Raw genomic sequence first — 70232 nt, forward strand, 5'->3', positions numbered from 1 at the left:
ATCTCCCAGGCAGATCATGGCATCCCCCAACCTTTCAGCAGATTATGCAGTTGAGGATAAAAGATGGAGGTCAAAATATCTCAATTTCTCCTGAATTACTGTTCCAAAATACAACTGCCTATGAAACTGCAAGGCAGCCCCTGCTGTAGCCCTGACAGCAGGGAGCAGGCACTCTTCCCTCTCTCCAAGGCAGTTTCCTGCATAAATCTCCCAGGCAGATCAGTTCTGCTTCTTTTTGAGGAAAGACAAAACTGCTGCCTGAGGGTGTCACAGTTATCATTCCCAGGCACAGGGTATCTGCTTCCCCACAGCTAAGCAGCCTGGGACAATCCATATGCAGCCCTGGTCCTCTTCAGGACCTCAGTCCTCTTGGTTGTCCAAGAGCTCACAAACCCCATTAGACAACAAACAAAAGGGGAAGGCAACTGTGGTTTTAAGACCCTGCTGGAAGAAGAGAGTGTGAAGGAAACAGTCTGAAGTCCCACCCCTCCTTTTTATTCACCCCTAGCTTCTCCTCTAGTTTTTCCAAAAGGAATGCAGTCCATGTGATCAGAGGTCACTCAAAAGCACAATTCAGAGTGAAAAAGCAAAAGATAAGTAAAATATGCAGTGCAGGCTTCTACAGAGAAGAGTCATCCTTTTCCTAGACTGTACGAAGTTGTAGGTGAGCACAGTGAAGCATCAAGTCTGCACTTAGGACAGTCCTGTGTCATGAGAAGAGTGCTCCTATGTAATAAAATTCAGAATCTATCAGCTTCTATTGTGCTGCATTTGGCTCACTTGCACAAAATTAATATTTTATGTACTCTGTCAAAAAACACCTAAGACAAAAGAAAGGAGACAAGTGAAACTCAAATCACCATTCACATCTCAAAGAGGAAGCTCTCCGTCAGGATCTTACATCCTCACCTGAAGGAATGGTTAGCTGTTGTTTGGACTACACACTGGTTTGTCTCAGAGTGCAGGAATCATGCTTGAAAGTCACTACAAACTAATAAAAAAATTGTTTAAATATTGCTGCTTATTGAGTATTGTACCATCCACCCACAGAATCCACCAGCAGTATAACAAAATGTCATTGGGGCAGCCTCATTAGCAAAAGCTCTTGGAGACTGTTATCCTGAGTGTAGACCATCTGAAAGTATAGGTGGACATTAAATCCAACCCAAAATAATCAAGCAGCTCCAAATGTCAGCAGATCTATAATCAAGGTGGTATTTAAGTTTATGCTCTTCTAAGGCTTCAGTTATTATTATTACTGTAACTGGAAAATGGAAGTCTTTAATATAGCAAGATGTCTGTTCCTAAACATCATCCTCCCTTCCATTTGGCAATGGTACTACTGTAGGAACACCTGACTTCTGATATGGTTGAAGAAATCAGCAGTTTCACACGAGCACCACCATCTTGAATTTTATTCTGCAATTAACAGGCAAGATGGTACAGGAAGTTCAGTCCTTCTGAAAGGCAAAATAGTTCTGCTAACTCAAAAGCAGAATTCGGCACTCAACAGTATCCAGGAGTGGCTGGCCGTCCTCAAGGCCCCTCTCAAGATGCCTGGAATCCCAGCTTACAGCCTCATGTTGTCTCTCTGGAGCCAGCACATCTCTGCAGAAGAGGACACACCACCTTCAGAAGCACTTGCATTGTACCAACCCCCCAGCTCTCTGTGAAGTCCAGGCTGTAAGAGGTCTGAGCACAGTGGGCTAGGGAATGGTAAGTGCCATAAGCAATTATTTAAGACAGCTATTTAGATTTGATCTGTACAACTTAAGCTTGTTAAAAACAGTGCACTTACGACCACTTCATATTTCAATTTTTTTTTTAGAAGTAGCAAATTACTATGAAAATAATAACAAGAGACCTGTTGCTATTCACGTCTATATTTTAAAACTTTTGAGTAAGATTTACTCAGGCTTCACTATACAAAATGTCTTTCAGCATCTTAAGTGAAGCTGCAATTTTTAAAAAACAGAAATGTTTTTAGTTTCTAGAGTTTCTAGAATGAATGTCTTGAAAGGCTACCCTTCTGGGGCTCAGCAAGGCCTTGAGGAGTGTCTCCAGTGCTTGAGGCAGGAACACTGGCTGCAAGGGCACTGCATCAATCCGGATGCAGACATGGGAATTAGTCATCCTCTGAGTCACTCTCCCCTCTGGCTGGGACACACGCCCTGATTGAGGACATGAGCTGGTCCTGGATCTGCTTCCTGGGGTTCTCTTCGAGGTCTGTCTTGATAGCACCCGACTCAGAAATCTTCCACTCCAATTCTGTGCAGTGCAAAACAAGAGTCATGAATGTAGGGGAGCAAACTGGAAAAAGCCTACCCTTGGCTCCCCAGGTGATTTCCCTTATTATCCTACCACCACCACCACACCAGGGCCCTCCTCTTCTTCTTCTTCCATACCCAGATCCAAGCTCCTGCCTCGTTTACCACACCAGCGCCAGCCAAGCCCTCCTTTCCCAGCCCCTAGTGGTGACACAGGTCCCGGCCCAGGGCACAAAGGTCAGGGTACTGCTCTGTACGCACCCTCAGTGACATCCCCAGTGCCACTCTGCTCACCTTGCCACCAGGAGTGCAAAAGAGGTGATGGATACAGAGCAGCAGCTCTAGAAGCAACTCTCCCAGTGAAAGTGAACTCTACCTCCTTCTAACCACAAAGGGCAGAAAACATATTTGCACATCCATTGCCAGTGAAGGAATACAGCTCATACATTACAGCTGCTCCCATCATATATTGAGCTCATCACAATCAGAAGAGGCAGGGAATAAATTTAATAAAGGGCAAAAAATTGTGGAAATTTCATTTACACATCTCAATTACAGGTATTTTCCATGGATGTACCTTGTAAATAGGATTCACCCCATTGCCTCTACATCACTAAGTATTAGTTCCTTTAGACAGCAAAGAGAGACTTCACCACCCACAGTAGGCCCAAATTGGACTGGATTGCTTCCCAGAAGTGGTAGAAAGTCAATACAACACATTCAGTTGAAACTGTTTTCCTACTGCTGCTGACAATCCTATCATCAAATCTAATTTCTTTCATATATTACAGAATAATGAGCACAACCTCACACTTTCTTTAATCTTCAGTGGAAGGCACATGTGCTTAGGGGAGAAGGAAGACATAGAAGTGGCAAAATTTCAGTACACAGCTTTCTGTGATGACTGAATTAAGATGATTCAGTCAGGGACAACAGACAAACATACGCCATCATCTTAAAAATGAAACAAGGAGCCCTACAATCCAGTGGGCAAGTGCACAGATTATCATGTCACTGCAGGCAAGGGCAGTCGTTCATGTCCAAGACACCCTAAGAACATGCATGGGAACTGTTTACCTTAATATATCCAGCAAAATTTGTTTCACCCAACACAGGGCATAAATACTTGCACACAAAAGACAAATACCTACATGTTGGCCTATCACTGCTTTTACAAAACAGTCATGTGGCTGAGCAATAGGGGTAGGAAAAAAAAAAATCTAATATCATTTTCAGTACCACCCTTCTCCTAAGCCTCATTTCTCTCATTCCCAGCAATACAGTTTTGCTTTTCCTTTGGAAGAGCAGAGATGCAGACACTCACCATCCCTTGTCAAGTTCATGCCACCAAACACCAAAGGCCCAATGAACTGAGCTTTGATGTCTCCCTCCAGGTACACAAATATCGTGGGGAGGTTCTTATCAGGGTAGTTGGGAATGCAGGTGGTAGAGATAGCTTTGATGAATTTCACGTCTCTGAACTTCTTTGCAAGCCCACTCATATGTTGATTTATTAAGGCACAGAGTGGAATTCTGCGAAGAACAGCAACAGACACACATAAGGAGACAACAAGAGACAACTTGAAAAGTAAACAGCTCCAGAAGAAATGTCAGAAGTATCAGATCGATGACTTTCTGCAAAGACAGAAGTACCAGAAGCAAATTCTGTATTCTAGCATTCAGAGGAGATCAACACCACTGGAGATTCTGGTGTGTGGTGGGTTTTTTGTCTTAATATATTAATAATGCAACATTCCCCTCTATCCCCTTTGTATTACGGGAAAGTGGTTTAAGAATTTAAGATACTTAGAAATTGCATGAGCAAGGGCAAAATAAAAACAAAACTGCTCCTGGAAGAAGGTATGCAAATGATGATCAACACCTATGAGGCAATTAGAGACAAAGAACAACAGCAAGTATTTATAACCTTTCAAAAAAATCTAGCTACGTTAACAGACCTTTCTGACAAGGTCTTCTGTCATGGTGACAGGACTGCAAACCTTGCTCACTCCATTTGTATGCCACTAGAAACCAAGCTAAATACACATTGATCCTTCCTATTCACAGCCCCTTGCATTTGATCCAGAATAACTTCCAAAGCTTGGATATTTCAGTGGCAGCAGCTACCTCTATGGAAGCTGTATGGTACACATCTTGTTGTGTTGTAGAGATGTATAAAAAAGCCACTTCATGGTAACATCATTTTAGAATAAAGTGTAGCAATCTTGACTCAACAGTATTAAAATTACTAATTTGTTTTTATTTCTTAGAACTCAAAAATTAGTCCTTAGTTCCACAATAACTACACAATTACCTTGGAGCATTTCCAGATATTGACAGTGCAAGGTTTAATGGTTTAAAAAAAAAAATAAAATCTTACCCTTGTTTGTAGAGGTGTAAGACTACCCATATACCTTTTCCAGCTTTTGTAACCTCTTGAACATAATCCTTTCCCGAAATCTCCAAAACTTCCCCGAATTTATTCTTCATTTGAGCTGCCTTCATTTCTGCTAACCTTTGCTGCCTGAATAGCCAGGAATGAAAAAGACGTCTTGTGAATAGATGCATTTTTTTGACAGAACATAACTTGAAGGAGCTGGTTGAGGCCTAGACTTCAGAGACAAGTTACAAACTTCTTCTAAGCCCAGAGCAATAAAAGCAAAATGACACTGTACATGCTGTTGTATTTGCATCATAGGCTAAAGCCACATGCAAGAAGTAAATCTGTGTTTCGTTAAATACTTTTTTTCCTCATTTCTGGCCTCACTAGACATTTGTTTTCCAGATAATACACTACCAAACTAAATGGCAAAAGCCATGAGAGACATTACAAGACAGAGGGAAACCAACACTAATTATGCAAATCTGCAGCACCTTAATCTCATTCACACAAAAATTAGGAAATACTGGAGGTGATTTTCAAAGCTCTCAGGATCCCTGGCCATACACTCAGCAGGTGCACATTATCTCTGCAAAGCTATGCTGTAGATAAAGGATACTGAATTCAAACACTGTTATCCTTTTAAAGACACTTAGAAGCTCCACAAGAGGCCAAAACCACAACCCCCTTCTTCCACCATCCTAAAAACATCCTTTCTCTTCAACAATATCTAAAAGCATATAAAAGAAAGACTCTCCAATTATCACTAAAGCCAATTCTTTAAATTCTTCAAGCTGCTCTGACCTGTACATTTCAATAGCTCTCTCATCTTCCTCATTAAATTCATCTTCATTCTCTTCTAGCTCTTCCAGAGTCATGTCCTCGTAAGTTTTCACTAGAATAGAAGAAACATTAAATCAGCAAAAACCTCATTCCAGGATTAACACCCATTAACTTTCATCAGTACAACAGAATTTATTTACTCTAAAGACAGATTAATATGCAGTGGATTTTTAAAAATATTATCTCAGAATAATAGAATGGCTTGGGTTGAAAGGGACCCTAAAAATCACCCAGTTCCAACCCTTCCTGCCAAGGGCAGGGACACCTTCCACTAAACCAGGTTGCTGAAAGGCCCATGAACATGGCCTTGAACATTTGCAGCGATGGGACAATTTCATCCACAACGTCTCTGGACAACCTGTTCCAGTGCTTCATGACCCTCACAGCAAAGAATTTCTTCTTAATATGTAATCTAAACCTACTGTCCTTCACCTTAAAGCCATTCCCCCTTGTCCTATCTATCACCCCATGGTCTTGTAAAGTTGGAATTGCCATTAGGAGTTGGGACTTCAGTGATCCTTGTGGGTCCCTTCCAACTCAGGGCATTCTATGGTTCTATTCTATGATTCTAAAAAGTCTCTCCCCAGCTCTTTTTTCAGTCCTTTTGGCACTGGAAGGTTCTCTCCCAAGCCTTCTCCTCTCCAGGCTGAACAGCCTCAGCTTTCTCCACCTGTCATTATTATTCCTAATGGATTGTTAGGAAGTGTTGTGTTCTTTAGAGATACAGATGGAAAGAATATGATGGAAAAGGCCTCTGAGCTGAAGGCTGCCTAGATTAGCACCCAACTACCTGCACCAGCTTTCAAGCTTAGCAGCTGCAGCACAAATGTGCACATTCACCTGGCAGACTCCCTTTGCACTGTTCCTGTTTCAGTTTTCAAACATTTACTTCCATAAAAATACAGAGCTGACATGAAGAACAAAGCTTTCCTGTGCGGGAAGAATCCATGTGTTGAGGAATGTATTTGTTTGATACCATAAACAGCTGATCACCCTGCACAGATGAAGCTTTGGTATCCCTACAGACCTGGAAAATGATACATTGCAGTCCTGTGGGGCACAAAGCTTTAAAGAAGAAGAATTCAATTTATCTGAGGTAATGAAGTCCTTGGAAATGTTTTGGTTTAGACACCTGTGTTTAAAAAGGAGAATGAGGACCCTTGTCCCAAACTCTCAACACCTAACTTTCAAGATCAATACTCATATCTACATATCAGTATCTAACTCCTACTCAGAGTTCTCCAACAGCATCACATAACAAACAGTCAATAAGAGTCACAAACATTTATTAAGCACAAACATCTGTGCCTGTTTAAAGACTAAAATAAATAATTTAAAGACTAAAGTCAAATAATGCAGAGTATTCCTGAATGGTGCTCCATGTCCTCATAATGTTTCCACATGGAAATTTACTGTAAGGTCAGACCTGTTTACAACTGTGGTGGTCAAAATGGTCCCATTCAGTACTTACCTATCATGCCGTCCTACTAATTGCACTTTGGCTGAAGTATGCTTATTCCTAACAATAGTAAGAATATAAATAAAATCACTTAATTATAAGGTATATTCTTTAAGAATAACTTAGAGCTCAAGACTTTCTTTTTCCCCCCACAGAAGTTGAAGTCACTTTAGTTGTGTAGCATATAAACATTGCTGCCGGTCATTTCTTTGAGAAAGCTTCCCCCAGGAGCCATTCCAAGGCTTCTCCTGCTGCTGCCTGAGTTGGCTGGTCACTCACCCAGAGATTTCTGAAGGATGGCAAACTGCTCCTCTTCCTTTGCCCGTTCCTGTTCCTCCACATTTTCCTTTGGAGGAAGGATACCTTTCTTGCGCAGAATGTCATTCCACTCCGTGTCTTTATTTGGATCCTGGAACAGAACAACAAATGGAAGGTATTTCCTCAAGCTGAATTCTACCACTTCCAGAACTTAACACAGTTGCTAAACTGGTAACTGGATGGATGGTGCCAGAAAGCCACAGTACAAATCCTCCTGTCGCTGAGGCTTCTTTCCAGCCCCAGACCTGCAGTACCCTGAAGCCTGACTTTGTTTTATTCCATCCCACTCACAGCACATACAGGAGGTCTTGGCTGGGTACCAAAGTTTGAAGCACTGTAACCACTGCTGCATCTCTCAGCAAGTACAATGAAAGACTAGGGTATCAGCTGGGTGACAGGGAAGCATGCTAGCCAGAAGGCTTCCTTACAGACCCTCAGCAGGACAGGCCACCAAATCAAGGGTCACTGAATCAGGAGACACTAGTGACAAGACACACACAGGCACAAACCTTACAGACCTAGCGCTCAGTGCATGGGAAGTCTCTTTCCTAGATTCAAGACAGAGTGAGTATGTAAGTGTTTAGAGAAAAACAAGCCATCTCTGTCAGCCAAGCCCATTGCTAAGGATTCAGATCTAAATTTATAGCCAGACTATTCCAGAGATTTTACTGTAAAACAGCTGCAAAAAATCCTGCAAAACAAGGCCAATACACCCCTGCATATTGTTGAAAAGCTGAGTATGAGATATTCCTATTTAGCAGGCAATTTTATTTAAAATACAAGAAATCTCAGCGACAAGCGCCCATAGGTTGATTGTGCTTAGTTGCTGTCTTGGCCTAGGTCCAGTTTAGAAAGTGAACACGCCTAGTGCTTTGCTATAGCTTGTGTCAGTACGCCTTACACCAGGTCTGTTCACGGCCATATAACCACCTCTCCGCCCCGACTGAGCCCCAGTACTTACGGACTATGGGGACAGGAAGGGGGAGATAGGGGCAGAAGGGAAGAAACAGAAGAAAATAAAGAAAAAGAACAATGTAGCTCAGCAAACACAACACCAGACACTTTCCGCGCCCATCCCCCCCCCGTCTCTGATCGCGGTCACCTTTCCTTCGACTCCGCATTTACTATCATTTACTAGAGGCGGGCCCGGCGCCACCGCCGCCGCTTCCCGCAGCGCCTAATAAGGACGGTCCCGGCGGTGGGAGGCCTCGGGCCGTCAGGGGCCGTGGGGCGGTTTGGGTTGAAAGGCACCCTGAAGATCGAAACTCCCCCTGCCGTGGACACCTTCCAGTAAATCAGGATACTCCAAGCCCCTTCCAGTCTGACATAGAAAAACCATGTTTGAGCAGGGATGTTGGACAGGTGGCTCACTGTGGTCCCTCCCAGTCTATTTCTGTGATTCCCTGCAACTTTTGTTTCCACTTCACTGAGCCTTTTTTATCTGTTTGTTTTTCATACCCTGCGTTATTTCCCTACTGATTTACCTTCTTATTTTCTTTCCCTGATCTGTTAAAAAATAAAATAAAATAAGCAATCAAGCCTCTATTATCTATTCTTATTAGGCATAATCAGCTGTCCTTGTCATATTGTTATGATTGGATCATAGCCAACTGATATTATCAGAAATTTGTCTCTTGATAGTTACTTTTATTTCAGTTTTGAGTCTGTGTTAAAGTATCACTCAGAAAACACTGAAAACTGTGTCAGATGTGGTGACCCAAATCCATTTGGGGTCATACCCCATTCCATACAAACAGGCACCTAGGCCTGTCCTTTCAAATAAATAAGCAGGTCTTTTCAGCTTGTTTTTCAAAGACACACAGCAGAGGGAAGAGACCTGCTCCTGCCTCCCTTCTCCCCCTTTTATTCTCTGTTCTCTAATTGACAGATCTCAGACTCACCCAGATCTCAGTCCTCATAAAAGAACCTTAAAGAATCTGCCGGCAGGCCTTAAGAGTGTGCTTGAATATGTGGAGGAAGGACTGTCTCAGCTCTGGCAAGGGCCTGAAATGAAAATTTAGAAACGCCACTGGCACATATTAAAGGTCGTGGGCATCCCATTAACAGCCAGTTATTCTGAAGTGGGCTGGCCACTTTCCCTGTGCTAAGTCTGGGTTACTGCAGGGAAGGCACAGCCACCTTTTCTGCCTCTGAATTAGGAGAAGAGGACAGCTGTGCTTTGAAAGGACATGAGTCCTCAGTTTGGATATGCAGAGGGTACCCCATACTGGTTGTTCAATGCCCTGAAGTGGCAGGAAACTCAACCTCACTCAGCTTAGACTAAATGCTCATCCTTGCAGGAAAAGTGGGTGAGTGCCACAAATGCAGGCGCTGTGAGGCTCTGACCCACATCTGGTGTCTGGCAGGCAGAACCAAAGGCTGAACTGTTCATGACAGTTTTGTTGTCTGAGTATTTTGCCAGAGCCTGGGCTTCTGGGAGTACCCTCTGGTTTAAACAGTCAACTTCTGTGGCTGAAATACCATTCACAGCCATGGCTCTTGTATGTTGCTGGTTGGAAATCACTTTGAGTGCCAGAAAATAAACACAGAAAGAGCATGAGCAGGAAGTGAGCACTCATTTCTTTAAAGGCTGCTCAAAAATATTCCTTTTTGCCCAGGTGAACAAAGAGGAACTAGCCAAGCACCCTCAGCACCAGAACCACAGTAAACCCTGAGCCCCATCTGGGACAGAGTTACCAGAAGAAGTGGCAGAAGCCTAAATCTTAGGAGCAGCCCTATCACATCACTTGGTGAGACTCAGACACATTGTGAACAAAGCATGACTCTACCCAGGACACGTCTAAAGCAAAACACAGTTTCCCCCTCCCACCCAACTAAAAATATATTTACAAAGCCCATTTTCCCTATGTGCTTTTTTTATCAAGCTTCAGCAGGAAGAAGAGGATTGCTTTTACACATAGCGTGCAGACAGAAATACTCCAGCCAGTGGGTGAGAACTGGCAGTGCCACAGTGAGGCTGAAATGTAGCTATGGCTCAGCCCTTGCAGACAGCCTGCCTTCTTCTCCCTCACCCCAGCCAATTTGCTGCTGAGCAGCTGTAATGTATTTCTTTTTTTGCCCCAGATCAGGGATTAGGTGAAGGAAGATGAAGCACATGTGTAAATGATTCATTAATTACCCAGGTGACCTGCTGATGAGGAGAACAAGTTGCTAATAAAAAATCTGGGCCCGGGGTAAAGGTGTTATGTGGCTTGTTTGTGCTTGGGTGCAGGTTGTAGCAAGGCACAGACTGGGAAAAAATAAGACTTTTTGAAGGTAATGTGATGTAATTTTCATCTGTAATGTATTGTGGAAGATTTGGGGTTGTGGGCTTCATGTTATTTTGTAAGTTAGCTGCCTCTATTATACAGTATGACTGTACTGTGAATTATTTAGAAAAAGTATTATTTGGTAATAGGTATAGGGACATAGGGTTTAGTTTGCTTGGACTTTATTAGGGACTGGGTTGGGTTTTTTAATTTTTACTTTTTTTTACCTTCTTTTCAGAGCTTATTCTAGTTTTTCTTAAATAGTTAAACCTCTCTGTAAAAGCCCCTGCATATTAATGTGTGATGGGTGTTCCTGTATGTTGTAAACAGCTGTGCTGGAAGTTAACTGTCCTCTACTTACAGACTAGAAATATTATTTAAATGAGTAGTTCTGCTACTCCAGTTGGAAGAGTATTCTAGTTGGGGTGGATTTTCTTTATCATGAGGAAGTAGATGGTAACTTCTATTCTTCAGTCTGCATTGTGCTGTCCAAATCAATTCATCCTCCTCCTGGTACTGAAGATCTCCAGTAGTAGTCTCATAAAAGCCAGAGAATACCACTTAAGGAATTAATTTAAAGCTGTGTATGAAAATGTCCTGGAGTATTTGGGATATAACAAGATGTAGGCTGCAAGAATTTTTCCATTTTTAGATTTAAAATGGAGGGAAGTTGTAACTTGATAGTACAAGTTTTTTTTTCAAGAGCAGATTGCTCTTGAAAGAAGAGACAGGCCTCAAGTTAGCTTTGAGGTAACAGTTGTGGTGTTTAAAAAAAATCTTGCTAAAGAAAACCCACTGTGCCTCAATCCTAAATACACTCCAAGTAGCAGGGGAAAGCCTGTCTTCTTTTGAGCCCTTCATATCCAACTTCAATAACCCTTGATAGGTTTTGCAATGTGATCCTTTTCCTAAAAGGCAGGCTGTAAAAGGGTAATAACTGTTAAAATTTTAGCCCTGCTGTTGATGAACTGTGGTGTGTGGTGTGCTCTTTCCTCAGGACAAGCACGAGCTTTCTCATTGATGTGGAAGAGCAGGACTGACCTTGCTGTTGCCTCCTCTTGCTGTCCATTAGCTGTAGCCCAAGCGTTTTGAAGATCTCCAGCCCTCTGTGTCTCCTCGCCTGTCAGAATGTCTGGACGTGGAAAGAAACACGCAGTGGCTGGCAACCCTAGAAAAGCATTAAAGAAAAGCAAATCAGCCAGGGCAGGTCTGCAGTTCCCCGTGGGCCGTGTCCATAGGCTCCTGCAGAGAGGGAAGTACGCTGCCAGGATTGGCTCTGGCGCTGCCATCTACCTGGCTGCAGTGATGGAGTACGTGACGGCAGAGGTCCTGGAGCTGGCAGGCAACGCTGCCCATGAAAACAGGAAGACCAGGATCATGCCCAGGCACATTCAGCTGGCTGTGAGAAATGATGAGGAGCTGAACAAGCTCTTTGCCTGTGTGACCATTCCTCAGGGCGGGGTTATGCCAAATATCCTTTCTCAGCTCCTTCCGAAGAAAACTAGCGGAAGTGTTGCTGCTTCTCAAGACTATGGTGGTAGCCAGTGAGACTTGCTTTTCCTGGTCTGGTCTGTGCACCTATGGATGCTGGGGCTCAGTACCACTAATTTGTATGTGTTTACTTCTTTGTCAAGTACTTTGCCTACAAATTTTAAGGCATTTTTAAAGTGTGTAATAAAGTTTCTGGAATGCAACACTGGTCTCCTTTTCTCCTTTCTCATGAGTGGAAGAACAGAAAATGAAATTTTAAAAAATAGCCGAGCACAGCACCTGAGTAACTTTTTTAAAAGTCCAGTACATGCTTACTTTTGAAAACATGTTGCAGGTAAGTGTTGTGAAGCATGGAGAGGAGTCAAGACACATGCTGCTTTTCCTGTCAACTTTTCTTCCATCTAGCACAGATTCATCATGCGATTAGTTCAGTGTCTCAGAGGATAACTCTGCTTTAGAGGTTAGTAACCCTGTGTCTTTAAAGCCTTATTGCTCATAAAACTGTAGTGAGCATTTGCTCCATCATTACAGTAAGTCTCTATCAGGGCAAAGCATGCAGAAAGTGGTGGAGCCATCTATTCTCTCAACACAGATGACAAATTCAGTGTTTTTCCATTGTACAAAGTTATCAAGAACTTGAGAAAGGGTCTACTCTACCTTCTCCCCTTCAAAGTCTGTTGGTTTTGCTCTATGGATTGATAATTTTTTAAAATATTCATTATTGCATCATTAAAAAATAAAATGGCCCTTCTATATTCAGGGGCATTTAATTTACTTTGACTGTAATTAACAAGCAGCAGGTCCTCTCAGAGGAGGCTTGCTCTGGTATCTGCTTTATAGCATATTCTTCCTCACAGCATATTCTTCCTCACAGCAAGGCCTCCTTGGAGGTCAGAAGCCTGAGCTAGGAAATGCCAAGTCATGATGACTGGGCCTTAGAAGCCCCTCTCTGCTGCCTTTCAGCCCCTGCTTATCTCCCTGTAAGCCTATAGGTCACTTTCCCCTGACCCTTTCTATTGGACAATTTCCAAAACCCCTGTAGGGTATGAAAACCCCTAATTCTGCCTGGTTCGGCAGAAGAGCTGTCACTGAGACCCTTCGTGGAAGACCCTAATAAAGAATTCTTTGGAACCTCACACCGCCTTCTCCTCTCCCTGCGTCTGCTGCTTACGGCCATAAGCAAGCCAAAAGAGCTGATAATCACAGAGCTATAATCGCTAAGAGCTAAAATCACTTGAGCTTGCTTGGCTGCCTGCAGCTAGGAATGGCTTGGGAGATCGGACCTGGTCTGAGCCTCCACTGAGTTATCCTGGCCCCAGCACCCCACCGGGCGCAGCCTGGCTGGAACCTGCCGTGATACACATTCACTGCCTTTTTCCTCTGTATCAGGATGCTCTGTGCTGGGGCAGCAGACAGAGAAAAGGGTCAAGCAGAAGTTGTTGTTGAGACAAATAGTTCTGAAGTGGTGAAAAACAGTGAGATGTGAGAATGGAGATGAAAATGTTGTAAAAATAGAATAAGAGATAGATACATGAAGGAAAGAGCAGCATAAATGTCAGCAGGAAGTGAATGTAAATTTTGTGTGAGGTAGTATTTCACAATAGAATAAAGCAAAGAGTAATTCCCTTTTTGGCAGGAAGAACTGGGTGATACTCTTTTGTTTACACTATAAAACTTGTCAAGCAAGAAGAATGTCAGGATACTTCTGGCTGTTCTGGCTCTGCATTTACACCTGCTGTCCTGTTACGTACACAACAGCACTACTGATATTTTCTAGACATATTCTTTCTTCCACAACACTTGTTAAAAGTTAATGCATCTCATTAAGCTTTGAACCAGCCCTGGCAGGGGCCACCAACAGATCAAATGTTCTGCTGCTGAAAAGGGAATAAACACAGTTATGGTTCTTCACCGCTGCCTTACAACCCATCAACAGTGAAATTACAGATCCTCAGAAACCTGGGGCTAGAACAAGGAGAAAAGTTGATTTATTGTGGGTTTGGTTTTTTTCCTTAGAGGTGTTGCCACTCTGAGAGTGGAAAAATGCAGAACTTAGTTTTGGCACCTGGTTTTGCAAAACATATGCTGAGGAGTAGTTAGACATTTACTGGAGTAGCATTAATTACACTGATAAATACTGATGCATTCATGTAATCAGAAAATAAGATTTTTTTCAATGATGAAGTGTCTTATTGGATTATAAGGTAAACTCAACAACCATTACTGGTCTATTATGGTCATTTATGTCATTATTTGTTCTAAACATAGGCATTGGGAAAAAGTTCAGACAAATGCCCAGATAATGAGCACTTAGCTTCGTTGGAAAGTTGGGGTTGTATCCAGGTTGATTAATAGGCACTGTGGATGATTTTGAACAGAAATGCACAGAATATCATAGCAAAATGTTGAGTCTAAGTAGCCATACCCTTTTTCACAGAGGGGGAAGATAGAAAGGTGTTACCTTAGTAGTGAAGATGCTTAGCTTCATACCCACAAGTAGGCCCCTGCTTAATAAAGTGCTTGGTAAGTATGGAAATCATGCTCCTAGGTAATTCTAATGAAATTGTGATAAAAAACTTTCTTTCATGTAATACAGTATAAGAGAGCCTCTTCAAACCTCAAATACAATAGCAATAATTTTGCTTGTTCTCTTGATCACTGAAGTGCTCATTTACTTTGATGAAACAAGACATTAATTGCATGGTACTTTTGCACATGACTAGTTCTCATGTCTCATGCTATAGTTTTCAACTTAGCTCAGTCACCTGTAGCTGAGGCTGGTATATGACTTGGTTACAAATCAAAGCAAAAAAACCCATTCAAAACACAGCTCCTCTGGCATCTGTCTTGTTACTGATGCTGCAAAACACATTTGTCTTGATGTGGTGTTACTTTCCTAACTCAGTTACGCCATGGCGCCAGGGTGTCAAGGAAAATAGATGTCTTCAATAACACCCCGTTAGAGAAAGTGTGTACGTGGTGCTCCACAATTCAATGAAGTGGTGAACAGATGGAAGCACGGGGGTGAAATGATGCCTGGAAAAGCTCTTCTTCTTTTACCTGTCTAGAGGACTGACTGAATGCTGTTGACAGATGTCTTGGTTGTGCAGGGTGTTTGTAGTTCACTCTGCACTGAGATTTGTGTGTTTATAAGCTTGATATCTTCTGTCACCTTCACCTTCTCTGTAAGGAGAGGAAACATCCCAAGTTATGGCCTCAGAGAGTCTTGTCTTGGTGAGCACAAGGGATGCACAAGGTCTGAACCTGTTCACTACCCGAGCTGGTCAAGCCCAGCGTACCATGGAGAGGGATAGGGCGCAAGCACCTCTGCTTTGAATATCCCACATTTGATGCTGGCCTTGCCCTCTGCTGACCAGTCCCAATATTGCAATTCCTAAACACCGTTGTCCTCTTGAAAGTCAAGTGCTGCTCTTTTGGAAGTCACAGAGTAGTGAATTTGTGTTATAATCTGAGATTATTCATAGTCTGTGGAACTATGCAGACTGTACAGAGCTTCTTTTCAGATGGATCACACATAATTGCATCTGGGTGCCCTGAGGTCAGATCATGCACGTTCTACATTTTGGCATTATCTACTGGATTTCTAGTCGATGTTTAGGTATTTTTCTGGTGGATCTTTAGACAGCTGTACTCCAGAAACCTGTATTTATGTGTACACGTCTTTCAGTGCCATGATTCAGCAGGTACTATCTGAATGGCTGTGTAGTAATCCCTGGGTGCAGAAGTTTTGTAGTAAATATATCCAGAATTCTTTTATTTCAAGTTTGCCTTATGTTCTTGTTCAGACTTCCTCTATTGATCTTTCAGCAGGTTGAAGCCTAACAGGGAGATGGTGTTTGGTGTACAAGGTTCTTTGCACCAGAGAAATGTCAAAATTTTAGGTGGTGAATCATAACCTGCTATAAGATCAGTCACATTTTTGGTTTTGTACACTGGAAAAAGTTGATCCAGAAATGACTGAAGGAGACTTAGTAGCTCCTTCTAGTTCAGTGCAGAAATCTATCAGAGCAATAAAGACAGTTTATGCAGTCCAGCTCAAAGATACGTTTGTACCCTGTTTAATAAGGTAGATGAATAACAATTGCAATGTGGGAGTTGTCTGGAACAGGTAAGTAAGTTTTAAGAATGATTGCCATATGAGCAACAAGTAGACATCCTGGGATCACCTCTCAACTCTAAAATCCCAGCAAATAAGTAAACACGGGCATTGATGAATGCTGACAGGAATGGTGAGTTTGAAATGAAGCATTTTATCAATCCTCACGTCACACTTTCCTTCTTGCAAATCAACCCCACTTCATTCAGAGTTCCAACTTTCCTTTACCTCTGCCTTTCCTCTTTGCTGGTTGCTCCCCTCTTTCTTCTCCTGTATTGCTCTGTACATGAAGCCTTACCTATATTCAGCAATGCAACCCCTCCCATGTAACAGCCTCTACAGTTTCTTACTCATTCCACATTGTATTTTGTTTTCTCCTCAACATTATGATATTTGACTGTCTACAGTTACCCATCCCCTTGGCTGCAAAGTTGCAATTGATTATTCCTCACTATGTGCAATCACTTCCTTTCATCCTCAGTGAGCTGTACATTTTTTTTTCCGTAGTTATCTTTGCCAAAGTCATTCTGAATGCTCACTCTGTCCTGCAGCATTGCCATCCCTCGCAGCTTGCCATCACCTCAAGATTTAGTAAGTGAGCTCTTCCCTGTGGGAGCTGAGCAGGGAGCGAGGCTGTCCAAGTCACAAGATCACAAAGGGACCAGAGAGAGGGAACTAAAGCACCAAGAAGGTTTTTCTCTTGTGCTTCGTGCTCTGTCTCTTTGGTGAGTAGCATGTTGAGGCTGAGCAGCACTTGCTCCCGCACAGATGAGTGCATTTCCAGGTCCCTTGCTGTGTGCTCTGCTGAGCAGTGCCTTGCTGAGCCCAGCCCCAGCAGGTCAGGCTTTTAAAGTCCTAGGCCAGCCTGAAGTGATTTTTGAGTCAAGTTAGGTGGCACGAAGATGTGCACTCCAAGATGTGCATTCCTGCCTTTCCAAGAGTCCACTGAGCTGTTCTTAACCACATGCTCTAAGCTGCAGCAACTGGTTTCAGGAGTTAAGTGCCACAAAATAATTTCCCCTTTGCAGCTGAAACATGTTGCTTCTCAGTGTAATTGAGTGTCCCTCCTTGCTGCTTTTTATGACAAGAGGATGGATAAGGACCCAATTTACTCTTCTAAACACACTCAGTACTTTGAATGTCTTGTCATAAAACTCTAGATTTGTCTCTTCTCTGCCTGACAGTGAGAACTGAGCTTTCACCTCTTTTTTTTGCAGAAATATTTCTGTGCTTCTAATTGTTGTCACCTGTGTCTGCACTCCTGCATTTCTGCTGTGAGTTTTGCAGTGGGATATTCAGAAAGAGTTTCAGGCCAGAGATGACCTTTGCGTTTCTATAGTATTAATTTCTCCTGTTTTGCAGGTGACATTTGAATTGCTCCAGGGAGCAAAGATTTCCACTGAGCAGTTAACAAGAGTTCTTCTGTGCTTCTTACAGAGGAGCCACAGTTACTACAGATATGACTGAGGAACATAAAATAGGTTCTCACCTGCAAATTAGCACCTATTTATCAATTTTATTTAAGTTTCAAGACTCAAACAGATGTTATTATTGAAACCTATTTAGTGTGAAGGAAGCCTTTGCTGACTGCAAGAGCACAGCATGAGTTGCCTATGATACAGTACTGCTTCAGTTTCACCTCAGCCATCTTGTTTACTTTCCCCAGCAGGATGGGGAGAGAATTGAAAGGGTAAAAGTGAGCAAAGCTGTGGGCTGAGATAAAGACAGTTTAATAGGTAAAGCAAAGCAGAACAAGGAATTCATTCACTGCTTTACGTCAGCAGGCAGGTGTCCAGCTATCTCCAGGTAAGCCAGGCTCCATAATGTAGCTGTGACTTGGGAAGACAAACACCATCACTCTGAAGAGGTGGGGGTGTGTGTTTCTGTCCCTTTCTCCTCCCCAGTTTTTATGGCAGAGCCTGACAGCATACAGTGTGAGATATCTTCGGCATTTTTGTCAGCTATCCCAGCTGCATCACCTCCCAACTCCTTGTGCACCGCCCGCCGCCTCACTGGTGGGGTGGGAAACAGGTCTTGAGATTGTGCAAGCCCTGCTCAGCAATAGCTAAAATATTCCTGTGTTATCAACATTGTTTTGGTCACAGATCTAAAGCACATCACCATAAAAGCTGCTATGAAGAAAATTAACTATCCCAGCCAATACCAGTACAAATACTTATGTAGAACTGAACAAAATTTGATACTTTTCAGCTTTGGCCTCTGAGATGAAACAAGCCACAAGTGCAATGGCAGTGCATTTGTAATCATTATCTCTTATTTATTTGCATTGCCAGAGTGCATCCCCACCACTTGTATTTGGCTTAGTTGTTTCTTCCACAGGAACATCCTAACTGCTTCCAGAGATCTGAGAAGCCAGAGGAGCCAGCATCCCTTTGGTAGTCTTTCCAAGGGCTAATAATTTTCTATAGGATTTGACAATACACTGAACAACAGCTGTGTCCTTGATGGCCCTCCTAAGCACTGGAGGGTCTATTAGATTCCCCTGAAGGCATCCTTCCTCCAGGCTGAACCAGCCCAGTTGTCCTTGCATCTCCTCAGGGGCAAGTGATAGAGTTCTTACCACCTTGGAGGCCCTCACTGCACTTTTTCTATGGCCTTCCTGCATTCTGAGCCTCCAAAATGAGTACTCTGCCTTAGATGCAATCAACAATTGCCAAACAACTCATCCCTCTAATTGCCAGCCAAACTTCTGTTAACACAGCCCAAACTGGGAACTTACCCAGATAAAACCCCACCAAAAACCCCATAAAATGACAAAACACAGGTATCTCGGGTTTGTTTTTAAATACAAAGGTGTCTCCAGATCTGGTTCACATGCAGCTGTGCCAGCATTACTGGAACAGTACTATTCCATAGTAGCCAAAGAGAAGGAGGGATAACAAAGGGCTTGAGGAAGTCAATGCTATGTTCAGGAATTGCAGCCTCATTTGTGTCCCCAGACCCTGAATTTTACTATGTTCTTTTCTTCCTAAGGAAGTAACTGCTTAGTACTTAAAGTTTTGTGCCCGTAAATGTCTCCACATACCAAAACACTCCATACAGTGCAAGCACAATTAACTGCACTACATTTTCAAATGCATGATTTCAGTAAAAAAGGGCAGATGTTCAGAGTATTTCTCAAAAGTGCCTCATTTGTGCTTTATGATAGCCAATAAGGCAAGGCTGAAAAAATACATCATCTGATCAAATAACATATGTATGTAGCAGCAGTACTTGTTCCTCTTCTTTCAAAGTGCTTTGGATTCATCATTTATCACGCTTGAGCACTTAGCTACTCAAAATAAATCATTAAATGTCCGTGATGATTTTAGTATAGTGTTGTTCAGGATGCCTGTTCTGAAATAATGGGGAAATATATTATCTAGTCAAAAGGACAAGCATATCATTTATGACCCTATTAAAGAAGATGTTATAAAATTCACTGTTGCATTTGAAAATTGTCGATATTGAGATGATGGACTTTCTTTGATTACAGCTGGCACCAGGCAATGCTAGATTACAGCCCAAGGAAGCCTAGCATGGGCTTCAATAAAAAAAAGGACAACAAAAAGAATTACTGATTGCAAATTTATTACATGGAACAGCAAATTTCAGACAACTGAGTCACATAATGGACAACCAGTGCAATGGGAAGTCTCTTTCCTTTATGTAAACCAAGTCATTGAGCTGGTAAATGAATCCATGAACTTCACATTCCACGATATTCTGAAACAAATTAACACAGTATCATATTTTTTGTTGAGATGTTGATCTGAATATGACTTAGTACTCAGTTCTGCACACCTGGTTATTTTCAAAGTTAGAAATGAAATAGCTTCAGATTCTAAAACCAGAAGATTTTTATATCTGAAGGTTTAGAAAAGCACCCAAATCTTTATTTGTATTCAAACATGAATCCTTTCCTCTCACACAGTTCTCTTTGTACCATGTTGTAACCCTGCTGACCTTATTTTAGAGTATGGAAGCATGACAAAGAAAACCATCCCTCTGTCAAGGGTGTGCACTCTAAGTCTCTGGGCATGAAAAAACCCTACATTTCTGTCAAGACAGCTCTTAGTGGCCATATGAAATGTGTGTACCTAGGTTAGTACTAGGTTTGTAATGCTTCTCAGTACCTTCTTTGTCATGAGGCTCATCACTGGTGAAACGGCAGAAGAAATTCTTGACACTTTTGGTTGCCTACTTACCACTGCCTTCAATAGTTCTTCCATTTCGAGGCTGAAAAACATAATAATTAGATGATTGTAAAGAAGCAATGGATTACAGACTTATAAGCACACCAAAATACATTCCCATCATGCAGACAGTACTGTATAAAACTGCAGTGAAATTTCTTTAAAACAACATGTCAAATACCAGGGGGACCCATGCAGGGCGGGTTATGCTTTTGAATATGAGAAATTTTCATTCAGCCTCTGCCCAAAAAGCTAGACATTCTGGCTTTAATTATTCTCACTCAGGATTTGGGTTTGAATTCATAGGGGTAGTATAGGCACATGCCTAAGAAAGAGCATGTAAACACCAGCATTGAAAGAACCTAGATGAACACACTTGAAACAACAATTAACTTGAAATTAGGCATAAACGACAGCTGAATTATTACTCTGATGTGACCTACTTTATAGTATTTTTAATTTTTTTTTAAATGTGTTGAAGATATTCCTAAAAATTAGTTTGGTGTTAATCAGAATGTCTCTAAACCAGCACACTGGGAATTAGACCATGTCATAGCTCAGCAAGCCAATGGGTGAAAAATGTGAGAGAAATGATGATGATTTTGCTTTGGCTTTGCCCCATTATTCAGTGTGACTTTGCTTTCTGGGCAGACCTTTCAGACCAGGTGGGCACTCAGCTCAGGCACACATTTGATCTAATTTATTTAGCATCAGTGCGTCTTGACAGTCTCAGAGATACAAGCCACATGGATGATTTGGCTCAAGATAAAACATTTTCAGAGGCATATCTTCAAACAAAAAGAAGTGTTTAATCTACCAGTACCCCAGATCTCATTGTCTTGTCATATTTTAGTCAAACCAGAGCTTTTTGAGCAAATGGCTCCCTAAACTTTCAAGCATAGGGATATTTGGCCTCTATTCAAAACAACTGCAGCTAGAATTTGTGAAACAGCTGCTCGTCTGTGAACATATAACAATGTCTGAGATTCAGAATCTTTAAAACAAAGAGATTCAGATACCCTGAAAAGGAAGAAAGGCCGCCCCAGCGTTCCATGACTGTCCTATAAAATCAAACACAAACAATAACAAAATACTTTAAACCCAATTCCATAGATCTGTTGCCAAATTTTACTATTCTATCAGATTATTGGTAATTTGGGGTCTTTTCCAGCAGCATGCAAACAAGTTATTGATAGTCCCCAATGCCCATTTATCTGGAATGCTGATTAAAAATTAATGCCTGAAGGACATTGTGTCTAGTGTAAATAAACTAGGTTAACATAATTAAAGATTCACAGGGTTTAGAAGAAATATAAAAGACAGCTTTACACATAGGGTATGAGCAGGGTCAGCACAGATCACTTCCCAACCACTGGAAAAAACCCAGCTGAATTTAAAAGAAACAAGGAAAGCGACATACTTCCCTATCCACTGCTACTGCCACTGCTTGTCTTCATATTTACATACCTTCTTTGTAAACTTTGCAGAAGCAGTCTGTGATTCCTGCAAGTGGACACTGTACGTTAATCAAGATGCCAGCATGGTTTGGGTTGTTACAGTGGCCCTCTGTTATTGATGAGGTTGGTGCACTCCATGTGGGAAGAGGCACAACCTTACACTTATCACAGACAGATGTAAGAACAGCAGCAAATGGATTTTTTAAAAGACTGATGTGAAGCCTTGCCTGGAAGTTACTCTGTTCATTACCATCATTCAACAGGCTTCCCCTGCTGTACAGCAAAGTGCAGCTGTGCACTGGGGGGTGAAGCAGAGCTCAGCCTGGAGCTCCACTCTTCAGGCTTGAATTGTACTGATAGCTCTTATCTTGTTAAAATGGGGCTGCTCTTCACCTTTCAGAGTGCCCTTGGTTTTAACCCAGGAAAGATTGCGGGGTTTAAGCCTTCCCCTGCACTCTTTGTTCTTAAGAAAATTGCTCATTTTTCTACTCAGTCTTACTTAAAGGAATAGAAACTTTCCCCATGACTTTATGTGAGCAGACTAAGTTCAACGTGTGATGCAGCCCTGAACCTGCAGCCTGGTTTGGGAGCCCTCCCGGCCATGACACAGCTGCCAGGCTGTATGCTGCCAGCCAGGCAGGAATGGGATGGCTGTGTGCCACAGCCATCAGTCACCCATCAGGGAGTGGGTTTAGTTACCTGGAGTGGGCTTAGAAACAAACACATGTAATGGGCAAGAATGTGAAGATGGGTGAGAACTCAGGAAAGCATGTGGGTGGGGAACTCCAGAGAAGGAGTTTTAAAAGACAAAACACACAAGCAAGAAATAGGGAATCATGGTTCAGGGTATGAGAAGAGGATTTTTTTGGTTCAAGCTGCAAGACAAAAATTTATAGAGTGACTGACATAAACTTACAAGGCTATGAAATACTAGGGAGGAAAAAAATGCTTGCTCAGTCAAGGTGCTTTAAAGGGTGTAAAGGAGGAGAAGACCACTACAGAGAGACAATATGAGTGCTACCTTTGTTCTGATTTGATTATTACACACCAAGCAAAGATAGAGATTGGCTCATGACTCGGCCTCCATTTTCAACTATCCTAACAAATTTATAACAGGTGAGAGATTACTATGTGGAAGAAATATGGCAAAAATGGAGCTTTTAAATATCTTTGGGGTGGAAATTTTGAACACACAGTGAAGTGATTGGACATTGATGTAAAATATTCTTAGTTCTCACAAAATATTTTAAATTCTCCAGGTGGGGTTCAAGTCCCATTCATAACCAAATTGCCATGGACTTTGCCTTTCACAGTGCTGAGGCCTCATTCCTTCTCTTAAAACCCCATCTACCTTCTCTATAGGATCTGTAACTCTGACTGATTTTTTTTTTTTTAATTTGAATAATGTAGAAAGTTAAATTCAGCTGACGTTAGCAGGATTTCATAACTGTTTCACTGGGTTCACTACATACAGACTCATGTTTGTAGTGTCTTCTGAAGGTTCCTTGTGGGCTAAGAAAGTAGGACTTCATGTAATATGAGATTGAGTCAGCTGGGTAAAACTTCACATAGTTCTTTTTCCATACCTTACGTATTTATTTTATCTTCTGCTTTACTCAGACCACACTTAGAAATCATATTGCAGATGTGTAGCTCATATTTTTTTAAAGGATATTGTATGAGATTCAGCTTCCAATCTTGAGGACACATAATTTTTTGCAAAGTGAGTAACTAAAATAATGACTAGGAATAGGACTCTGTTCAAAGTTACCACATTATTCTGGACATTCCCTCATTGGCTAAGCTGTGGAAGCATAAGAGTCAATAGTGAACTCAAAAACATTTATTAGACTTTGTGACTGAAATGCTACAATTGTTTTATACAATCAGCTTCAGTATTGTAGAGTATTTAGTGACTCCTTCAGGAAAGCATGCTTGGAATTATAATAAGATAGAGACACGCTGGCAAGAAGAGATATTGAAACGCACTTCAAAATACTTTCTATTGTTGTCTTCAAGGATCTACTCCTGCTTTGAAACAGCAGAGGTGACTCAGCCTCCACAAGTAAATTGGCCTTTTTAGTATATACCTGGGGGCTGAGTGAATTTTATGGAAAAGGTTTTTTATGAAATGGTGCTAATAAAAAAGTGATATAAAGCAGAACTGATACTGAGGTGCGTCCTTATGTGACTGCACCAACAAAAAAGAGCAATACTCAATAACTCCTCAACTTAATCTCCTTACTCTGAGTCAGAAACACAAAAAAAAACCACTAAACACAAATAGAGTATTAAAGTCACTAAAGCAACTCATGCACCTCTGTGTTCAGCATAATCTAAGGTTTGCTATGGATCCAATGTTATGTATATTTTTAGTGTATTTAACCCTGTGTTATTCAACACTGAGGGTCAGGTTAAAACACTGACTCTGACTAAGTGAATGTTTTGATTCTTCAGCTCTGAATTGGTGAAAAAACAGCAGTTTCATATAAATAATTTAAAGTAACTAAGAATTCCATGCAAACTACTAAGAAGAAAGTCTTTTATACACCCTCTTACATCTCTTAAACCACTACAGTATTTAATTATACATTATTGTTTGGAAAGAAATGTCAGAAAGTTGGTCATGGTGTGGTTGCTTTCTAAGTTTAAGAAGGGGATGCTTTGGAACAAAACAAGTGATTACACCTTACCTCATTTTTATGCATGCTGTTGAATATGGAATAACAGAGATCCAAAACAGTGCTGGAGATCTGAAAAAAAAACCAAAACCAACAATACTTTAATACATTTACTAGGAGAACATGTGTACATGGTTTGATTAAAAACAGGCTTGATTCTGATCCCAGATCAATTTAGATTGAGCACAGTTCACCAAAAACACTCAGAGCAGGGGAAAACTTACTGATGCTATTATGAGCTGAAAAATTACTCTTTTATTTGAGGAGAATACACACAATACAACTGTTGTCAATACAGTCTGGTGCTATAAAGAGATGAAAATCAGCCTCTTATATTTAAAATGTGTTTTCTGTGCTAATAGTTCTAGGGGTAGCTTTGGTTTGTGGCATGTTTATTCTATGCCCATTTTCACCTACCTTTCAGTCAATCCGTACTATAACCTTTAACCATATACTGAAATACACTGTCCCGTACTCACTGCCACAGGACAGGGATTTGCTTATGCATGCAATCACATTAGATGAGAGCTACAGCTTCAAAGGAAGTGAGGTGTAAGACACCTGAAAAACAGGCTCTGGGAACTGTTTTCTACAAGTTTTGGTTCACAAAACTGTAACATTTCAGAAAGAAAAAAACAGCACAAAATGTTCAAAATGTCCAAATATTTCCTGATCCTGCAAATATTTTTCTCCCTGCTTTGAAAATGACCCTTTGGCTCGATATTAAATGCAGTGCAACTGATCTTTCACATACTGATCATTTCTTTTAAAGCGTTTGCAAGCCTTGGGCCAGCAGAAATTATCTGTGAAAACTTCCCCTTGCTCCCCTCTCCTCTGAGCACCACAGAAAAAAAACATCCACCCACCAAGCACCAAGCCAGGACCAAACGGGACGTTTAAATCCTGCAGAACTGTCTGGCACTTCTTGCTCCAGCTAGCTACTTGTTAGCTACTATTGGCATAATATTGGCATGGCAAGAACAGGGGGAAAAAGTGCTTTTCTTTAGGTCTGCATTAGCTTCACAAGGAGGAGAGCACACAGACCAACAAACTTGCCCTGCTCTCCAGAGCTGCTGGCTCTCTGGCAGAGGCTCTGCCACCCGCAGACATCGATGCTCCAGGTTATACAGGACAATTAGTACGTCTGGAAGAGAGAGTCTCAGCAGATCAAACACATTACAGGAATCAAGTTACCTGGGGTTGATCGGACATTTCCATCCACTGACTGAAACACAGTGCCAGTTGCTTTAAAAAGTAAAGAGCAGACATTAACAGTGTGTCTATCATACCTTCGGACCTGTGTTTTTGCTCGGTGCTGGCTTGTTATTAGCCTTTGCTGACCCAGGTGTCCTATTCTGCACCCTGCTGCACTCCGCACCCCTGCCCATCCCTGTTCCACCTGCCGCTGCGGGCGGCAAAGGGCGCCAGCCTCCCCCCTCTCGTTACCAACCCCCAGGGTATTTCATAAGGCATTTAACAAAGTATTGCCAGTCCGTTGCCGATTTCCTACCTCAGAAGAGCCTCGTTTCCCACCTTCCCCGTCTCTTGCCTACCTCTGCACGTCGCATGGCTGTCAGACGCCAGTGACAGACGTACCTGGTTTGGGGGCAGCTCCACACCGTCCCGGTAGCGCGAGAAAGGCTGCGGGAACCCTGCGGGACGGGACACGGCTGTGTTGGGATACCGCGGAGCCCAGCCAGGAGTGGCTCCTCGAGAGGAGCCGATCCTTTCCAGGGCTGTCTCGCGTTCCCCCGGTCCCGGTGCCGGGACGTACCTGAGCCCCGCGGGAGGGCGCAGAGGCAGCAGGCGGCCAGGAGCCAGGGCAGGGCGGGCGGCGGCGAGGGCATGGCGGGGATGGATGGATGGATGGATGGGCGGATGGGCGAGCGGACGGGCGCCTTTATGGGGCCTCGCCGAGCCCCATACGGAGCCGCCGAGCCAATGGGCGCCGGGGCGGTCCCGAGCACCGCTCCCACTGTCGCTCCCACTGTCGCTCCCGCTGTCGCTCCCACTGTCGCTCCCGGACAAGCACTGCCGCCCCCGCGGCTCGGCCCGCCGTGACGAGAATCCCCCACCCCAGCATTAGGGACCCCGCTCTCCACCCCCTAGAACCCTCCGCCAAAACTGCTTCTCTAGAAGAAGCGACTGAAAGAGTGAGAGATGAGAAGATGCTGTGCCTGGTCAAGTGACAGAGGAACAGAAAATTCAGTTTTGTAGTAGGGCTTGCTGAGTGTTTGGAAATTATTTCTCCTCATGACAGCTTGGGAAATAAAGTTTGCCTTCTAATTAGAAGGGTTATGAACTTTCATACTGAACAAGTCCCATTTTACTACCTTTATCTTCACATGAAATATAGAAAGCCATCCACTTTTTAATTCATTTCGTGGTGGGTATGGCTGTAGAATACAGATCTGCTATCAACAGAAAGTGATTCTGCTTTCTTCCTGATTTAATAACTGGGTTTGATTGTGGAAAACTCTTCCTGGTTTTCTCTGTGCAAGTTCTAAGAGCAATGCTTTCTAATCAGATCACAGACTTAGAAAGGCAGAGTCCTCCCGAACTCTTTTATTTAATAGACTTTGGGCCTGCTGAAGCAAATATATATTCAGTTTTCCAACTTCTAACGCAGCAGGGTTGGAACTACATGATCCCTTCCAACCCTAACTATTCTATGATTCTATGTATTAGACATGCTTGGGAGGCAATGGCTCCAGTGTGGGATGTGAGACACAAAAAGCTGCTGCAGAGGGTATTATTGTCACAGCATCCCACCTCATCTCATAATGTCCCTCAATGGCTGTGCTGCACACTAAAAGGATGATGGCAGGACTGTTCCTGGTGGGAGCATCTCTGAACAGTCAGGGAGGAGACACACCTGCTTTCTCACAAAGAAAAGGGGAAACCAGACTTCATCGACTTTTGTCAGCTACACAGCTGTGTGTCCTGAACATGTAAAGAGGACAGGAGCAGCCAAGTGACCTCAGCACCATTAGTTCACCCTTTGTTCCTTCCCCGAGGAAAGATGGCTCTCTTTGCCTCATCACAGCCTTTTGGGGGCAATAATCTGAGTGGGGAGATGTCAGGAGAGGTCAGACGTTGCTGGAGCAGACACTCAGTTGTCAGATTCTCACTGTCTTAAGTGGAATGGGTGATTCAAGACAGGATAGAATTCAAAGAGTTTAGTCCTTCTGACTGTATAACTTTTATCCTCTGTGGGAGGTAAAGCAGATTGTAGCAAATTTTGTGATGGTGGTTTCTCACAGCAAATCTGCCCAGGCTTTCTTTAACAAGAAGATGCAGCGTTCTAGGAGGCCCATAGCTCCTTTTTGCAGAGGCCCTGCTTTCAACCCAAGCCCATGAAATCCTGGAGTGAAAGGATTCTCTGTCATAAAAGGAGGATGGTGCTTTATTTTTGATGGCAGTGAGAAGCAGGTTTGTGTTTGATGTAATTTATTGAAGCAAATGTAGTCACAGCAATGTGAGAGCAGAGCCCCACCAAGTGTGAGCTGGGCTCATCAGAGGTAGACAGTAAAATGAGAGAAGATACTCTGAGAAAAGATACTCTGAAAGATTGCACATTTTCATATTAACTATCTTCTTCCTGTCTTTCAACACCTTAACCAAGCTGAAAATTATTGTGCACCAGCAGTGTTTCTCTTGCCCTGCTTATCACAGATCTTACATCCAAATCACTCCCATGCTGCGGAAACACAGGATATTAGAGAGCAATTATAGATTCACTATTTGCTATGATTTTTTAATATTTACATATGAAATACCAATCCTTTTAAATCCTAATAATTTGCTATCTTTTTACAAGAGAATCATATTAAATTATGATGAGATTGCTAGTGATAGTTCACTGTAATGGGATGTGCTTCTCTGGCTTTCCCTATTTGGTGATAAAAGCAGTCTTCCGCTTTCTGCCAGTTATATGGTAACCTCTTTCCACTTTTTTAAAGACATTTGAGTTTAGAAGTGGGATTTTTTTTTGTAATATCATGTGATCATGTTGGGTGGGTAAAATCTACTCCTACCTTACATAAAACTGGATGCTACCTGGACCTTTCCTTCCTCCTTCTCATGCACAATAAACCATCTGCTGCTTTATTTCACCATTCACCAGGGAGTAGCCTAAGTGTACTCTGTGCCTTCTTTCAGCAAATGTTGCCTACAGTGAAGCCCAAGGAGCTATTCCTTTGCATCAAGTGAGGCTTAATACTCAAAGACGAGAAAAAAATTAACTCATTCAAGCTCCACTAAAAAAAAAAAAATCACAACTTATCTCCTAACTGAAAATAGTATTTTATCACAGCTATGCTGTGTGAGAGAAGAATAGGGAAAGTGTTGAAAACTAAAATTTCAAATATATGAGTGTGTTATATTGTGAACACATTCAGCTTCCTTAAATCAGAACTTTCTTTGCTGCTGGATGTTTAATTTTGAAAGTGTTAGCTAAGGTGCAGCCAATTGATATATCAACACCAAGCCACATTAATAAGCCATACTTTCACTGCATAAATAAAATTCCTCTTTTAAGGTCCTGGGCTCTCTGCACAAAGAGAGAAAAATAGGGTGGCTTTCAGTGTCCTCAGTGATTCACAAGGGAGTTAAGAATGAAGCTTCAGCAGGGGGTTGATGAGAAACAAGAGGATTTTTTATTGTGAGTAAGGAGTCTTGGCCTATATTTAGCAACAGCAATATTATGATACCCATAATTTTAGAAAAAAAAAACATGCTGTGATTGATAACTGAATAAGAAGAAAATTTGGTGCCAATAAGCAAAAAAAAGCTGAAGGGCTGGTTTCCTTTTTGTAAATGATTTCTGCAATGGAATCAGTAGTTATTGCAGACAGCAAGGACAGAGTGCACAATGTCACGATTGAGCAGCTCTTGAGTGCACCCCAGCTCATCCAAGCTGCTTCTGCTTGCTCATGCCTCTCCCCCTCCACAGCTCAGCAGTACTTTGTACAAAGCCTTATGCTGCTCTGAGGGCTTTCAATACCTCACCCACGACCTGTTTGGAAAGATGAGGAAAGCTGCAGAAAATGGAGGGTATTTACTAGGCAAACCTGCCACAGAGCCTGCAGACAGCTCCCATTACTCATCTTTGATTACATATGACAGTGCCTACTTATGTTGAATACAAGGCTGTGTTTGATGTGGTTTTAGTTAACACTTGTTTACCTTTCCAGCACAGACAAGTGGTCCAAACAGTGTGAGCTTGTCTCATTCTTGTTTTTACATGGGCACGACTCTACTCAGCACTCGGAGCTATGCGCCCAAACTTTGCTTTACCAGCACTTATTACATTTTTGTAAAACTGACATCTGCTAAAGGTGCTGATTTGGTTGTCAGAATGTCAACTAAGTACAATATGATCAAGTAAGTACAATCTTATGCTTTTTTGTGGTTGGGTTGCTATACTTTACAGCTATAAAGTGACATTCAAAAAGTTGAGTAGGCCAGCAAGTAAATATTTCAAGGGGATCAGTTAAAAGCATGTCCCACTGGGCAGGAGTTCAAAGACAAGAGTTAACCAAGAACATCAAAATGGAGGACAGATGCTAATGGTGAAGTTAGGAAACTAGACCAGGAATCTGAATATTTGCATTCTTTTGGATAGTTTATTGGCTAATTTTTGGAGAAATGTGATTTTATGTCTGTTGCACTCTGCCAGAGAAGTGTCAATTCCTCTGAAATGGAGCAATTTGCACCTACCATGTTGTGCTGTGTAGAAACAGCGCTATAGCAATGGGCTGTATTTGGCAACAGTGGGATAAAGGACCAGTATAGTTTCTAGATTTTGAGACATTTGAAAAGATCTTTAACCTGGAGCTCTGACTAGGCTTAATTTTATTTGGTGTTGCCCCAGCTGGACAGGGAAGCAGTATGTTCTTCTGCTTAGGCAACTGATGGGATAACTCAATCAATATCTGCAGTTTAGCTTTCACCAAGGATTTGTCCAGAGTGATTCATTCCTAGCATCTTAGGCCTGCCATAAATTTCCAGGTGGTCTCTTAGTCAAATGCTGGAGTGGCTGACACACACTTTACACCACCAGCTGAACAAATTTGGTTTTAATAGCTGAATTATAATGCTGACTCTCATTCATCCACGCCTCCTAAATCTGAATGACTTAATCTGCAGCTTTAATTTTCTTTGGGTATAGCTGTATGTAAATCATAATTTTGTGTTTATAGAGGGATCACCACAGTCTATGGACACCTTACACTGATTAATAGAGTAAAGGATTTAGATTAACATGCATATCATACATCTCAGATTTCTGGCAAATACCCAAATCCTACATCTTCATTACTATACGAGGAGAAAGTAGCTTAAAATAAATGGTTTTTTTTACCAAGAACTGACTACAGGGAGAGTCAATCCCAGAAAATTTTTACTACCTGACCATGTTTCCTTGAAGATCACTCACTCTAAACCTACCAGAGAGAAGAAATCACCACACTGTGTTAATCCATTTCAGTATCATATGACCCATCAACCCTGCGCTGGTGATATGACCCATCATCTGCCTGACTTTAACATGATACACAAAAACCAACTCATCTGGGAAGCTGAGTGCTTAAATAACCAGAGCTCAGGCCTTGGACACTCCAACTTATGTGTCACTTATCATTGAGTGAGGAGCAAAGAGTTTAACCCAAAACTCTGCTTCCCTTAGCCATACTTACCAGCACTAAATCCTGTCAGACATCTGAGTTGAGTGCTATTCAAAATGAGTAAGCACTCAAACACTGTCACTTACAATTCTTGCTGAAGATAGCTGTATTTTTCCTCTTAAGTAATTTGACTTAATATGAAAGCATTCTGTTTCAAGTAAATTATGTCTTTACAGAGTATTGCTGGTATTGAAAATGAAGTGATTGCTTCTTTGATGTATTAAATGTCATTTGTGTGAACTGATGTATGCTTTCTGGCTCCTGACTTCACCTGTAAGACTTAAGCTAACTTTTATGCTGTCCTTTGGCCAAAGCAGTTATGCCTTGACACTCACTGGTTTGTTTGTTTGTTTGGTTTTTCTGTTGTTGTTTTGTGGGGTTTTTTTGCTTGTTTGGTTTGGGTTTTTTTGTTTGTTTGTTTTTTAATCTCTTTAGATTATATCACTCCACAAAAGCTTTACTGTAACTAAATGCAAAACCTTTCAGTTGTTAGAGCATTTTATTGGCCTGAAAATATTGGAATTGTAAGTTTCATGGAAATGGCCACTCCTGAGTCTAGCAATCAGACCAGACTCTAAATCAACAATAAACTAAGAGCTATTAATACTAATTTTACTACTTGGGTAAAATTAAGGTCCAAACTATCTGTCAGGTCCAAACCTGTCTGTCAGTAGTGATGCTTTGTCCACAGCCTCTACTGAGAATTGCTCAGAAGCTGTTTCTCTCCACATCTGAGTCTTAGAGCTCTTTGTGCACAGAACACATACATCTTTTCTCTATGGCAAAAGATCTGCCTTGTCTGCCAGTAAGCAGACAAGGTTCTCTGTCCAGGAGAATCACAGGCAAACAAAAGGCAGGTTTTCCTTGAAGGAACCATTTTACAGCTGAATGTCTTTTAAAAGCCTTTAATCTCCTTCTCAAATAAATTTGACTGAAGGGGTTGTTTTAATTGTTATCCTTTCCCAAAGGTCTGTTTGCAGGAGCACTGTGGCATTTGTTATAGATGCAGAATTAATTTGTGTCCATTAACAGCCTATTTACATACTATCTTTTTGGGTTTAGTTGCTCCATTTCGGCGAAACCTTCAATTAAGAAAGCTCTTCTTGCTTGGGGAAGGATCCCATGTATGAGCCATTCTGCTCTCTTGATCTCTGCTCTGGGATCTGTGTGTTGCTCAGCCCTTTCCAGGTCCAACAGTGGCCAAAGTTCCAGTCCAGGATCTAGACACAACATTAGACATAAATGTATAGAAAAAGACTACCCATAATATGACCCACCAGCTAGACAGGACAAGACAAAGGAGGGAAAATGATAGTGTGTTGGCAGGAATACAGACATTTTGGAATTCTTATCCTCCATCCCTATTTACTTTGTCTTCTTAATAAGTATTTCTTGACAGCAAAATATTGGGTTGGGGAGTGCTTTTGTGGACCACCCTCAACAAAATAGCCTGGCAAGACAGGAAGTTGAGTGTCAACAACGCACATGAGTGGAACACCAGAAAGTGGCTGAGAAGATTCTTGCCCAAACTGGTGCTGCTTATGGAGAAAGATGACTGTCACCAGGATTTAACAGGAACCAGGAAATTGAAGTCTTTTGAAACAAACTGAACTTGAAAAGAAGTGCAAAGATGCACCAAATTTTGCAACTGAGGGTGGGGCCCTCGTGATGGTAACAGAGCAGGGTTTGACATTGACAGGGGCCCTGCTCAGCACCAACACTGCAGTGCCCATGTGGCCTGGGGGACACAGAATGCACCCAGGAGAAGTGACCCAGTGGATGTAGTGCAGATCCTGCAGCTGTGCTCCAACAGAGCTTACTTTGTGGCATGAAGGTTCAGGGAGTGTTGGGAGCAGTGGGGGATCACACATAGCCAGAGCACACACATCCCCCAAAGGAGAAGTGGGGAGGAGAGGAGCCCCTTACCCTAGAGAAAGAGGTAGGCACTCGTCCCTCACTGTGCAGAATTTGAGCATTTGGGGATTAGTTTTAGATTTACATGTAGCTATACCCAAAAATTTCTAGTTCAGTAACAGTTTGTGAGTGTCTAATGTTGAGGTTTATTTGTTGGTATAGCTCTTGAATATATTTTTCACAAATTGCTGATCAATTATGTGCTGTTAGTAATTCAATAAATTACTTTAGTCTTGAGTTGAGATTTAAACTATGAGCAGTTTTTCCCTGTGATAATTATGCACCTGAATGTCCCTCAATGGTAGCAACATTGTGCATGAAATGCAGTAAGGCCAGCTTGCTTTTCCCCTTTATAGCAATGCATCTTGAGAATGCATCTTGTCTGTCTTCGATGGCAGCTGTGGCACTATCTTCTCACTCTGAAGGCTCCAAGATAAAGAAGGAATTACTCCAAAGCCAAAAAAGAAGGGGAAAAAATTGAGAGAGAATTTGAGGGAAATAATACAAAGCACAGAGTGGAAACATAAAAAACTACTTTCTGACTCGGCAGAGGACCACTCCCTCATGTTTTGTCAAACGCAGTCCCTGCCTCTCTCAGCCCTACTACATAAAAATGTGGAGTCTGGAGCCTCTCTAGCATACAAATGAAGAAGACAGATATTTTTCTGCAGTATAATTTGCTGTAAGGCATCCCACTCAAGAGTGAGCAGAGAACTTAGGGTTTTTACCTGACTTAATTGTTAAAGAAGGAGGAAAAGCCAAAACAGACAGCCGCATCAATGGTTATATCAGGTACCTTTCTCCTAAGTACATGTCACTGGGGAGAGGTTTAGCAGAGATGACACATTGGGACCACATCTCATAATTTGTTAAAATAGCAAGATGCAGTGCAATAACTGGCAAATCCTGTTTGGTTTATCAGTGTAAACCTCAGAGATTTATGATGGTCAGAATATCATGAATTCACATGAAACTGGAGATTATGTTATGTTTATTTCACTGGATGAATAGTCCTGAGACAGGAGAATTAATTGCATTCAATTCCAATTTTCTTTTTCTTTCTGTTGAAAGTGTTATCATATTCCTAGTTGGCAATAGACTGTCTAAAGAAGATGGTGTTTAATGGAGTAGTGAGGAATGATGTAAAGTTAAAATCAATTAATCTATGACTATTTACAGTAAGATAAATGAGTACAACATTAAAGAAGCTAATAAAGACCATGATAAAGCTTCAGGAGGCATAATAAAATTACAAAAAAAATTTCTAGAGAGTATATTAAATATATTTCCAAAATCCAGTTTATCATGTGAAAAATATTTTAAATGTCCTCTGTTCTACATGAGAGACATATTTGTGTGTCCAGTTTCTGCTGTTTTACATTAAAAAAAATACACATTCACTTTACAGTGTAGTCTGGCAGATTCTAGCAATTTGCTGAGTTTTTGACATAAAGCAGAGATGCTGCTGCGTTTCCTGGTCTTCCTTGCAACACTGAAAGGCAGTCTTGAAGTAACTTCTGTATCAAACTACCATTATAAAACACTTTTTAAAAGCAGTTTTTTTTTTTTTTTGCCATGGAATCAATAACGTACTTCACTTATCCCGTTGTAAAATCCTGTTGAAGAGATTTTTCCTGTGTGAAGGAGTTGGATAAGATGAAATCTGTGTGCAATGACTTAAGGATAATCTCATAATAACTACAGTGTGACAATAAAATAAAATTAAAAAAAAAAAACAAACAGAGCTTCCTGCCTTCTGTTTGGAGAAAACATAGCCAAAATGAATTCTAACTCCAGCAATATCAAGAGAACAGCAGAAGCTGATATGACTCAATAACTTCTGTAACAGGAGCACATTTAGACAACAACAGTGAAAGGCACAATGTGGCACCATGAGTTATCCAAGAGAATGAGGCTCAGTGTGTTGCTGTTGTTTATCATTCCTGAAGGACAAAATAATCTGCCCTCTTTGCAGTGGCTGGATCAATGTGTCACTGCTCAGTGACACGGTTTCCTTAATGAAGTGAGTGTTCAATGAAGATGTGTAAATTAAGAAATAAGGATGTTGCAGCAAAGTACATGCTAACTGCTCTAGTAGGGTTTTTTTTCAAACCAGGAAAGCCCACTAGTTAAATGATGTAAAATATAAAAAGATAATGTCTAGAGGGAATTGGTAAGTGGGTGGATGGATGGCAGCCTCCTTCTTTTCTGGGGATACAACTTAAAACAAAGATAGTGTTGCTGTGGAAATATGCCTGCCTAAGTGGTGTGATGCTTCCAAATGCAGGGCTCCTTATATTAAAAAAAGAAATAGTTGTAATTCTCAAAGATTATTGTGACCAGAGCCTGAAGATGAACAGAGGATCTAGTGCCCTTCAGCAAAAGCTGACAGCCTAATGAAAAGGTTTGGCTCTGAATGGCCAAAGAAGATTGTATTTAATAAGAATTTATGATGTTATATGGTAAGAGAGGAATGCTTAATACAGCTGATATGGGCTATTAACAATACTTTTAAAGAAACTGAGAAAAGAGTCTGTAGGAGATCTGTGCTACAAGATGGTGTCTTGTACCACTGAACCAATGTACTTTTTATGATAATACTTAGTTCACACTTGAAAACCACATCTTGGCTTGGCTTACTCTTTTTTAATTTAATTTCATCATTTTGAGCACAGAGTAGATTTTGCAATTTAGAGCAACATGACTTGAAAAAACACATCATGATACTTTCTTAAACACTACAATGATATTTTTCTTTGGTTGAAGTATAAAGCTGGAAACTTCAATACTGTCTTCATCAAATACCAATTGCAATAATAACAGGTGACTTATTAATTTAACTGTGTGATTTGTAACTGAGTATCTTAAAATACTTGTCAGAGATTGTCTGTGAAGGTGAATTTAATTTTGTTAACCTTCTTTCATTTAAGCTGAATAGATAGGAAGAAGATGTAAAATCGTTCTCCCTCGTTTTAGGTGAAGAAATTCTGGAGATAAAACATAATCCTTTTCATGGTTGATCTACCATGGCTGGTCCTGACACAAGGTTTGATGAATGACTGGTGGTCACACAATTCCAAAACAACAACTGCTCTTTGCGTGAGCTGAATAAATGGAGAGGCTAGTTGTTAACCATCAGTTATACTTTGGGAGAGGTCAAAGCTTTATATTAAATGTTGAAATCATCTTATATCCTCAAGCCTTTTCCTTGTAGTGAGGCTGAAAGTAGTGTCACTAAAACTTTCCATATTTATCCTACCCCTCATATTTTCAGGGCTCTTTTTGGTCGTGGTTGCCATAAGTGGTTAAACTACACTTATTTTAGAAATGGGCATTTTCAAATGGACAATTTCCCATGTGTTCTCACCTAGGTGAGAACAATTTTTTATTGTAGCAGTGCAAGACTGGCTGTACCCTAATATCTTGGGAAACATTACACTGAAGGAAATAAAATTTGCCACAGCCAGAGAATCAAGGTAAAGCTAGGTCTTGTGAATCTGATGTTTTTGTACTTCAAGGTCAAGAACCTTCAACACAAGTTTCAGTGACTGAAGAATTCATCTCACCTCAGGGTTGCAAATCCAAAGGTCATGTTCTTCAAAACAATCCAAATTCTCCCTCTTATTCTTTCTCCCATCCCTACTTCTGTCTACATGATGACTGGGAAAGTTCCTTGTCCCTTTTTATCTTTTTACTGTTGTAGGATGTGAACATGCGTGGTAAATTCAAGGACACATGGTAACATAGTTAACAGCTCATATTCAGAAAGGCAGCAAAAAATATCCCCTAAAAAGACAAAGAATTTTCAACCTGTGTTTCTCTTCTTTTTGGGGGTGAGGGGATGTTTTATTTTTTGGCTTTTTGTTTGTTTTAAAGAGTCAAGGAAGCTATGGAATAGGCTCTAGACTCTGTAAAATCATGGACTCTTAGTTCCCACTGGAAACAGTCACACATAAATAGCTCCAAAATTATTCTCGGATGAGGACCATGCCCCCAGAGGAGCACACTCTGACATATGGCACAGGGGCCACACCATGCAGGAGGACATGGGCCCTACCTGGGGACTCACTCCCTGTGGCCAGAGCACAGCCTGCCTTTGCAGTGCCTTGGTCAGGAGGATGGGCCAAGAGCTGTCAAGTCCCACCTCTCCCAAACTGGCCCTGCTGAGTTTGGATTGTAGCACAGTGCCTGTCATTTCAGGATAAACTTTTTAGACTTACATCTCCTTCAATCTCTGGCACAAACACTTTTTTCTTGCCTTCACAAGAGTGGTGTAGTTCCTAGTTAATTATTAAGCTGGAAGGATATGGGAAACAAATGTTCAAATTCCTCCTGCCACCTCCCAAGAGCCAGCCCTAAACAGCAAGTTATAAATTATTTGAAGCTCTCAATGTCCCTGTGAAAGCTGTTCCACTTTATGTAAAACGTTCTAATTCTACATATATTCAGGAAATGGGACCCAGGTTCTGTGCCTGCCTCCACCTCTCTTTTTGTTTGAATCTCACACCCCCATGACCCGAGTCACCCCTCAGGCTCCTTCAGGTGTTTCTGCTTACCCCAAAACTGGTTGGTTTTCTAACCTGGGGATAATCAAGCAGAAGACAACAGCTCTCCCAACCCTTGCTACAGCAGCACTACTGGTATCAGATACTTTGGGAATTGTGTCCTCTGTTTAGCATGCTATCCTTAGGTGTTTTTTTTAATATTTCAAAGTGTGATCTCAAGCACTGATTGAGAGAAGTATTAGTTCAGAGTAGCACAGCTGCTTCCATTCAATAATCCTTTTTGAGAAACAATGACCAAAAGAAACCCACCTAAAAATCTGCCTTCCATCTTAATGTGAGCCTAGAGCAGCTCTGGTGCTTTCTATCTGTGCAATGCCACTCTTGCAGCTCCTCTCGAGTCAAGGCACAGCACTGACAGGAGCATGGGCACTTGCAGCTTACCCATGCTGGAGCCTGTCACAGATGAGCATTGTACCTGCAGGGTCACAACAACTTTGTCACCTGGAACTAGCCTGGAAATTATTTGTGCCTTGGGGAATGCAGCAGGTACATTTAAGACTCAGCTGCTTGCCAGTTTGACTCTGCCAGCTGCATCCAGCTGTCTGATTTGGGCCATGGGGAAAGGGGAGGGTTAAAAGAGGGCAGCAGTCACTTTGCAATACAGTAACTTGTTTTGAACACTAAGTGATTCAGTCAATTGTCTTAATTTCACTACTTTGGAAAACACCCATAACTGGGACTTCAAATTCAATTGTTACTTCTGATTTTTATTTTAAAAATGGACTTATCTTGCTACATTGACATGATAATTTGCTGATTGGCTGCACTCATTTTATGACCCATATAATTAATTTTGAATCATTAGGTTCAATTTTAACTGACACTGATTTGATAATTAAATGTAGTAGTTCTTCGCTACTCTAGTCCAGTCCTAGCAGCACGTTTGGGTCTTTGCTATTAATAAACTTCACAAATGATTTGTGAAAACTCAGACTACCAACTCAGACTAAATGTCTGAAGAATATAAGATAAATTAGATGGTTCAGCTAATGACCTACTTACCTCAATCTAAACTTTTTGTCTCCTTCTTAAAGGGCAACCAAATGGTGTAATGATATGCAAAAATTTAAGTATTCCAAGGCACACATCATGAGGTAAAACTTGCTTCTAACCCAAAATAAAAAGTTAACTTAATGTTGAAATGAACACCTCTCATTTGCTGCTTACAGATCTGATTTTACCCCTACCACAGCCAGTATGATTTTGCTACTGATATTAGCCTTAAGTCCCCCCAGTCCCTTAACACACCTCAATCTTTCCTATGCAAGAGCTTGTTTTGATGTGCACTTTATGCTTTGTTAAAGTTACTTTATAAAAGCAAAATAATCCAGGAAATACATACTACTTTAGATATATGATATTTGTGCTGTATTAGTAAATCCTGCATCTGTATGAGTCTGTACCTCCCTGAATTCATTGGCCTGCCTTTTTTATGTTTGTTTGTTTGTTTGTTTCCACAGTGTCTTTTAATAATGTAGAGGCCACAAAGTATTCTCTATGTTCTGTCTTGTATCATTGTATCAACCCAAACCACATTTAAATAAGCTCCCTTAAGTTCCAGAAAGAGACAGAATCTGGTGATGAAGATCACACCCTAATAAATGTATTACATACCAAAGATGCCATGTCTGATCTGTAAATCAAGGTACTTGTACACAAGAGATCTCCTCTAGTGAGCAGTCATGCCTCTGAAACGCAGTCATGAAGCAGATAGATGTTTTCACTAGAAATGCACCAGGAAAAGCATGCCTTCCTGCTGATTTAAATAAGATTTAAATAAAATCCTCGTGAGTATTTGATGCTGAGCAGGTGACTTGTCTCAAGGTCAGCTCTTATGGAAACAAAGCATGACTAAAAAGGGCTACCAAGACTAATCCTAGTAACTGGCATTGGATTAAATCCTGAAATAACAGCGAAAAGCACAAAATAAACATAGCATAAGTTTAACAATATGGGCAAGCCTAGGCTTCTGCTGAATACGATGAGCTTGGAAGGTCAACGAAAATGAAAGTTCTTTCAGTGTGATTAGGCTGGATGTGTTCAAGTGTAAACTGCAGTGTGGATGATTACATATCTTGTCCAAGACAGGGGCTCATTTAAACATCTTGGTATGCTTAAATGCCATCTAGAATTAACTTATACTAAGGGCAGTCAAGACAGCCTGCCACTGACAGATAACAACTTAAAATGCTTGAATGAGCTACACCTGGTCTTCCCTGACTAGGCAAGCTGCAAATGTGGATCTTCTGTATGACCTGTGCAGGAGAAATGTGAAACCTGGAATAAAGATACACAAGAGTTATTAGGGTATACACCCCTTTTTTAGTGGGATAAACATTGAACATGTTATTAAGATGAATTTTTTAGGTTTAGGCCCATGTCTTTACAGAAAAAATGGGTACATCACTTCCATTGGCTTTAGCATCATCTATCCGAGAAAGACACTCTAGAATATTCACGAGAAAGCAGGGTGACTTTTCACCAGCTCAATTATCCTTTGCATTGCTCTGGTGATGTAAAAATTCTCCAGTATCAAAAAGAACCCAGACTCACACACTGACTTTGCTGCCTATTTAAAGCACTAAACCCTACTACAGCTTAGCATTATTAGTAGCAAGAATCCTGTTGGCCTGAACTACCAACTGTATAATCCAACAGTACAGTTGCCTATGCAACACATTCTTCAACTTCATCAGACATTTTCAGGCCCGATTACTGACAACAAAGCTTATTAACTGGGCTTAATTTGGAAAATTGGTCTCTTTTGTACTGGATTAATTATTATACATGTCAGTAAAAACATACTTGAAAGGTTAAAATTCCTAGGTTGAGCCTGATAATCTGGCAGAAATTGGTTCCACAGCTGGAGACTGCTTATTAATAAATCCGTGAGTAGCTGCAACTGTAGTCATCACTGAAACCTGGAGAAAGGACCAGCTTTCCAGCCTGTGCAAGACTCAGACTGGTGACAGCCACAGATTTCCAATGTGCTTTGCTTAAAAAGTAACTGTCAGAATCATCATTTCTACTTCACAAGCAGAGAGGAAGGGATGCACAAGGATGTGGTGTCCCAAGGTGCTGACACAAACAAACACAGTCAGGCAGAGAATTGGATTTCTGATTACTGGCTTTCGGCCACTGGTTCCCAGTGAGATCTCTGTTTCTGCTGCTTCACTGGAGACCAGCAGCCATCAGCAAAGCACTGAACACATGGTTGCTAACACAGTTGCATTAGCCTGCTCTGCTCCATAGGTTGGCCATGGTATCTGTACCAATAACAGAATCCTTGGACTTCCTTGGTCAGGCTTCAGCAAAGTGCACAAAGTAGTTAAGTCTGAAAATGCATGGATCAGATCATGGTCTAAATCCTCCTCTAACGGGGACATGTACACTGTAAGACTGCAATATGTCCTCAGGAGGGCCTGTTCAAAATAGATATTAGAAAGAGACACATCACCAGCACCAGCACCTGGTTTTGATGGGGTTTGTGGGTATCAGATCCTGTAGATGAGCATTTTGCTTGTCCAGTGAGCAGAGCACTGAGTGCACAGCTGTGTGCAGTGGCTGTGTGCACTACACAGTGCACACAGGGAGGAAAAGGAGCCTGGGCTGGGCTGCAGCAGCTTTCAGGTAACACCTGCTGTCACACTACAGCTGTTCTTCACAGTGCTTCAGGGCAGCTTTCTTCTTCTGGAGCCTACACCCACCCTGTGTCTGCCACGTCAGGGTGACGGCTCGGGGAATGCCTGGCTCTGCCAGCTGCTTTTGGATGAATTGTTTCATTCCTGGCTGACCAAGGACAACTTTCCTGCCTGATGGTGGACTTCAGAAAATGGAACAGTAAGAGGTGTTTGGAGAAACATGAGGGAGGAAGAGTCACCTGGAAAGGGACCCTATTGATCTCTTCAACTCCCTAACAGGAGGTTGTAGCCGGGTGAGGACCGATTTCATGTCCCAAGCAGCAAGTGAAGGGACCAGAGGAAATAGCCTCAAATTGCACCAAAGGAGATCTAGGTCAGGTTTTTGGGAAAATTTCTTCATTGAAAGGTTGTCAAACATTGGCACGGGCTGGGTGTTTCACAATAGGGTGTTTCTTCTACTTATTTTTAGTCAGACTCACCTCAGCTTTTACTAAAGTAAAATGTTATGATTTCTCTGTCACACTAGCAATAGAAACAGATTCTGTCCCCACATGTCTTGATGGGATTAATGTGCACTGCGCACATTTTTGACTAAAGCTTTATATTCTTGTGGTTCAGATGTGCCAGGCCAATGAATTTACACAGTCTAAAAAACATGGTTTTCTTTAGCCTCTACTTGGCTAGAGGCAGGGCCCCTCTAAGCCTGGTTATCCTTTTTTTCTTTGGGTATATGTCTTGGAGGTTTCTTTAAGGGGATTGAAATTATTATCATCATCATCATATATGGCAGTTTGGTTACAGGCTATTGGAGCTGCTTTTTTTTGGAACTTCTTCTTTGAGTCTTCAGTTCATGAACCTGTTGGGCCAGAGCAGCAGTAGATTTTCCATCCCATCTCCTCCTGTTTTCTTCACAATCATGCAGGAAGAACAACAGCTCAGCTCGTGGGGTGTCCCTTCTCTCCCCATCTGGGGAACCTCTGTGTTGGGCATTAGAACCTCTGACCTGTACTGCTGAGATTTGGAGAAAGCCCTCTTTAATCTCCTCCCTGAGTTTTTTGTGGTTCTCTTATCTTGTCTTCTAATTTTTGCAGACATGTTTTTACTGCTGCGATTCTGGCATGTGTTGGGCTATGTACAGCATCTGCATACGCTCGGAGCTTCTTTGCTATATCAAGCACAGTCTCCTCACTGTCATCCTGCTTCATTATTGTTAAAGCAGAAGTGTATTTTTGTGGCTTAAGTCGCACAAGTTTTCACTACATCCACGTACACGGATGTACATGGTACCAAGTCTGGATTTACAGTGTTTACGTCATTTGAGAAGAAAAATGGTGGAATCACCTTCCTGAAGCGTTCAAAAACCATAGAGATGTGACCCTCAGGGACACGGTTTAGTGGTGCCCTTGGCAGTGCTGAGGGAACGGTTGGACTCAAAGATCCTAGAGGTCTTTTCCAATATAAATTCTTCAGTGATTTCCAGATACATACATATATATATATATTTAAACACGAACGTTAGTGACCTACGAAAGATATTTTAACAGTTAAAAAACCCAAACGTAACGACCCAAACACACGCATACGAGAGTACACCCGCGAGTCCGGCTGGAACGCCACGCTCGAGGGGAAGGAGGGAAGAGGCGGGGCGGGGAAGGAGGGCAGAGCTGCCCAGCCCGCCCTCTATTCCTCCCTCCCTCCCGCCTTCGGGCGGCCGGGTGCGGCGCTGCGTCTTCTCGCAGCCGAACCGGGCCGTCCCCGCGGCGGCCTTCACCTTCCTCCCCTTCCTGGTGGCTGGGCTGGGGCCTGCCCGCGGCCCCGGGAGGAGATGGAGGCGGCGGCGGCAGGGCCGGGCGGCGGCGGCAGCGGCTGAGCGGGGCCGGGGAGGCGCTGCCGCCCGCCGCCGCGGGCCGGGGCTGCGGGCAGCGGCGCTGGAGGGCCGGTAAGCCGGGGAGGGGCCGGGCAGGGCCGCGGGGGGAGGCCTGGCGGCCGCTGGCCCCGGGCACAGGCTCCTCCGGCACCCCGGGTCGGGCGGGGAAGCCAGCGGGCGCTGCATGTGCTGTCCGTCTCTGCCGGGTGAGGGGAAGCCCGCCCAGCTTCGTCGTCCTCCTCCAGAACGGGAAAAGTTGATATCTGTTCATCCTAGGTCCTTGCGCCCCGAGCCGGGCTGGGACTGGGGCTGGGCATTGCCTCGGCTCGTCCCCTGCCGGTCAGAGCACGGCCCTGTCCCCTCTTCTCGGCGGGGACCGCTCTGGTCTTACGGAATGATGAATGGAGCTCCCATGAAACCTGGACTCTGCCGTTCCCCGCTGTGAAGAGCGTGGGGTGCCCGCTGGAGTGGGAGCTGGTGTCTGTCAGACGGGGCACGGCGTGCGGAAGGGAGGCAGGGTCCCGGGCGCACGCCGGGCCTGCCCCGGCCGCGGTGGGTGCCGCGGCTCGGGCCGAGGTGGGTGCCGCGGCTGGGGACGCGCTGCCGCCCTGGTCCTTGCTTCGCATCCCGCTGACAGGTGAACTGCGTGCGCAGGGAGCGCTCCGGGCCACAGCGGGAGCTGGAAGAGCAGACACGCAGGCCTGTTAGTGCCCTCGGGAGGAGGCGAGCCTTAGGAAAGAACCAGCCTGTTACGATGTATGTTAGAACGTCAAGTAGCACCACGCAACTTGCCAAAGAAGCGTCTGTGATATATGTTAGTCTGAATTTTTTTTTAGGTAAAACAAACTGGCCAGATTTTCTTACCTGTAAAATGACACAAAGGAAGCATTGGTGAAAATGAATTAGGTTGTCCCAGTTAGGTGTTGCTTGGCCTTTCTTACAAGTTCCATTTCCATCATGCGCTGGTGGGCCAGCACTTGGGAGTTTGAGCCTCCTGGCGTCTCTGCCATTGACGATGCGTGCAGGGACTGTCCTGCCAAGGAGCCCCTGTGCTAGCAGCATAAGCTGCAGAGCCAGAGACTGTGCACTGAGTTTTAATGCTGCTTACATCGTTCGCCCTTTGTCCTATCATTCACTTGAAGCAGTCTTCTGCAAAGAATTAGTGTTTGTTCAGGCTAATCTGAGTGCTGTGTGACCATTTGCGTTTGTGGTAGCCCTGAGAGGGAAGGACAGAGGCATGGGTGGGGACAGGAGTTTTGAGATCTTGTGTTTCTAAAAAGTGTAGAATTGCAGTAAGAGGGAGAAACTAACCAGAAAGCTGTGCATTTCGTTGTGAGAAAATGGACTAAACCTTCAATATATTTCTTGCTTTTGTCTACTTGTAGAGAAAAACTGTGTTTTAGACAGCCAGAAATAGAAGACTGTTTTGGAAACTGAAGGAGCCTTTTAAAGAGAAAAACCAGAAGCTAGTACCTGTAATTTACTAGAAATAAATGCAGAGATAAAATAGGAAATGCAATTGCCCTATGTGAAAACAATAAAAATATTAAGACAGAGAAACAACGTAAACACATTATTTTTTTTTTTAATTACTGGTTGTTGCATTTAAGTGAGCATAATGGTTGAGGTACTCCTGTCTGTAACTTTGAATAGTTCTGCCTTGAGATCAGTGTTGAGCTGCTGATACAGATGTTGATACAGTACTTTAGGATGCTAGAAGTAACAGTGTAGTAACATCATAATTACATTATGACAGATCCTTTGACAAAACTCTTACATTCTGTAGTATGGTTGCAGATTTCATGTGCACATTAAAACAAAAGAGTAGACAAAACTGCTAAATGTTTTCCTCTCAGCTTCCACATCTTGAAGGGGAAAAGTGATGGTTCTTATGGATGGGGCTGCAGTTCTGACCCCTTCCTGCTCTCTAAGCCCTGTCTTTAAGGTGAGAATTGTACCACTTTTAGGTGACTGGCTGAAATGCTCTCCTGTCCCTGCAGCACAGGACCTGACAGCAGGGTCCTCTCTCCACTAACTGCATTTCAGGTCAGAGCACACAGGAACTGCATTTCCCATGCGATTTAACACAATTTCTTGGAAATCCAATACATAAATTACATAAGGGAATATAGATCAATAGTTCTTAATGAATGGTGTGCATCCATCACCGTTATAGAAGTGGGCAGGCTAGCAGGGATGCTATGAACGTTGGAGGCAGTTTCTACCCTGCTTTATGTAGGACAAATATACTGAGTTGGGCAGAGAGGTTTGGCCCAGACTTTTCATTATACCTCTGAAAAGCCCATAGCTGATTGTTAGAGATTTTCCTCCTGCAGAGTGTTCTCTGCAAGCTTCTGTCAGTCTGCTGCATTCAGTGTTTTGAATGTTGAACGGTTCTCATGGTTTTAGCAGAGCTACCTAAAAAGTAAAACATGTCATTGCTACAGTTCTGTGTTTTGATATCAGATCTGAATTTTTTCTTCCGTGAGAGCTGGAAATGAACGCAATGTCTGAGAGTAAAGGTAACAAATCTCAGTGCTTAAGTGGAAGATGGTGCATTTCATGGCAGACTGAAAAATGAGGACCTTTGAGACCTGGTGGTTTTCAGCATGAATCTTAGAGCAGGCTTGCTCTAGTGCAGTGGTAGGATGGGAATAACTTTTGAACTACTTAGCTGAGAAGAGGCCAGTCTGATGGAATTCCTATGATATTTTTATTTCCTGGTCAACAGTTTTCCACATAATGAAGAATAAACATGTTTGGGATGTTGCATGATCAGTTGTCAGCCAGAGAATTGCAGCAAAAAACAGGAGATGACAAACATTGTATTAATGGAGGTCACAGCACCTGTGGTTGTCCAAAAGACAGTTGATTCCTAGGTATGGTGTTTTTAGAACTACTTAAAAATGGACTCATGAAAGAAGAGAGGGGAGAGAAAGAAACTTTCAGAAGCCAAGCTGAGAAACGCCACACTGAGAAGATAAAAGTAGGCCTGAACACTGCCATCCTAGCTAATTTTTTTCCCTTTAACTGGAGATGTTCAGTTTTTTTCATCCTTTTACCCATTTTGCATACATCATTTGGGTTCCAAGTCTGTTTTGAACTGCTTGACTGCCTGCACAGGTTTTCAGCTTACCCTGAAGATGGTTCACTGCTGTCAGTATGGAGAGAATTCTTCCTGGAAACATTTTTATTGCTGGAAGGCAAAAGCTAGTTGGAAAAGCTCTGGCACCTGTAGCAGTAGTAGTTGCAAGTGGACATGCTGAAACATCATCAGAATCAGGCTTCTGTTATTGAAGCTTTGTGGGAATGAACAATGTGGAATACTGGTATATGACTGAGAAACTTAATAAACACTTCCTTAGGAGTGTTAACTAACATTTTTTTGCATCATACTGGGAATGAGGGCATTTCTTGTATTCCTTGGCAATTCACTTAAATGCCAGTATAGAAATTGTGATCACAAACCATGCAGACATGACTCTCAATGAAGTTGCATGTGGCTACTTTAGGACTGAGTTTGATCCTATTGCTAGTTACAGGATTGTTGTGAGGATGTCATTGCATGAGATTTTTGTATTAGATTCTCTTTGGTTAAATGCTTGCATGTTGTGTTGCATGTGTTCTCAAAAGGAAGCATTCACTCTTTTCATCACCTGAGTTCAGCCCCTCAGGTGTCTTATCTCTCCAGCAACGGTAGAGACAATAGTGCTATATTTTTGTAGGTTTTGGATGTGGGTTATTTTTTTATTTGCAGTGGAGCTTTCACAGATACCTGGTGTCCACCCCTGTGTGTATTGCCCATCAGAGGTTGGAAATTCAGCTAAAGATACAGCCTAAAATTTTCCATTTCTCTTAGTGGCTGGGAATGTCAATCTCTCTTATCACTGGTTTTCTTATATTTAATCTTACAGTCATAGGAAAAATATTATCAAGATAGCAGTTTCAAAAATCAGGATAGAACTGCTTGTATTCACTCAGCTCCTGTGGGTGGTTTCTTTGCACATTAAAGCTGCAGTCTCAATTGTTTGGGTAACCCTTCCTGCACTCCTGAGGAAGTTCTGTCTTTGAGGCTTACCTGCAGGGATAGAGCTACACGTAGTAGGCAGTGCTGCAAGGAAACTGAAAAATATTTGGCCAGCTTAAGCTTAGTGTTCCAGCTTGGTAGCTTCCAGCCTGTGATTTCTGTAGGCTGGGCAGGGGAAGAGTCTGTGTTATATGTCATAAGCTGACTTGGGATAGCCAAGTACAGTGTTAATGTTACATCTACCACTTTCTTCACAGCTTTCTGCATTCTCCCTTCCTTTCCTGCAATGGGCTGTCTTGCTAAGTTGAATCAAAAAATAAACTTTTTTTTTAAAAAAATGGGGTTTTTCATCTATCTCCCCAAGCAGTCAGACAGACAGTGCTATTCCCAGCACAAGGAGGAGGGAGGAATGTGAGCACGGGTGAAGGAGTGAAGTCTCCCTTTGATACCAGCCAATGGTTCCATTGTCTCAGCTTTAATGTTGCTTAAAAATACGGCTGAATGGACAAAAAGTTAAATGTGGAATTTACCTCTATGTTTTATGACACACATACATATTAAAGTTTTTTATTTTTGGTTTTATTTTTGGTTATGGAAAGTATTTTTTCTAAACTGTAACAAAAATAATTAATGTGTCAATCTTTTCTCTTTCAAACAGGAAGTGCCAGCTTTATATGGCTCATCTGACAACATGCACCACCGGTGGCTGCTGCTAGCTGCATGCTTTTGGGTGATATTCATGTTCATGGTTGCTAGCAAGTTTATCACATTGACTTTTAAAGACCCAGATGGTAAGTTTAGCTTTAATGTTTGATGTGAAACAGAAAATTGAACAGTGCTTCACAAAAATACTCTTTTTCTATGAAAGTAGGTTTTGGCATGTTATCACTTCTTCAGTAGGACTGAGAACAGAACAACTAAATGTCTGGAAGTGACAGTACTGATATTCAGTTCCATTTCTTGCTAGAAGTCTACACATTTAACATCACAGGAGATTTTTTTTGGTGGTTAAGAACAGAAGGGATCATGTTTGGCAGTACTGTCTTGGCAGGTCTGTTTTTTCAAATACATTTAGTTTCAGTATCATGATCTACTAGGGGTAGAAGCTATGTGCAGAAACAGCAGAGCACTATTACCTGTTTAAAGTCAGAAGAGACTCAGAGGGTACTGAGGAGTTCATTTCACATGATTTTAGCTTTTGTCCTTTTGTCTCTGCTTGTCTTGTGGCTGAGGCATTATGCAAAACTTGTGGAAAGTTTTATTTCATTTGCAATGCACTTTGCCTAGCCACCTCTGGCCTGCTTCTTGCATTCAGTTTTATCCCCTGCTATTTGACTTGTAAACAGCTTACAGGCTTTTGCTCAGCTTAAGTAGCTGAGATGTTATTAAGATGATGAGGAATTTAAGCCATTTGATGACACCACACAGCATGTTACTTTGTGTCTGCTGGGGAGCTGCTCTTACAAAGCCACCCTGCAGAGAGTTTTGGGTGAAGGTAGTGATAGGACTTTGAGTCTTAAGAGATCTGTTTTTGCATCTTCCTAAGACATGCAAAAAATATGTGAGTTTTGAAGCATTGACACTTGTGCTGTGTTTTTCAATAACTTGATAATGGATAAATACATTAGGTGTACCTTTATAAATAATATGCATATATGTGAAGATTTATTCAGCAAGTCTTACAGGGGAGAAATGTAGACTAACATAGCTTTCCTTGGACACAGCTGTTCTGTCCTGGTACATCTGCAAATCAGCTAGTCCTATGTTAGGTAGTTATATCTTCCAGTATTTCACTCTATGCCAACTCTTGTTTCCCAGGTGTTCTTTGGGTGTTTCTTTTCATCAGAATTTGTCAGGAAAATTAAAATGTAGTTTTAAAAAATAGTTAGAGCATAGCCTCTGCATTTATTTGCTTTTTATTATCTTGGCTTGCAAAGTTTTTTCTCTTTTTTTTTTCCTATGCTGAATCTTCCACTCCTTTTGAATAGTTCTCTGAGCAGATGATACATAAATTCTTAAGCTTGTCTTGCAAAGGCATGACTATAGTTAAGTGTATATATGTGTTGGAGTGTTTGTAATAAAACTAATTAAAGGAAATACTTTGAATATACCAACAGAATTTTGGAGGAAGTCCAAACAGGATGGCAAATCCTGGAAAAGCTCTTCTAGACTTAATAAAATATGACTTGTCAGAAATTTTTCTTATTTGGATGTGTCTTCCTAGCAGATGGAATAAAACCATCAGATGCTCAATGAATCAATGTTCTTTTGTTTAAGCCTTTTACTGATGTCTTGGGTACATGAGCAATAGGAACTTCTTAAGGACCAAGTGTCTGTCCATCTTTCCTAGTAGCATCCACAGGCATGCTTTTACACAATGATAGTGGAAAAATAGTTTAGCTGCTCTTTCACTGAATCAGATTACTTGTATTTTACAGAAGAACACCACGAAGCAAGTCTATGCACAGCAACAATTACAGTTTCTGAATGCTTGAATGCTTGCATTGCTTTCAGTTTTAACTTGCTTTTCCGTGCATGCCCTTTGTTAAAATCCAGTGTAGGCAGAATAGAGTACTCCCTGAAGAAAAGGACAGTGCACACGCTTTCTCAACCATGAAACAGTAAGCCTCTGTGGATGCAGATGAGGCAACATTATTCATAGAAGAATCTATATGAAAAGAAAAGTAATCCAATGTGAATGGAAATAAATTTTCAGGGAGAAAACATGTTCTTTTTGCTTTGTAGTTAGGGAAAGCTGCTTCAGATTTTTTTTTGTTCTTCTGCACTGTGTAGACTAAAGCTAAAACCTTGTTTATTTTTTGTTTTTTTCTGTACCATACTAAATGCAAAAGATGAAAAGGGTTCTTCCTTACATGCTTTAATTTGGTCTCAAACTATTAGCTGTCCTAAAATCGCTAAAAAAGAAAAAGAGTATCAGCTGAGTTTGTTGTTGTGAGAATCTCTGAGGAAGGCCATTGGTCCAGTAATAGAGGAAGAGGGGATCTTTATTTATTGTTGATTATAGGTGCTTACTTAGAGTACCACAGAAATAAAAGGGTGTCCATAACAACACTTTCCTTCTTGTATGTTTAACAGTCTAAAAAAGAAGAAACATTTTTACTAGTGTAAGGGGGGAGAGTAACCTGATAGATTTAAGTTTTTTATTTGGAGGTGCTTTGACAGGTTCGTTGAAAAATAAAAATTTCTTGTGCACAAGTCCATATAGTTATACCAAATTGTCTATCAACTGAGGTATTTGGATTCAAGACTTTGATGTCTCTGCATGCTTTTTAGAAAAAAAAAAAACAAAGAAAACAACCAAAAAAAACCAAGTAAAATATAATGGGTATATTTCTTTGATAAAACTCAAATGAAGTTGCATTCAAAATTCCCAGAGTACATCCTTTAAAATATTCATAGTCTATGTCTGTCTTGTCTAGTACTTTGCCATGTAGAAACAAATCCTAGTGTTTCGTAAGGTCAATACAGAAAGTGAAGTTGATGTGTTTTAGTTGTAAAGCAGAAATAGTTGCTTTCCCCTCACCGTCTGTAATGCTGTTATCTCTCTCCCTTCTTTAGGCTATGGTGCCAAGCAAGAGCCATTGATTCTGACAGCTGTGACAAAAGTGGAGGAGGTACATGTGCCAGAGGAAAAACATTGGCCAGAGGAATTCCAGGTGCATACTGTTGAGATAAGGGTTATATGTATTAAAGAGTAGAAGAAAAGAAGAGATTAAGGAAGGTTCCTGTTGTTAAGATGAATTGCTAGACAGGAATTATTTATTCAGGCTGTTCTATTTAGATAGAGCTGACAGAATTCATTTTAACTTCACAAAGCTGGTTTGTTACAGTAATCTGCTGTCTTGTTTCATCTGAATGATTCAACTTAATGTGTTTCCATTTCTAGGAGAAAATTGTTACAGTACTCCTTTATCAAGTCAGGACAGTTGTTAGCCTTTTTAATGTAACGGCCCAGTTTTGGATTAGTTGTGTTCTGTCTTGCCATAGCGATCAGGTTTGTGGTTGTTGAGGGCAAACCAGTGTCTGCTCTATTCTCTTAGATTTCTGCCCAATCTCTCTACTTCTTTTTATCACTGTCAATTTCTTCTTCATATTTTGTGCTCTTTGTGTTTCACATTTCAGCATTTTTCCAAAGTAGAACATGAACACAGTGGTAGTCAATGCCACTTGATCTTTTAGATGCACAGCTCTGTGCTTTCAGCAAATTGACAATGAAACTATGAAAATCCTTTATGCAAATGTAAATTTGAGGCCAGTTTCAGAGTGCGCTAAATCAAATTTGTTTTCCTTTTTTTGCATTAGCACATTAGTCATCTTATGTTTAAAGTATTTTTGTGATGTACATGTAAGGTAGGTTAGCTGTATAAACACGGATCTTTTTGTTTTCATTTTGCAAAAGCACAAAATTTAAGTTACCTTCAAAATACTTGGGAAAAACACTTTCTTCAGTGGAAGGTAGATATGTATAGAGAGTTTTAATAGCTTTCTTTACTAGTATGGAAGAGAATAATAAGGTTTCTGGATCTATAACAATTCCCTCTTGACTTCCTGACAGCGTGAAATGTAGACTAACAACATTAATTTTTGTTACCTGCAGAAAGAATTGTTTGGACAGATAAAATAGTCTGACAGACAGTTCAGATTACATTCTGAGCAGGGGATATTTGAGAAGAGTAACAAACAGAAAAAGCAGAATTTTTTTATTTCCTTATGAAAGGTTGGGACAAAAAGTAAAATAATTCCTTTTTCATCTGTTGCTTGGACACTGTACCTGAAGTCATAGAATCACACAATGGTTTGAGTTGGAAGGGACTGTTGAAGATCATCTAGTTCCAAGCCCTCTGCCATGGACAGGGACACCTTTCATTAGCCCAGATTGCTCAGAGCCCCATCCAACCTGGCCTTGAACATTTCTGGGCTGGGCCATCCACAGCTGTTCTGGGTAGCAGGTTCCAGTGCCTGACCACTCTCATAGGAAAAAAATTCCTTCCTAATGTCTAAACCTATTTTTTTTTCAGTAGAAAATCATTACCCCTGTCTTGTCACTGCAGTCCCTGGTAAAAAGTCTGTCTTTCTTACAAACCTCTTGTGAGCATTGAAAGGCTGCAGTGGGGTTTTCCTGGAGCCTTTTCTTCCCCAGGCTGAACTGCCACAGCTGTGTCAGCCTGTCTTCATAGGAGAGGTGCTCCATCTTGGACCATCTTCACGGCCTTCTCTGGACCTTCCCTTAACAGGTCCATGTCTTTCCTGTGCTGGGGCCCCAGGGCTGCATGCGGCACTCCAGGTGGCAGTAGAGCAGAGTGCAGGGGGAGAGTCACCTCCTTTGACCTGCTGGCCACTGTGCTTTTTTGATGCAGTCCAGGGTGCAGTTGGCTTTCTGGGCTGCAAGTACACATTGCCAGCACACATCCAGTTTTTCACTCATCGGTATCCCCAAGTCCTTGGCAGGGTTGGTCTCAATAATTTCATCCCCTAGTCTGTATTGATATTGGGGATTGCCGTTCAGTTAGTGGAAAAGTGAAAATTTGTCAGTAGAAATTTAAACTTTCCTATAACCTCTTAATTAGAGAAACTCCTTTTTCCTCTCACTCCACTAGTTGTGAGGCAAAAAGTGGTTGTGGTTCCTTTCTTAGTCTCAGAAAAATGAGACATGTGAAACAGCTCATCCACTTTTGGGTGAAAGGTATCCTGATACTTCTTTTATTTGTCACACTGATGCTCATTGTTCACATTTTTATTTACCTGATTTTATTTCAGCTTGGATAAATGGAAACACAAGATGCCTACAGGTGCTAGAAAACAACACAACAATACAGAACTTTTATCCCAATTTTTTTCCCAGCCAGATGGGTCGCAAAATGTTCTGAGTTGGAAGGGATCCACAAGGATCATAGAGTCCAGCTCTTAGTCTGCGCAGGATGTCCCCAAGAATCACACCATGGGTCAGCCCTACCTTCTCAGAGCATAAAGCATAATTTATATTGGAATTCCTGTTCTAACCTCTCAGAAGCTTTCTTACAGGTTGTTGAAACTCTGTGTGAGTTTCAGTATTTGATCAAGGCATGTTTTATCCACACAGATAATGCTCTGCTGCTGTGCAGCAAACTTAAATTGTTGTATGGAGAAGTTCTTACTACTGTATACACTACCATGTAATGTTTTAAGAGCTGAACCAAAGTACAGCAGCAGCACAGGAAGCAAACTATTGGCTACTCCTTTAGTTAATACAAAGCAATGTTTTAATCTGGGAGTCATTAGGGTGCATAGTTTGGGGATTTTTAAACTTCATAATTTGATCTGAAAACTAAAGTCTTTAACTTTTTTTTTTTCTTTCTCCTCTGCATTTCATAAAGCCAACTGGAAAAGCTTTTTCAGGAAATCTGATCCGCCAACCCCTGGTTCATATGGAAAGACTTGAGCTTCTCAGGAATGTCTGCAGAGACACTACATTGAGAGATCTCTCTCATACTGCAGTTTCCAAATTTGTGCTGGACAGAATATTTGTGTGTGACAAGCACAAGATCCTGTTTTGTCAGACGCCAAAAGTGGGCAACACTCAGTGGAAAAAAGTCTTGATCGTTTTAAATGGTATCTACTTTTCTGTGGGTGTGTGGGTTTCTTTGAGGAGGAGGAGGAAATGGAATTGCTCTGACTGGGGCAACTGAAAAGGGTTCTTTCTGCATTTCTGTACACTGATACTTAATTTCAACTTTTAATTTATCACAGGTGTTTCTAGTCCTTTCAAAACATCCTCTTAAAATTAGATCTCTTCTTTCTGTAAAAATAAGTATTGTTATTACTTGGCTCTAAAGTTATTTGAGTCATGACAGAGTACCCATATGCATGTGGTAGGTAGGTTTCTTGTCTTTGAAGGGGTGCACTAATTTATAGAATTTGAAAGGTATTACTAAGTGACAATAATATGAAATTTCTGGCTAAAGGCCAGTGACTTTTAACTAGAGATTTTAGCCATGAAGAAAGCCAGTTAAAACTTGGCAGCTCCTCTTGGTCTGTCTTGCTGAAATCTTGTGTGTGTTCTATCAGTGAACCATCTTAAGAGTTACGCAGATTCTGAGGTGCTTAACACAATAGTTTGGTCACCAAATGTATATTATAAAAGATGGTGAAAGAAGGAATAAAGGGGCAACTGTGTTTGAAAAATTAGCAAATGAGCTGTGTCCCTCAGCAAAGATTTTCTAGCAAGCAGTACTAGCAGTAAAAACTTTAATGTTAATTTCATCCTTGATCTATGGATGTGAGCTAAAAATCTAGCAGATATTCCCATACCTATGTGTGTGCATGTTTCTTAATACCTATGAAAGCCACACTCAAAGTACTAAATATGGAACTATATGAGGGCATTGGAAGTACCTGCTCTTAGCAGCACTTGAGAGATAACATGCAAAGAATGCCTCAGGATGGGCAGGCATGTATTGGCTATGCTGAGTGGAGGATAACTCATGTCTTAACAGCAGGGAACTTTTCACCTTGAGTTTCCTAGTTCTGTCATGTTGGATAATGGTAGAAAATTGCTTTCCATTGCTTCCACACTGGTCTGTTTTGCCTTAAGCTGCCAGTGCACTGGTATGTGCTGATGAAGGCTGCTGCTGTGGTTGACCTAACTTTCTCCTCTTTGGGTAGTCTCAGAAGGCAGAGCTGATACTTCAGGGAGAATAATTTATGCCAAATACCTAAATGGTATTTGGAGGTTCAGGAGGGGGAAATGCAGCTGTGGCACTGTGGGGGAGCTAACTCTGCTACTGCTTGTACTGACTGTGTTCTCTGAATGAGTGCAAGGTATTGGTTTCTGAGGCTGTCTCATCTATTGTCCACATATGATTCATCTATGGTACCAAAAATACAACTGAAAACCTGAAACTGATAAAATACAACCCCAGGAAAAAAAAAAGTTTGGAAAACTGAGCAGCTGAGTGGTGTGTATTATTCAGTTCTGGAAACAAGAAGGCTGTGAGGCTTTCACTTAACAGGCTTGTTTTGTAGCCCGCTGTGCTTGTTGCAGGTTGATATTCTGAAACGATGCTGTTGTGTGAAGGCTTATGCCTAAAGCCCAGGGGACCACATGAGATGTTTCTCAAGGTCATAAAACCTTCCAGGATCAGGATACTAAAATGAACACAGCAGAGTTGTGACGTTATTTTTCTTGTCAGCTCATGTACTTGCAGAAATGAGTATCTGGAGACTTGTGTTGTTAATTTTAGTGCCTTTTAATCTGTGGAGTATTCTCTGATTGGAATTTTTGTTTCATCACAGCATACTTGTTAAAAAGACTTTATGGATCCTTAAAGCAAAGTACTTTTGCATTGAAGCAGTTCCAAAAGCAGCTCATAGCATTTATTTTTGTTGGTGGTTGAAACTCAGCCAAAAAGCGGGTTCCTTCTTCTGAGTTAATCCTGAAAGTCTTCCTTCATTTGTATGTGCAGGTAGAGGAAAAGAGAATGGGGACAGTGACATGTGAGGAGTTACAGGCTTAGACATAATTGCTGATGAGATTTGCGTAATATGCTTTTCTGAGAATTTTTGGGCCATTTGGTCTTGGACCGTGATGTCACGTACCCTGAAGAATTTTAACAGTTTTCAGCTTTGCAGTCAGAATCTCTCATAATTTCACAGTTTTAAACATAGTAACTTTAAACAGTAAAAATAAAGGAAAGAGAAAGACATGGAACTGTCAGCCAAAGGCATGCATGCTTGCTTATACTCGCTGTTTTTTTCCCTTGAATGAATCATTTGCTCTCTCATTTTGATTTGTCCAGGAGCATTTTCTTCCATAGAAGAGATCCCAGAAAACATTGTACATGATCATGAGAAGAATGGCCTTCCACGCTTGTCCTCTTTCAGTGACTCTGAAATTAAAAAACGGTGAGTGGCACTGCCAGTGAGTGTTGAGGGGTTTGAGGTCAATGGTGTTATGAGCAATCAAGGGTACAGCTGAAGTCTGTGTCTGAAAATGAGGGTAGCAGGATTTCTGCTCCACCACTTGTATATGGCACTATTCTGTTATCCTCACAGATGTTGCTGTATCTGCCTTCCTCCTGGCTTTGAAAGAGAGCACCAGTGTAATCAGTGATATAGTTAGGTGAGCCAACCAACTCCCTGGGATATAAGGTTTCTGTAATTCAATGCCTACCTAGTTGTTAGATAGCTGACCTTCAGAACCAAAGGTTTAATTGGACAGCCCATCAATGTCTCATATGGTAAATCTTACTGCCTATAGGCAAGATTGTCATTGCAGCAGACTTACTTACTAGGATTGAGCTGGTTAGGTTTAAATTGTTAGTGCTTCTTAGCCCCAGAATATTTTCCATTCAGCTGAACCACTTTGTTTTCCTGTTTAAGTGTTTCTGGTTATTTTCAGAGCCAAAAAATACTCTGCAATAGAACTTCTACATTACTTTGGCTAGATTTTTAACTGTGCCTGCTCTCATCTCTGTTAGAGCCTATGCCATATATAATCCCTGTAAGGCGTGGCAACATGGAGAGAATAGGACATAGGATGACAGTGGACACTTGTAAGCCTGTTCTTGCATGGGTTTGTGTGCATTACACCATTCTGAAATGTCAGCCCTTTATACATGTGTCATGTGTTAGTAGAGCTCAGCCCAAGGGTTTTTGTTGCATTCAGTGGCACAAGGACATTTATGACAGCTGTGCCTGTAGAACTGGGGTCACTTGATTGTCTTCATACTGTACGAAGGAAAATACGGTCACTGCATTCTTGAGAACATGGATCTGCTTCCCTCCCTGTGAGCAGCCTTGCAGAAAGGAACTGTTCACCTTGGGGTAAGCTCTAGTTAGGATTCATGAAGTTGAATCCATTATTGTTTGGGTTGCTGCGTTCTGCTCAGCATGGAAGCTATGCTGGAGGTGTATAACATGGGTTTGGTTTGGATCTGAAATTACCAGCGTTTTCAGTGTGGAAAGCAGGATGGTGTGGATCTCTTGACTCAGTTTGCTGACCTCTATCTAGCCCTGCCTGGCTAGGAGTAAGTCAGGAGTATCTGAAGTATGATGCAAGTGGTGTACAGCTGAAGCGTCTATCCACATCCAGTCCATCCATCCTCATTTCAGTGAGGACTGGGCTCTCAATCTCTTTTCTTAGCTATTTCTTGAAATAAACTTTGTTTTCAATTTACTCCTCCTACAGATAATCTGATTACAGAATGTTGCATATTACAGTATCACAGTAATACATTAAATTCTGTAACTGTGGTCTCATTTTCAGTGGTGCTCTCAGCCATTATTGAAAGCATGACGAAACATCAAAATAAAATACCATTCTTAACTTCTTTGTACTTAAGCAGCAATTTATCTAACTACCTGCTAGTGAAAAATGCCTCCTTCTATATGCATTTAGCTGCACCAATGCACTTTTCTCCATGTCCTTAAGTATTTTGGTTTTTTTGAGCTTGATCACATGACATTACAAATATCTTTAACTTGGAGCTCTCAGTGTCTTTTGTCTCCTGTTTATTATGGATTGAGATAAGCTGAACTCCTCCAGTTTGAATAATATGTGATAACTAGGATTAACCATTTCTTCTTTGTCCTGTATGTAAAAACTACTAGTAAGAAGACAGAAATTGTATTTTGTTCTGTTGATTATAATATTGATGCAAGTGCTCTAAGATTCATGTTGCTGAGTCTGTGGTCAGAGTTCATGTACATTTTGTAAGTATATGTTAAGCACTTTCCTTAATTATTTAATTTTTTTCTTCCTCTGTTTAGACTGAATTTATACTTCAAGTTTTTTATTGTTAGAGATCCATTTGAAAGACTTATTTCTGCGTTTAAGGACAAGTTTGTGCACAATCCTCGGTTTGAACCTTGGTACCGGCATGAAATTGCTCCCGGCATCATTCGTAAGTACAGGAAGAATCGCACAGAGACCAAAGGGCTGCAGTTTGAGGATTTTGTGCGCTACCTGGGGGACCCTAATCACCGATGGCTGGATGTTCAGTTTGGTGACCACATCATTCACTGGGTAACATACGTGGAACTTTGTGCTCCCTGTGAAATCACGTACAGTGTGATCGGACACCACGAAACCCTGGAGGACGATGCTCCCTATATCCTGAAAGCAGCTGGCATAGACCACTTGGTATCGTACCCCACAATCCCACCAGGCATAACAGTGTACAACAGAACAAAAGTAGAGCGGTATTTTTCAGGAATTAGCAAGAGAGACATAAGACGCCTCTATGCACGATTTGAAGGCGATTTTAAACTCTTTGGTTATCGTGAGCCTGATTTCTTGCTTAACTGACACCTGGGATAAGATCTGAAAAAGTCTCATGGATTAATCTAAACCTGTGTGAATACCAGCTGCAACACTGGCAGAGCTGAGAATGACCATTTGTTTTCTAGCTTTTTGACGTTGCTTCACTTTTCAGTGAAATATTTGTCATATGAACAACTAGGGGCTTATAGCTGTTGTTTCCTGACCATGTTTTCAGCACGTTATTGCAATCTGTTAGGAATTATGTCTCTGTTATCAAAAATACAGAATTTGACTTCTCCCCTCTTCCCTCCAGGAAAAAAGAGGGAGAACAAATGGGCTACGATCTTCCTCTTCTCCCAGACAGAATGCCATTTTTGAAATGTTAAGTATTTGTAAAGGTGGCAATTTCACTGTAGGTTAACCCTGACATGTGGGTAAACATAATGATTCCTGCTCATGAGAAAGTCATGTAGTCTCCCATGAGTTTTGTAAATCAGAGGCCAGTACAAGACTAGAAATTAATTAAATGCTTGACAAATATAGCCATCTAGGTTCTGTCATGTGACTGCTACAATAACGCTGATCTAATCCCATTCTTGTTTGTCAAAAAATGAACCTAATTAGACAGAAGCTTTTAGGGATGTCCAAAAATGAACTGGTTCCACATCCCAATTGTCTCTGTATTTTTGTCAAGTGTTTACTGTATTTACTACTAGTGTATTGAGCCTCATCATTCTATTTTTGATTTTCAAGAGATTATTTAACTCCTGGCTATGTAAGTTATGTGAGAACACCAGCTGCAAGTGGAGCATAGAAGAAATATGAAACTGGTAAGGAAAATTAATTTAAGGTATCAGTTGTATTTGTGGGAGCATATATAATAATCACAAGATGCTCTCACGCAATTTAACTTGTCTTTTCTTCTAACAGTTAAGATTAATAAAGAAGTTACAAAAGCAAGATGTCATATTAAAGAGCTGCTTACTTGGATTAAAGATCCACCTTTTTCTTGTATCCAGCCTTGTTCTTATATCCTTGTTCTTATACCTCAGAGAATGGAAAGTTTATGCCCCTCTGAAAATTCATCTCCCTACTGCTAAAGCAGAGGAGACAAGATGAATCCCTGATTTTTCCAGTGATTCACTGCCACAGGGTCCCAAGTCAAAAATTACTAACATTTATGTTACTGATCTGGTAAATTAGCTATTTGCCAAGAGTTTAAATGTTGCCTAAATTTGTGTACCCATTTTATGCGTTAAAAAAAAAAAAAAAACTGAATTGGGTGCATGCAGTCATCATATTTGCTTTTGCTTCTATTTTGTCTTATAAAGAGCAGTCTCTTGTCTGAGTTCACCAGCAATAAAAATCAGTGTGCTGCTAGAGGAGAGATAGACCAAATATCTGAAATACAGGAATTGCTCTGTCATAGTGAGCATGTGAACTGTATTTTTTAAATCATAGTCCCAAAAGATTTATTTTCAGATCAGCATAATGTTGCTGGCTAGAAACACTAATGATGGCCAGTGCTATGGAATCTGTTTTTAAATCCAGATCCAAATCCAAATCAAAAACTGTATGTTTTTGATAGCTTTCTGTATTAACACAAGGCAGCATCTTGCACTTGTGTAAAAGGAAAGCTGTGCCAAGCTGACATGTGGTGCTACCCACAAACAGGAAGCCCTGTTGTCGGTGGAAGTGATTTCAGAAAGATCTCATCAGATGAACTGAAATAAAGGAGAATCATTAACTGGGCATTGTTAGCAAGAGAATAATCCAGAGTGGCAAACTTGGAAGGTAGGATATTCTTTCAGGTTGGTTTGTTTTGGTTTTTTTAACAATTACAGTGCCCTAACTTGTTAGTTCTTAACCAATGATAAAAAGATTTTAACAGCTCCAGGTTTTTCTGTGGTTTTCTTAATATGGAAACTTAGCAAAATGCACTGATAAATGCATTTTGGAGCTAATAACCTGATTGATTACCTTGCTGCCAGTTTGAAATGTAACAGTGAATAATGTATAGTAAATCCAGGCCTTAAAGTTCAATAAAGTAGAATTGTTTTTCCTCTGAAAGTGTAAGCTACTGATCACACAGAAGGCCAATCTATGTTTTTCTTTTTCTTGGTAAATTACTTAATGTATTGCTTGCTTAAAAATTGCCAGATGAAAAGTGCTACATAAATATTAAGTAATAATATTTTTTTCTGATAGCTTTCTCTGCACTGAGTTCTGAGTTCTGAACAGAGCTATGGATTTACCTAGGCAGAGGTGTATAATCCTCTCCCATCTCTGTGTTCCCATGCTTTTCAGGCTGGAACTGGAATGCATGTTATCATTTCTTCAATTCAAATGCGAAGTTTCTCCATTTAGTTATATGTTCCTGAACTAGATTTTCTTTCTAGAAGCGTGGGTTTTTTCCTTACATGGCTGAAGTAACAATGGTGCAATTTTGGTACATCTCTTGAGGAAACTGGTATACCATGATGGTCCTTGGCAGGGTGTAGTAGGGCTCTCCTTAAATTGGTGCAGTGCAGGCAGGACAGTCGTAGTGTGTTGTGTTAAGGAGGAGGCTCTTGCCCCGCCAGTTATGATAAATTAAATGCTTGTGGTTTGTTTCAGCTTGATTGTACTCTGCACAAGGCTTTTACAAATGTAGTCTCAGTGGCACGCACAAACATCATTTGACTGTTCAGATGTTATTTGCATACCACTTTCAAACTGCAGATGATACTTATGTCATATTTTTGGAACTGCTGGCCCAGATTATTTTCTCCTTTCTTATTATTTTTACAGCTTCAGAAAACAAATTCACATCTTTACTTTGTACATCTGTGTCTCTGTTGTCTCTCCTCAGCAGCTTTTGAACTTTGGAATCCTTTGGCCCATTTTAACCACATTTTGCAAAGGAAACTTAAGGGGTAGTGAGTTGAAGTAATTTTCTTGAAAATAGGAGGAAAAACACTCCTTGTACATCAGAGAGTCCATACTGTATGTTGACTTTAGCAAAAGTGCAGACAGGAAACAGTTTTACTGTATCTGCTCATATGGAGCTCCTGGTTTCTAAAGGACTCCCTTCCCTACTGTTCCCTACAGCCTGGCCTCTTATCTCAGCTGAGACAAAAATTAAATTCAGCTGTATTACATGGGTCTGTTATCTTCACGTTCCCAGTAAAATTGAGCTGACTGGGTTTTTTGAGATCTTGGGAGTAAGAGGGCTTGTCTTGTGAAAATGGATTCAGAATTCACTTGCTTGTGAAACAACCTTATGGTAATGCCTATCTCCTTTCCTTTTAACTTCAGCACACAGTGCATTGTCACTGCTGTGCTTTCTGATTGCGTGCCATGAAGATGTTTTTCTGTAGTTAAAAATACATGTGCTTTTTTTTTTTTTTTGCCTTTTTTTTTATATTTTGGGAACTGTTCTGTCAAAGAAAATGTCTTGAAAATATGAATTCTTCCCAAAAAAAGCATGTTGTTTTCTGATTCATGCACAAATGCTGCCCTGTTTGTACTGGGGGTAAGGCTCCCTGCTGCTCCGTTGTGTCTCCAGCCTCAGATTAGAGAAGCCATCAGACAGCTCTGGCTTTTGTGCAACATCACTTTTTCCTTGAGGTGTTAATAACTTTGTTGGCTGGGAAAGCAGCCTTTGATCTTATCTGTGCTCCAGAAAGTTTGCTGAGAAAAAGAGTGATTATATAGGGATTGCTTAAGCTTATTTTCTCAGATGAAAAAGGATGTCTTGCCAGTGTATCTGCCTGTATCTGATATCTCTTAATTGACAGAGAGAGGGGGAATGATCTTTCTGCTTAATGGATTTGTAGTGATTTATGCTAAGCCCCCATCCTATTTTTTGTTATAGCAACATGGAAGGAGGTGTAAAGTCAACATGTGCTTATTTGAAATGTGAGGGTGCAGAGGAAACTTGACATGGGAGTTGGCTGCTGGAGATTTATCGTGTCCAATTACTTGTTACATGTCATCTGCAGAGCTGGTGTGGATTCTTTGTGGCCTGTACTTGAGAAGATTTATGCAAAGTAGAAAGAGGCTTGTGCATGGTGGAAAATTCCCTTTCAGCCTAAGTTAGCTTTGCGTGTTCCTGGGATGCTGCCGTGGGGAAGGTTTTAGAAGGAAATTATCCTATTAGCAGCAAAGCCTGCTGCTTTGGGCTGGTGAACGGAGTGCCTCCCTCCTGGAAGAGGAGTGACTTTGCTCTCACTGATGTGTGCAGCCAGCTTTGGTGCTGCCGTGTATAAATCTCTATTTTTGTGCGTTTAATGCAGTTGTGTGCAGCTGAGCTGTCAGCTCGGTTTCCTGCTTGTGGCAGCAGCTGAGGTGACTCATCTCTTCACCACCAGAGCAGCTTCAAAAGGCCTGCAGCCTGTTTTGCTATGCAGCAGGAGACATTTCCCTTGTGAAGAGAGTAGCATTAAGCCTGCAGACATGCAGCTGGTGGCAACTGGTTGGTGTAAGCCTGAAAATGGTGCTGTTTGGGGCTTCTTGATGAAAAATCATCATTTTCCCTTTTAATCTGGGCAGGAGTGAAAGGGAACATAGATGTGTGTGTTTGCTTTGAGTCATGAAAGGAGCCATGCTGTTAGAAATTCCACACTGGTAAACCCAAGGAGGGCAAAGTCTGGGAGAGCAATGCTGAAAAAAGCCATGGGCAGTTTTTCTAAGGCCTCCAGAGATGCTGAACATGTTGAAGGAGAGTTGCTGAAACTTCCTGAGAGGTGTCAGAGGAGCAGATGCTGATGGGACAGAATGCACATGGCAGGCTGAAAGTGTGAAGCATCTACTGCGGGTATCTGTTTGAAATTACAGAAAAGAGGAAAGGAAAAAGGTGGGAAGAAAATAATGAAAAAATAATCCTGGAGATGGCACCCCTGGAAATGCAGTACCCAGTCTTACTGCCAGAAACATGCCAGCTGCCTGGATGTGCACAAATAATTTCTGATCAGTTTTCAGGACCAAAACAAATCTGCAGGTGGGTAGGTAAACCACGATCATAGGGCATCTATCTATACGTGCTCTGGAAAGTGATTTAATACTGAGACGCTACCCTAGGCTCCCAATTGTGCCTAAGTAAGTGGATCTCATCTAGGAGAAATGCATAGCTATAGTGAAAGCATACAAGTAGAAAAAGCTCTTGGGGGATAATTAGCTCTCTCAACAACCAAGGGTTAGGCACCTGCTGTGATTTAAGAAATAGGAACATTTTCTCTTGAACATCTTTTTTTCTTGTTCTCTGCAGCCTGTCTGTTTTCTTCAGTTTTCTTTCCTGTGTCCTGAGAGGTCTTTAGATAACACACCACAGCAGGACACATAATTCTTCTCGTGTCAGAAGGGTGGAAGAGGCTGTAGGAAATACAAAATGTTCTCCATAATTTTGAGAAATGCAAGAAAAATACAGGCAGTTCTTATCAATCATGAATGAACTTCAATGGTGACTGAAATGTTAAGATTGCATGGGTTGCTTCTTTGATGTTTCATGTGTTGGGCAGAAATCCACTTAGGGAAAAATTATCACTGTTCTGTATTTGGCATCTTTGTTCTTATGTTTTGAGTAACTCCCAGTAAGGTTTTACGGGAAGTAAAATTTGAAGTTTGCCATATCTCAAAGTTTAAATTTGGATCCACTTATTTTGCTCTCATTCCCCTGTAAGTATTTTGTTAAGAGTACAGGCTGTGCCCTTCTTTGATTTCTGACTGTTCTTTGCAATGCTGTAGCACTTGTACTTGTGAAAAGGGAATGATCAAGAAGAGTCACAAATACTCTGGAGGGAACAGGACTCAAAAGCAGACCTTCATTTGTATGCTGCTTCCATCTACAGCATCTGCTTTCATTATCTTTTCGGTGTAGTTCTTTCCTGTAAAACCCATTGGGGTACATATTTGTGGTTAAAGATACAGATTTCAAAATATTTAAGAGGAAAGGGATTAGGAACAGTGTTGCAGCAGGAAACGAAGAAACAGCATGAGGAAAGGGCTTCTACACCCCCTTTCACAGTTCCAAACCTTTAGCTCCATCTTGTATACTCTTGTTTGACAGCTTTTAGGACATAGGTTCTTGGCCTTACAGGAAGCATGGTGTGTAGTGTAGCTGCATTTCTCAGTGTCTCGGCTGCATGCTTGTACACACTTGCTCTTCTCTGATGGAATCAGGGAACATTCTCATAGGTGAGACCTTTGTTCCATCAAGTGTTACAGTACTGCATAGCAAAGATGGAGCAAAGGTGTTATTTCCCCTTTCTGAGCAGTAACAGTGTGTTCCTTAATTCTCTTGACTACCAGAGATTATAAACATGATTTCACTTTTTCTGGAAGATGACCAGTGATAACAGCAGTGTTTTTAATCTTAGAATGCTGTCTGAATGCATCTCTGTGTGACAGCAAGGTACTGCAGTAAATTGTAATTGGTTTTTGTGGGTTTAGAGTTGACTTAATAGATCATTGGAAATGCCATTCTGATGGAAAACAACTTAGGTGCATTGCTTCTGTCTCCATGTAAGGGTCTGTCATATGATTGCTTACCAGTCAGAGAAAAATAACTTCATTAGATAGCAATGCTTTTTTATTGTAATCCTCTTACTTGTGGATTTGGATCTTAAAATACAGCATGGTAGATTTGTCTTGTGTACTCCCCTCCTGTTCTAAAGTAGAATTGGCAGAAACTTCATACCTGTGTTATTTTGGGAATTCTTTTCTGCAGCTTCTAGTTGAAACTGTTTCAGGTTTAAGCACTTTGCATTGGAAAGTGTGTAATTGGACTGTGGGTACCCCAGAAGGACAGTGTGAAGGCTTTCATGAAGAACTACCAGCCAGCAGTGTAACGTGGCTGTGAGAAAGCTACCACCTGATTCTGCATGCATCCAGGTAAGTATTTCTGGTAAGTATTACTGGCCACGCTACTGAGTGGCCAATAAATATGAGTATGTGACTAAGGCTGTGGAGAGGCCTTGCCTTGACTCCATTTCCAGTTCTCGTCAGCTGAGACTCTGGGGAGCTGGCAGAGTTGCAGAGCTGCTGGTGTTTGAATGTCCATACTTGTTCAGCCTAGGAAAGGAGAAGGGGGTGTAATAGGTGTCTAAACCCGTACTGGGACAGATGAAGTAGCGAGAGAATCTCACATCCAGAGAAGGAGGAGAGCCAGAAGACAGTGCAGTCTGAGCTGGCCAGGAGCCAGCTGAGGCTGGAAAATAGGAGGAGGTTTCCTACCCTGAGGCTATGTGTTGTCATTTTGGTATATACAAAAGGAGCAAAATAATAACAGGCTGCTATGCCACTGCCAGTTCAAGCAGCAGAGGCCTTGACTTTGTAGACTTGTTTAGGTTGGAAAAGACTTCCAAGGTCATGGAGTCCAACCATTAACCTAACACTGCCAGGTCACCACTAAACCATGTTTATAAGTGCCACAGCTACACTGCTTTTAAATACTTCCAGGGATGGTGACTCTACTGTTCTTGGGCAGCCTGTTCCAGTGCTTGACAACCATTTCAGTGAAGAGTTTTTTCCCTAAAATTCATTCTAAACCTCCTCTGTCACAACTTGAGGCCTTTTTCACTTGTTCTGTCATTTGTTACATGGGAGAAGAGACCAATGCTCAGCTGGCTACAACCTCCCTTCAAGATGGTCTCCCCTGACAACCCCAGCTCCCAGCTATCCTCCAGGTCCCATCTCTTCTCTCAGCCCAGTGAGCTGTGGCTGTGAAGACTGCAGGGCAGGGCTGGTGCTGACAGCTGGGATTTTCACTTGTTCTGTCACTTGTTACATGGGAGAAGAGACCAATGCTCAGCTGGCTACAACCTCCCTTCAAGATGGTCTCCCCTGACAACCCCAGCTCCCAGCTATCCTCCAGGTCCCATCTCTTCTCTCAGCCCAGTGAGCTGTGGCTGTGAAGACTGCAGGGCAGGGCTGGTGCTGACAGCTGGGTGGTCTGACTGGGAGAAGAAGGATCCAGAGAGGCAAGTGGGACCAGTTTTGCACAGCCACATAGATTCAGCTCAGTCTTGTGTGCCATGGCATGGGTTATATATATCTGGGGAGATGTTGCCACCTCCTGCCCCCTTTTCTTAATCACATTTGGAGATGGTAAAAGAAATGTCAAATTTTGAAAGAAGCCAAGAGCACAGTATCAATTCCTTGACATTTAGTGGAATATTTATAGTTCCCGTGGAAAGCTTATGGTGCTTCCCCTGTCCATGTTTGAGTTGATGGTTGATACAAAAAGAAGTGACTTGGTAGAAAATAAGAGGGGAGGTAAAGAGTCTCATGGAATAAATTCTTCATTTAAAGTTTTTGGGATCCCTGGCCTCTCTCCCTTCGTAATCCAAGGGAGAACTTGGACAACCAGACTCCAAATCCAGATATCCCATCTCTAACTGGCCAGACTGACTTGACTGTCAGCATGGCAGAGTGCACATAGATGTCATTGCTCAGAAGGACCTTTGCAGGGCATCACTGCTGCAGGCTCTGCTGATCCCACTCCAACAGCTATCTCCTCTAGAAAATGAATCATGAATCTTCAATCCACCTCCTCGTTTCTGTCCCTGAAGAGGAGATTAAAAGCACTTTTCTGCAGTGGGGATCTGCCATTGTTAGGCATGAAGCTATCGCTGGGGGGGGCAGCACACCAAATAAGCTTTATTGATGACTGAGCCCTATAAACAAAGCTTTTGGTATGAGGCAAAGTCCTGAAGGTATTTGTAACATGTTTAGAAAATGTGAAAAGTTCCTGTAGGAGACAGAGCAGAACTAAAATATTTATGGCTTTATTATCAGCAAACACCTGTAAAAGAGAATTGTAACCTCTGAGTTCAATCGTGCAGAGTGAACTTAGCATGTAGGCTGCCAGTGCTTACAGCTAAAACAGGGCACACAGAATACTGTCAAGAGCTTATTTTGATGCATGATTTTAATTTTTCCCTGACACACAAATCATCAGGGGTGTACTTGCAATCTGGAGCACCCTAATACTCCAGACTGTGAGCAGTACTTTGATTTGCCATCTGAAACTTTAACATGTATTTGAGGGCTTTCTTTGTAAAGTAGTATTCTGAAACACACTAAGTCTGCTAGGCATTTCACTTGGGTTAAAGACACAGAAAGATGATGGGACTTGCTTTGTTTTTTCCTTTTTTTTTTTTTTTTTTTTGGCCAGTGTCTAGAAATTTACATTCAGTAATTGCTGAGTTTGCAACAGTTGGTACAAAAGGCTGGGAAATACCAATATTAGGGACTTCCCCCATGCTCTTCTCACCCACACTTCTTAGCATAGAAGTTATTCTCATGACATTGTCACATGCTGTTTTTTCCACAGAATTCATGTCTCATTCATTGTACTGGAGAAATGAGGCTCCTGGCTTGAGCAGGTCTTGAAGATAAGTAAAATACCTAAGGTTCTGCTTTCTTATCTCTTTCAGAAAACAGGAGGTGGGTGCTGAGAGAGGGGAGAACTGCATAAAGAAAAAGAATAATCCTGTAATCTGCGAGCAGTTGCCACAAAAGTTTTGCATAATGCCAATTATGTGACCAAGCCATGAGTCTCACAAATCCTGTCACTGGTTACAGGTTCCTCATTCTTTAACTGCAAACCTTGACTTGTGCAAGCCCTGTTTGCTCACAGCTGCGACTGAAGTCTGAAAAGGCTGGAGCCTCAATAGGACGCTTGGCTTTAGGTAACCTCAGCTGACAGTCCAAAATGGATTTGTATTTTTTCTTTAGGCTGCTGTACAGTAACCCTCCACTTACAAACCCAGACTGCTCCATCTCACAGGCTTGCTTTTTGAGAAAGTAATTACTGTCTAGAAAAAGAAAACATGGGGAGTTTCTCAGTCTTGCTCTGGGTAGTGTCATATAAACATGCTCTGCAGGACAAAATTAAGCAGAGAAAAGCTGCTCAGCCATGAAGGAGGAGAGCCAGGCACAACACATAGATAGGATGGGACAAGTTAGGGAGCCAGGATTAGCAAGCACTAGAGACCAGGGTTTCTGGTATGAAAATGTTGGCTATGAAATCATAGACTGTCCAGAGCATGCCTTTGTAGAAGTTATGAGTGGGTGTCAGGAGCATTTCTGTGAAATAAAGCTCTTACTGGCCATTCCTTTGATGCTGTTGTTCAAATGTCTTGTTCATGCAGCATGAAAACTGGGCTCCTCACATGAGTGTGAACACCTAATGAGTCCTGCTGAATAGAAACCCCTCAAGTGTGGATGTAGCATCCCCATTTAGTGATCCTGTCTTCTGCCAGACTTTTTTGTGCATCTGATTAACATTACTTTCTTCAACCCCTTGGCATGCAGGCAAAACACCTTGTAGAATTCCTGGCATTCCAAATCCCCTCTTTGAGACACAAAGTTAGCTCGGTTGTACTCTTGACCTCCTTACCTTGTTTTCCACCAGCACCTTCGTACCCAGGCAATGTGATCTCCTGCTCACACGCTGTTTTCCAAGTAACACAGACAGGGTGTGACATGCTGGGCAGAACACAAACAGCAATTTCACTTGTCAGGGAGTTCCTCTGGCTTGACAGCTCATGCTGTTGACTCACCAGGAGGCTTTTAACCTGGAGCACTACGGCTATGGGACCCAGTTTTACTGGAGGGCAGTCCCTCTGGCACACCTGAATGGCTCTGTGCGTGTCCTGTGCCTTTCAAAGATACACAGTAAGTGTTTGATGGCTGCTAAGCATTGCCTTGATTGAAGCCTGACACCCACGTAGCAACTGGGATGTTCAGTGTATGCTGGGAAGGGAAACCACTGTTAGTAATACTTCTACAGCTGCAGAAGCCATAAGGTATTTGTGTGAAGGTAATGAAATGTGCATGGAGAAAATCCTTATAAATGAGTAATGATTAGTTTACATCATTATTGCTTATTTGGCAATATCATGAGGGGTTTTGCTAATTTTATGGTTTGGGAGGAGGCCAAGGTCAGACTTTAGAAACAAAGAGAGTATTTTCTGTTAATTAAGAAAAATTATGCTTGAGTTCTAAATTAAATCAGAATACCCTTAAGCTGCCCTACTGCGAATGCTTCTACGCAGATCTTCTGGCACCAAGTCAAGCATTGTCACCACTCTTGTGCCTACTATTTGTTATTTAGGCATGTACATGGGGATTTCTGGTGAAGACAGGGCAATATTAATGCTGCTGTGCAAGCCCTGGGTGAAATTTCATCCAAACATGGGCAAAAAACTCCAAGAGAGACTTCTAACCAGAATGAGTGCAGAGAAGCTTGGAAAAAGATGTATTAAGATGTATTAAGACTGTGGCCTAGACTGATTCATAGGTTGTACAGAACTTTGTAGTCATCTTTTCTGACTTTCTGTATTACACAGCCATTAAACTGTACTCCTGGCTTAACTCTGTTTTGATCACAGGTGCATGTTTAGGAAATGGGAGGAGGAAGGAATCTGACCTGAATTTACAAAAGTTCATTGATGGAGAAGTCATCACAGCTCTTGGTAAAAGGTCTTAGTCTTTATTACCTTCACAGGTAATTATCTTCCATTATCATCACCACAGTTAAATGCTTATTATTAATTTCTACTCTAAACTTTCTTCAGGCTTCATATGTTCGGACTTGGGGTGCTTTAGTTCACTACAGCCAGGCGATTTGATGTGATATCTGATCTGACACAGATGACAGTGGAGGATCCAGCACCTTACCAGAGGAATCATTAGAGGTGGGAAGAACTGGGACTTGCAGTGGGGTTTATAGCTTAGTATTCTCGTGTATGTCACCACTCCAGTAACCCTCAAGGAACAAGGCTCTGTTCCTGACATGCACTGCAGAAGC

General features: G+C 41.6%; 4 protein-coding genes across 5 annotated transcripts; 2 read left to right on the forward strand and 2 right to left on the reverse strand.

The window, feature by feature from the left end:
- Nucleotides 1–1870: 1870 nt before the first annotated feature.
- Nucleotides 1871–11605, reverse strand: PDCL3 (phosducin like 3). Its single transcript, XM_041418032.1, has 6 exons — nt 11578–11605; nt 7229–7402; nt 5452–5542; nt 4648–4791; nt 3592–3800; nt 1871–2268 (listed from the first exon to the last, which is right to left on the reverse strand). The coding sequence occupies exons 1-6, from the start codon at nt 11603–11605 to the stop codon at nt 2126–2128; spliced, it is 789 nt and encodes a 262-aa protein (XP_041273966.1). The 3' UTR covers nt 1871–2125.
- A 59-nt stretch (nt 11606–11664) lies between these two features.
- Nucleotides 11665–12084, forward strand: LOC121343132 (histone H2A-beta, sperm-like). The gene has a single exon (XM_041418034.1). The coding sequence runs from the start codon at nt 11665–11667 to the stop codon at nt 12082–12084; it is 420 nt and encodes a 139-aa protein (XP_041273968.1).
- An 8260-nt stretch (nt 12085–20344) lies between these two features.
- NMS (neuromedin S) lies at nt 20345–26325 on the reverse strand. The gene is made up of 7 exons (XM_041418035.1): nt 26253–26325; nt 26075–26130; nt 25673–25723; nt 24491–24550; nt 21808–21843; nt 21360–21401; nt 20345–20383 (listed from the first exon to the last, which is right to left on the reverse strand). The coding sequence occupies exons 1-7, from the start codon at nt 26323–26325 to the stop codon at nt 20345–20347; spliced, it is 357 nt and encodes a 118-aa protein (XP_041273969.1).
- Nucleotides 26326–43179: 16854 nt separating this feature from the next.
- CHST10 (carbohydrate sulfotransferase 10) lies at nt 43180–59408 on the forward strand. 2 transcript variants are annotated; one of them, XM_041418155.1, is made up of 6 exons: nt 43180–43223; nt 47837–47969; nt 50758–50855; nt 53553–53787; nt 55974–56079; nt 57946–59408. In XM_041418155.1, exons 2-6 carry the CDS (start codon nt 47870–47872, stop codon nt 58481–58483), a joined length of 1077 nt encoding a protein of 358 aa, XP_041274089.1. In that variant the 5' UTR covers nt 43180–43223; nt 47837–47869; the 3' UTR covers nt 58484–59408. The 2 variants fall into 2 exon arrangements, with proteins under 2 accessions (XP_041274089.1, XP_041274088.1); XM_041418154.1 differs by lacking the exon at nt 43180–43223 and adding an exon at nt 43753–43907.
- Nucleotides 59409–70232: the final 10824 nt, after the last annotated feature.

This window comes from Onychostruthus taczanowskii, unplaced genomic scaffold (assembly GCF_017590055.1).
Source record: "Onychostruthus taczanowskii isolate IOZ18803 unplaced genomic scaffold, ASM1759005v1 scaffold58, whole genome shotgun sequence".
Classification (NCBI taxonomy): domain Eukaryota; kingdom Metazoa; phylum Chordata; class Aves; order Passeriformes; family Passeridae; genus Onychostruthus; species Onychostruthus taczanowskii.

Bases quoted from the DNA above. Each gene is read 5' to 3' on its own strand.
- PDCL3 (XM_041418032.1), bottom strand. From the start codon at position 11,605: ATGGACAGCAAGAGGAGGCAACAGCAAG. The intron at 4,792-5,451 runs GTCAGAGCAGCT...CTGGCTATTCAG, and splicing joins AGAGCTATTGAAATGTACAG to GCAGCAAAGGTTAGCAGAAA. The intron at 3,801-4,647 runs GTAAGATTTTAT...TGTTCTTCGCAG, and splicing joins TTACACCTCTACAAACAAGG to AATTCCACTCTGTGCCTTAA.
- LOC121343132 (XM_041418034.1), top strand. From the start codon at position 11,665: ATGTCTGGACGTGGAAAGAAACACGCAGTGGCTGGCAACCCTAGAAAA.
- NMS (XM_041418035.1), bottom strand. From the start codon at position 26,325: ATGCCCTCGCCGCCGCCCGCCCTGCCCTGGCTCCTGGCCGCCTGCTGC. The intron at 21,844-24,490 runs GTAAGGTGTAAT...GTCCACTTGCAG, and splicing joins ACAGCATGCATAAAAATGAG to GAATCACAGACTGCTTCTGC. The intron at 21,402-21,807 runs GTATGTAAATAT...TTGATTTTATAG, and splicing joins CTGCAAAGTTTACAAAGAAG to GACAGTCATGGAACGCTGGG.
- CHST10 (XM_041418155.1), top strand. From the start codon at position 47,870: ATGCACCACCGGTGGCTGCTGCTAGCTGCATGCTTTTGGGTGATATTC. The intron at 47,970-50,757 runs GTAAGTTTAGCT...TCCCTTCTTTAG, and splicing joins GACTTTTAAAGACCCAGATG to GCTATGGTGCCAAGCAAGAG. The intron at 53,788-55,973 runs GTATCTACTTTT...TGATTTGTCCAG, and splicing joins AGTCTTGATCGTTTTAAATG to GAGCATTTTCTTCCATAGAA.